Source organism: Patella vulgata, chromosome 2, assembly GCF_932274485.2.
Source record: "Patella vulgata chromosome 2, xgPatVulg1.2, whole genome shotgun sequence".
In the NCBI taxonomy this organism is placed as follows: Eukaryota; Metazoa; Mollusca; class Gastropoda; family Patellidae; genus Patella; species Patella vulgata.
In genome coordinates, this window is record NC_065880.2 from 6,089,867 (window position 1) to 6,152,030 (window position 62,164).

Consider the following 62,164-nt stretch of genomic DNA (forward strand, 5'->3'; position numbering starts at 1 on the left):
ATTTTCTTCCCGAAAATAAAGGGACATAACTCTTATCGTTATTTAAGCAGGCGTTTTCAAACCACAATTAAGAATCACATGTCAACAAAATATTCAAATTCATCTTTAATAAAAAAAAATAGTTGCACCTTGTTATTTTTCATATTTAATTCCTGTACGGTATTCAAATTTATGTCAATAATATTCCTACAAAATTACATGACATCATAATACCATAGAATGAAAGCGTGCCGACTACTGCCCATCCGTACCGGTTTCAAATTCCCCCAAAATTACCGTATTTTTCGGGTCATAAGTCGATATATTTTTCAGCAAAGTCTGGCATTAGTCTTATACTCCGTTTCGATTTATATACGGAAGGTAAAAAAATGAATGACATCCCAAAATTAATTTGGCCATAAACCGTAGTAAACGTCGTTCTAATACAACGAGCGAGTGACACCAACTGCTAAATAATCCCATTCCACTCTAAGCACGCGCTGTCGTCTAAAACAATTACTGTAACTACTTACGTTATTCCAATCGAAATATTCGTCAACATTTCTTAGCGTGTTCATTTATTTATCTAAAAACATAAACCCCATTCAAAATATGATCATAAATCCAACAATATGCCATCAAAATAGAATCTTTTCTCCGGACATAAGACATATTAGATTCGGCACGTTTACACCTCTTAATTCCATGTGTCTCGCGAGATTTCTACTTTCATTTTGCGTGTGTGAGATATAGCTTTATTTAACTTCGGTTTCACAGACAAGTTATCGGACACAATGTATATTGATTTGGGGTGTTATATACTATTAGGATATGTAACATATTACTAATGTCTACGGTCGACATCAAGGAGATTAAAATGTGAGACAATGGAGAAATCACAGGTTAATCTGACTTCTGTTCAGGATTGAATTGATGAATTGTCCGACAAAGAATTAAGTCAGCCAATAAGCATCCTCTCTAGAAGTCATAACCATACATTCACCAATAATAATTAAATGTAATAATAATAAAAGGATACGTAATATTTCTGGCACGCCCGTATCTAAACATTCTCGTATTAACTGGATTTCAGCGTTTAATCCTGGTTGTTGAAATAAATCCTCCTGAAATAGTAACAATATTTAAATGATAAAGGGAAACAACTCTAATTAGATAACAATACATGAGGATGCAGACCAATATTTAAATGATAAAGGTTGCGCGTTGTATCATAAAGTCTGTCATTGAGTCAACTGGTGTGGTTTCAATTCCCCGGTTGTACCTGACAAGGAGTAGGGTTGCATGTCCAACCTCGTGGGTTTTCTCTGGGTCTACCAGTTTCCTCCCATTGCTGAAGACTCCTACGCACAAGCAAATTATTGAAATAAAATTGAACCATATGTTGATCCCGAAATGACCTAGTTTGTGTCAAGCAAGCTCTCTCTGTCTCTCCCTTTGTCTTATAAACCATCCGAAATGACCTAGTTTGTGTCAAGCAAGCTCTCTCTGTCTCTCCCTTTGTCTTATAAACCATCCGAAATGACCTAGTTTGTGTCAAGTATAAACCATCCGAAATGACCTAGTTTGTGTCAAGTAAGCTCTCTCTGTCTCTCCCTTTGTCTTATAAACCATCCGAAATATATATTTTAATCCCCTTAGGCATTAAATCTAAGTTATAGTATATTATATACTAGCATACAGGAGAATATAGAAGAGCGAGGAAACTTGAATACCCACAACTCAAGATTGAAGCCTTGACTTGCATAGATAACAGGTGGCACATGTTAGACCTCCCTCAACTCCTCCCAATATTTTACATGTTAGACCTCCTTCCCCAGTATATTATATTACAGGTAAGCCTTCTCCCATCCCCAAGTATATTATATTACAGGTAAGACCCCCCCCACTCTTAGTGTATTAGAATACAGGTCAGACACGCACCCACCTACCCACGCCCAGAATAATATAATACAGGTAAGCCCCCCCCTCTCAGTGTATTATAATACAGGTAAGGGCACCCCACCTTCCACTCTCAGTGTATTATACTACAGGTGAGGGACACCCCCCCCCACTCTCCACTCTTAGTGTATTATTATACAGGTAACTCAACACCCCACGTCTCCCCTCATATATTTTTAAATATAGGTATGCCTCACCTCTTTAATTCCATGTGAATAGATATGATTTACCATTCTGTATATTTCTTTAGGTACCATATATAGTCTACCACCTGTAAACGCTACATCTAGATTATCTAAACTACCTGGTCGTTCCTGTTAAAATATATATTTCACCATTATCAAACAGGTGCTTTCTGAACATTATCAATCTGAATATTATAATTGGAAGGCTAAAACTATGTTGACATTTACTTAGACCACACAAATTAAAATTGTTCTTCTATTTCTAGTTGTCCCATGACAATCAACTCTTTTTAGGTATAGTTCATTTCCAACAAATATCCTCTCATCGTCGCAGTATAACAAATTTTCGACTTCAACAGAATTATCAGTAAGCCGAAAAATCAACCATGTATATGTTATCATGCTCTACTTCAATAGTATGGATAACTTGTGTTTTCCCTTTTTTGTGCCACTTCCTGATTCCTTGCGCCACTTCCTGATTCTTAAAATCTTTGTTACGAATCAACAAAGGATTTTTATTTTCAGGCAATGAAAAGGATGAATCTTTAAACAAGGTGTGCACAAATCAGAACACTTAAAATTCCAGGAGTTTTCCAGGACTTAATTACCAGAAGTCTTTTACCAGAAGTTATCTATACAGTCAATGTATAGAATTCTACATCATAATGTATTTTTTATGCTTGACTTGAAGAACAAGTCCATTTACGGCCATGAACTCGTGAACTTTTGAAGAAACATTCAATGACTACCTTTAGTATTATATCTTAAAATATATAGCGAAACCAGAAATGTTAATTTTCCAGGAGTTTCAAGGAGTAATCTTGTTTTTCCAGGATTTTCCAGTACTGGAAATCACATTTTCATTTTTCAAGGAGTGTGCGAACCTTGTTAAATGAAATGAAATGGAGTTTAACGTCCTACTGTTTGAACCATGTTAAACTATACTTACTATTTCAACTAGTTTAGGTACTTGTAATTCTCGTATTGGTCCGTGCATCTGTATTAAAGCTTCTATAGACGAACCAAACGAACTAGGTAGATAATTACCAGCTACAGGTACTTGATATAAGTTAACGACAAACTAAACACAGTTTTATATTCACAGTTAGGGTTGGGTGATAATGAAAAAAAAATATCGTGATAATAACAAAACTGACACAGTTCTATGGGACAACAATCACTGGTTTATTATACACAAGCACGACGCACGACGTTTCGATAAGTATTGTCTTATCGTGCTTGATAACGATAAGAGAATACTTATCGATATGTCGTGCTTGTGTATAATAAACCAGTGATTGTTGTCCCGATGTTTCCAATTGCTAAATGCCAATAAGGATTATCGTGATAATAATTTATCACATATCCTGATAAACGATATTATCGTGGTCATTTATAAGTGTGTCTTAAAAAGTTAAATTTTGAAGACATGGGCAGAAAATCGTCGCTTGATGTCAAATTATTGTTGCTAACATTGGGAAATTTACCCTAGACCAGCTGATACTTAACAATGCTATTTTTTACTAATCAATTTAATTCTATCAATAGATCGTTATAGGTAATGATATAGCATACGTACAGGCCTGGAAATAACGGTTTTAGATGTACCTGACAATACGTCAGACACTAATGAAATAGTACCTGACATTTCCAACTTAGTGTCGGACATGTATTAATAATATCAATAAAAAAGACAATTCAGTGCCTGACAAAATGGCAAGCACCAGAGGTTTTGTGCCTGACAAAGCCTGAATCAGTGCCTGATATTGTCAGTGACATGTGCCTTATTTCCAGGCTTGTATATGTATTATCATCAATATTGGGACACAATAATTATCATATGGTTATCATGATCAACTGGTTTTCCTATATTTTCAAGTAAGTCTGATATGATAAAATTGCTGATGATTTTATCACAATACACAGAAAAAACGGTATATCGCCCAACTCTATTTAAACTCATTATCAAAAATAATCAGTCAGCTTTAAAGTAGACACAAGTACAAATTAGATGGGTGATTTTAAATGATTTTTCTGAATTTTTGAACAAATGTGGACGAAATTAGTGCTTGATACACAAGATTAAATGATACCCGGATTACAGTGTTACATACACCTGCCTCCCCAAGTTGTGGTGCTTGATCCTTACACACACCCACCTCCCCAAGTTGTGGTGCATGATGAGCTAAGGTTTGTTATTAAAACCACACCATACTCATTCAATCTCTGCATGTAAAGGGGGGTTGGATGGCCGCATGGTTAGCACGCGCGCGCTGTATCATACGGTCTGTCACTGAGTCAACTGGCAGGGTTTTGATTCCCTGGTTGTACGTGACAAGGAGTAGGGTCACCTGTCCAACCTCGTGGGTTTTCTCTGGGTCCTCCGGTTTCCTCGCAAGCAAATTATTGAAATAAAATTGAACCATGTGTTAGTCCCGAAATGACCTAGTTTGTGTCATTTGGATATATAGGTTTTGCTCACCAGAGAAGGGTTTCTCATATATCTAGTATTTTGATACTATTGTATATGTTATATTAAAATGTTGAATCCAGATCATCTTTTATTTCTGTTAACCCAAACTATGTTATATTTCTAGTAATTTTATAAAAGGATATGAAGAAATCTTTTCCACCATGTAAATGTAGAACGAGAATATCATCTAAAGTATCTTCACCATTGTTGAGTTTACAAGCCGTTGATTTCTCTACATAAATATCTAACTGTATCTCAACTATATCACCTTAAAAAACATATAAAATACAGGTGTGATGTTCTCCTTTATGTGATTCGTTACATGATACACAAAAAAACATATAAAATACAGGTGTCATGTCATCCTTTATGTGACTTGTTACGTGATACACATATAAAATACAGGTGTGATGTCATCCTATATGTGACTCATTACATGATACCATAAAAACATATAAAATAAAGGTGTGATGTCATCCTTTAGGTGACTCGTTACGTGATACACAAAAAACTACAAATTGTGTAATGAAGAATGCCATGATGCCACATGAGCTTATTTTGGCTACAGCATTTTCTGATACTGGTAATAGTAGAAAAATGCTAATATTTTAGATCATCGACTTATGAGACGTGAACGTTTCATCGAATAAACGAAGACAGTAATTTTTCTTGAATATTACTGACTTGAACTTCAAGCTGGTACATGGATTAAATATGGAAAATCTCCAAAAGGTCGTTATTTTTGTGGTAATAACCAGGCCTGAAAATAACGGTTTTAGATGAACCTGACAATATGTCAGACACTAATGAAATAGTTCCTGATATTTTCAACTAAATGCCGGACATGTATTAATAATATCAATAAAAAAGACAAATCAGTGCCGAACAAAATGACAGGCACCAGAGATTTAGTGCCCGACAAAGCCTGAATCTGTGCCTGACATTGTCTGTGACAGGTGCCTTATTTCCAGGCTTAGTTATAACATGCATTAAAATACGACATTCTCCATAACAAATTACCAAAAATTATTTTTGTTGAAGTCTAGTTAGGCCTATATTAGAGGGAATGTAAGCTTATGATTAACCTATTTCCTTTGGGACCTCATTTGACTCAATTCTGGCTGGTTCCTTTCAAAATGGATTAAGAACCCTGGTACAAACGCTGGGCCATTCGTTCATTATTTATAGAAGATGGCTGTCCAGTGATGATTTCACGTGTACGTGGGTGACAGTGTAATACGTGTTTAAAGGTCTCAAGCATGCAGTACCATCTGGATCTTTAAAGCATACATAATATCTTCTTTTGTCTCAGACTTGTCATCAAGAAATTGATTTTACTTCAGTATGCAGCACTCAAAAGTCAAGTAAAAGTTCAACATAAAACGTGCTTAGTAATGTTATAGTTTTACATAAAACATACCTAGTAATATCATAGATCTACATAAAACGTACCTAGTAATGTTATAGATCTTTATAAAACATACCTGGTAATATTATAGATCTTTATAAAACATACCTGGTAATATTATAGTTATATATAAAACGTACCAGGTAATGTTATAGTTATATATATAACATACCTGGCAATATTATAGATCCATATAAAATGTACATGTACCTGGCAATATCAGGGTAATATCATAGCTCTATATAAAACATACCTGGTAATAGTATAGCTCTATATAAAACATACCTGGTAATATTATAATAAAATATACCTGGTAATATTATAGCTCTATATAAAACATACCTGGTAATATTATAATAAAACGTACCTGGTAATATTATAGCTCTATATACACGTACCTGGTAATGTTATAATAAAACGTACCTGGTAATATTATAGATCTATATGGTGTAACTTGTAACCATGGTTTACTGATGCTTGGATCATCTAATTTTTTTATAAACTCGATAGTAACTGGTTCCTGTAATATGAAAAAATATGGTACATATTAATACAGGCCTTTGTGAATTATGCGAAACCATAGCAACCTACTCTCTAGATTCTAAATAAGAGCAAATTTATCCTTGGTTTCCCTAGTTTGTGGCCAGCAATTTTGTCCCTGACAAACCCTGGATCAGTGCCTGACAATATCTGTGACAGGTGCCTTATTTCCAGGTTTCTTTGTAAAAGTAAAATGTTATGATTTGTCTCCAGGAGTGGTTTCCCTTGCTTCAAATCAATTTGATTTAATAAACAAATAACTTGTCAAACTAGTTTTCCTTTGATAAATTAAATTTGCCCGAAATATCATCATAACCTGGTCTTAAATTAATTTTATCAATAAACGTTTTCAAACATCAAGCGGCTGAAGACGACAATAATGAGTTGATTAAGATATTTATGACATATACATTATACATCAACCTTTTTAAACACCAAGCGGCTGAAGATGTCAATAATGAGTCCATTAAGATATTTATATATATATATCAACTCACCTGCCCTATATTAGATACAATCAATTTATCAGATCTTGGTTCAATAAATTTAACATCTTTAAAATAGTACTGTAAAATAAAATATTCTTATAAAGACACAGAAATTGATTTATAGATACGCCACCATTTTGCAAAAGATGGACGGAGAACAAGCTAAAAACGTGAGTTTTCATACAATCAAGGGCCATAACCCAGAAGTTATGTTCCAATATGCAACAATTTCTAAAGGAACCGAGATGTTTGGGATATAAACAAATTGTGGGTGGATGTACAGGGACAATGACAACATACATCTACATGAAAATGTGGACATATAAAAACATGATTTTTTGTACAATCAGGGGCGATAATCCAGGAAGTGAGCGTCCTATACATGCCTATGTGAGAGAAATTAGGGCTAAATATGCAAGATCAAACAATAGCCAGGTTAAAGTGGATAGTCCCCATTAATAAGTCTGTTACCAGTATCACAATAACGAGGACAGAATGACATTGTAACAAAGAGAGAGAGAGAGCTTAACGTCCACTCAACACAAACTAGGTCATTTCGGAACTAACAAATGGTTCCATTTTATTTTAATAATTCACTTGCTCAGGGGTCTTTAGCAGTGGGAGGAACTTTGAGGACCCAGAGAAAACCCAAGAGGTTTGACAGGCGACCCTACTCCTTGTCACGTACAACCAGGGAATCGAAACCACGGCAGTTGACTCAATGACAGACCGTATGATATGATGCACACACTTTAACCATTCTGTCACCCTACCACTTAAAGATACATTTTGTAAGATTTAAATAAAAAACTGACTATTCTTGCTATAATAGCTCAAAAATAGATAATGTAAAATGACAATATTGAAAATTTCATTCAAATTACTTCATTCTGAGCCAAGTTATCACTGTTTGTAGTTTTGACAAGATGTGTGCATAGTGTTAACCCTGGCACTGGTATATTCGAGACTTAGCCTCACCTTTCCAATTTTTAAATTAAATTCAATGGCAAACCGTTCTAATCTAGTTAAAATCTCGAGTATCCGATGCTATCTAGAGTTGATTATGGTCTGGATAAGTTAATTAATGTCTAATAATTTAGATAACATGTAAGGCCTAAAGAAAGACGTGCAATAGGCAGATTTAGCTCTTGTATAATGTATAGTTAATCAAATACAAACCTCTGTACAACTAAGTTTAACTTGAGGTAAATATTCATTTTCTATTCGGTCTAATTTCTTCATCACTTCTTCATAAACTTTCTTGTGTTTCTTTGTGTCAATTACTTTAATCTGAAAAATCAAATAAAAATCAGATTTGTTTTTCCAAGAAGTAACGGTGGCTCGGTGATTAGGACACAGACAATATATTATATATATATATATATATATATATATATATATATATATACTAAATGCTAACGTGTTAAATTAAAACACTATTGACTCCCTTCATTTCCTTAAAACATTGAGAGAGAGAGAGAGAGAGAGAGAGAGAGAAATGGGGTTTAACGTCCACTCGACACAAACTAGGTCATTTCGGGACTAACACATGGTTTAATTTTATTTCAATAATTCGATTGCGCGTAGGGGTCTTTAGCAGTGGGAGGAAACCGGAGGACCCGGAGAAAACCCACGAGGTTGGACAGGCGACCCTACTCCTTGCCACGTACAACCGGGGATTCGAAACCACGCCAGTTGACTCAATGACAGACTTTATGGTACAGCGCGCACGTGCTAACCATTCAGCAGCCATCCACCCCCCCCAATGAGGGAGAAGCTGCTGTGTCTGTCTCTGTGAGGGAGAAACTGCCTCAAGAACCAGGAAATGAATTAAAATGGGGTTTAACATCCTACTGAGTGAGCTAATGAAGACAGGCATATGCCATACAGTGTGCTATGAGAAATATTTTGTCCGGACAGCGACACTATTGCCTACTCTTATACTGAATTCCAACTGCCAAGGGATCTTTTACGTGCATACCAATGTATACACAGGACCTCGGTTTTTCGTACCATCCAAACGACTAAACAGCTGTCCTTGTTAGGCCCTCCGTCCTGCATTACTGACAAGGGGAAAAGCACACAGGAAAATCCAAACAAACTCTCTCGGCCAAGACTGGAAGCGAATCTGCGACCTCCAGGTTAGCGAGCCAGCGTTTTACCCACTTAGCCACTGTGATCAAATATTTCAACTAAACATAACCCTTAAAACGTCAAATATTTCAACTAAACATAACTTCCTTATTGATCAATGGCAGTCTTCTTACATAATCACAAACTAGAGAAAAATTCGGTAAAATTCGGTCAAAAATTCCAACTAAATACAAAACATAATTTCCTTATAGCCATCCTCGTATTAAATATCAGAGTAGAGTATAAATGTCGTCAAATAAACATAATTTCATTATTTAGACGATCAATGGCTGTTCTCTTACATGTACATAATTAAAAAATAGAATAAAATTAAGTAAAAATATCGTCAAATATTCAAAGTAACCATACGCTTTACAACTCAGTATAATTAACATCAAAATTCCATCTAAAATAATTTTCTGTCGTAGTCTGCTTACATAGTAAATCGACCAGTTAAACATTAAAAATATGGTCAAATATTTAAAGTTACCAAACCCATTAAAACTCAGTAACCATGTCATCACATAATCCAACTAAAATAATTTTCTATGGTTGTCTGCTTACATAATCCTATGTAGTAGATCAACCAGTTAAAAATTAAAAATATGTGAGCTGTTCCCACAAAACCAGGCTCTTGGTCATTTTTATAAAAATAGAGCTCACGGCATATTTGGATAGTCCACAGCCTAAGCTTTCCAAAAATGCAATTCTTTGTAAATTTGTCCTATCATCTGGAGTTGAGTTCGGCTCAGCAACAAGGAGGCATATATACAGTTTATGCTTTTGTGCTCATAGTACAAAATGAAGTTGTGCAACAAGCGCCTGGTTTTGTGGGAGTGGGTCACATATGGTCAAACATTCAAAGTAACTATATCTTTTCAAACTCAGTAAAAATTTCATTAAATAGTAGATGATCAATCAGTTAAACACCTGGTATGCCTAATCTAATAAAATATCTCTCCTAACGACTTTCTGTCGTAGTCTGCTAATTACATAATGCTATATGTGTGTGTGAGATAGCTTTATTTAATGTCCGCTTCCACCGAGGTGATAATCCTATAGATCAACAACCAGTTAAACACCTTGTATAGCTAATCTAATAAAATATCTCCTAATAACTTTCTGTCGTAGCTAATTACATAATCCTATAGATCAACAACCAGTTAAACACCTTGTATAAACTAATCCAATAAAATATCTCTCCTAATAACTTTCTGTCATAGTCTCATATAAATCAACAACCAGCTAAACACCTTTTATAAGCTAATCCAATAAAATCTCTCCTAATAATTTTCTGTCTTACTCTCCTATAGAACAACAACCAGTTAAATACCTTGTATGGCTAATCTAATAAAATATCTCTCCTTATAACTAAACAGAGATAAACATGTCAAATAAATAAACAACTAGTCATTATTCAAGTTAGTCACACAGTTCATAAAAAGAGTCAGGAAATAAGAAATTTTCCTCGTACATATCTTATTATTCAACATGTGAAACTAGTAATTATCTTATCATTCATACTGGTACATGGAAATGGGAGGGAAAAACAGATATGAATAATCAATTGATTTTATAAACTTCCTGGTTTAGTACTTGTTTGGGTTTTTATATGGAAGACCAAACAGCTATTTATTCAATATTCTTAATTTTTAGTTCTTAATTCCCAGTCCTTAAATCTTATTTCTTCATTTGTTGTCGTATTTCAACATTTGTAAAATTGTATACTAAAATTAACATTTGTATAAAATACAATTAACATACATTTTAGTTACAAATCTGATATGACAAATGTCTGATTTGTAAAACAAACATTAGTTTATAGTTTAAACAATATTTTATTCAATAAACTGAATTGGATTGAACAACAGGCAAGGCCTATATAAGTTCTCTCCAAACATATAAAATAGTTAAATCTTATGTTTACAATACAGTGGTGACATATGTACAGACAGTGAGTAACAAACATATATACATTTTGAAGTGTAATTTTAAGTTTTAAATGTTAAAGTTTTAAAATCTCTTGCTGTCTTTTATGTATTATGTAATTTTAAGTTTTAAATGTTAAAGTTTTAAAATCTCTTGCTGTCTTTTATGTATTTTTGCACTATTTCAAATATGTTGGAATTGGTATTATCTGAAAGAGAGGGGTTGCCATATAGGATCAGGTCAATTGTAACATTTTGATTAAGGTGGTGTAGATTATTTTTTAGAATTTTTCTTGGGGCAGAGTAGGCTGGACATATGAAAAAATAATGGTAAATATCTTCGTCTGCAGAATTACACCTAGGGCACATCTTTGTGTCACTAATAAAATGGTAGAATAAGTGATTATTTAAGTTACTAGCTTTATTTCTTAATTGGCAAGGGATAATATTCTCTTTCCTATTTCCAGTATTATAATATAGTAGTGGTCTAATTAAAGGATACACGCGTGAAAGGCCCAATTTGAATGTACTTAACGTTTGTGAAGTTTTAATATTTTCAGGTAAGTTGTTCCAAAGTTTAATTGTGCAGGGAAAGAAACTATTAGAATATGAACTCATTTTACAAAATGGTAGATTGAGGTTCAGATTTTCATTTCGAAGGTTATATACTATTCAAAAAAAGTAGGGGATATTTGATTTTGGGAGCATAATACTAAAATATGCAAATGACTACGAAAAAAGTCACTATAGAACCTAACAGAAGAAACATTTCCAGTTACATGTGACGCCCAAACGCACCAATAGCTACCGCATGGAATGCAGGTGATGCTTGGGATCATCATGGGGGTCCAACCCAAGATTTGCACGACTCTGACTTTGAATGTTACAGTCATTGTGGCATTGAATTCCAGGGTGGAAACATCAGTTTAATTGTTTTAGTGACCAGAAACCAAAGCGTTGGCTTACCCAAAATGAAAGGTTACGTGCCCTTGGCATGCTACAGATCGGCACAACTCAGGCGGTTGTGGCGCGGACGATGAATGTTTCTCAGTCTGTCATAAGCAGGCTATGGTCCAGATACCGTGATACACAATCTGTACAGGACAGACCACGCTCAGGTCGACCAAGGGCGACAACTCAAGCCCAGGATCGATTTATCCGTACCTTGGCCTTGAGAAATCGTGTCATCACAGCAAATCAGATCAGCGCTCGTCTTCAAACAGACACTGGTGTGAGAGTGAGTGGCCAGACGATTCGGAATCGACTGCATAGGGGTCACCTTCGCGCCCGACGTCCTCGCGTGATCCCTTGTTTGAGAGATCATCACATTCAGGCAAGACGTCGTTGGTGTAGGGATCGTCAACACTGGGATAATCGACGCTGGAGCAATGTGATGTTTTCAGATGAGTCAAGGTTCACTGTTGATTTTTTGGACAGACGTAGGAGGGTGTGGCGTCGTCGAAACGAGCGCTTCCAAGACGTTAACGTCATCAGACATGATCGATTTGGGGGTGGTTCTGTTATGGTGTGGGGAGGCATCACTGTTGCTGGAAGAACGGCTTTACATGTTGTTGCAGGGCGTGTTTCAGGCCAGTACTCCAGGGACAACATCTTGGCAGTCCATGTTGTGCCGTTCGCACGACGTCATGGCCGCCGTTTCATCTTCCAGGATGACAACGCAAGATGTCACAGGGCCAGGATCGTTACAGGTTACCTCCAACAACAGAACATCACCACATTACCTTGGCCAGCACTGAGTCCCGACCTCTCCCCCATCGAGCATGTCTGGGACATGCTTGGACAGAGGTTACGTCAACGTCAACAACGTCCTGCCAATGTCCAAGAACTTGCTGCTGCGTTGCAACAGGAATGGGACAATCTGGACCAAAATGACCTTAGACGTCTCATTAGGAGTATGCCACGTCGGATCAATGCTTATTTGGCAAACAGAGGAGGATTTACCCGTTACTGACTTGGTTGTGATGCTGTGGTAACTTTGCTGTTTGACCCCGGGTATCATTTTACCCTTATAATGGTCAGCCTGTGCCTTACTTAGTCTAACGATCATTTGGAATAAATCGATGAATGTGAACTTCATTTCATTTTGTCATTTGTTTCTTCGTCAGTTTCATTAGGTGACTTTAATAACACTTAAAAATCAAATATGCCCTACTTTTTTTGAATAGTATAATTTGATACAGACGGTTCAAATTTTTTAAAGGCTTCAGATAGATAAGTGGGACTTAGGTTATTCTTTATTTTGTATAAGTAAATTAATTTGTGTTTTATTCTGCGATTAGACAATGATTCCCAACCAAGCTCTTTGTATAAATTGTTTTTAGATGAATTTCTTCTAAGGCCAGTTATTATTCTACCTGCTTCAGTTTGAACACTTTCTAATAGATCAGAATCCTTCTTTGAACAGTTATCCCATACAATATCGGCATATTCTAAAATCGGACGAATAAAAGCAAGATATATTTTGTTAAGTGAAATTCTGTTAATTTTGTATTTCAGTATACGCAAAATATTTAGTCGACCACAAGCTTTCTGGTATATATTTGAAATGTGTTTTGACCATAATGCATTAGACTGAAATGTTATTCCCAAATGACAATGAGTAGTTACGTTTTCAACTTTTGTATTTTCAAAAATAACGTCTGGATGGATTGTATTTTTCCTAGTAAAAATAATATCTTTAGTTTTATTGGGGTTAAAAGTTATACACCATTGTTTAGCCCACGATGAGATAATATTCAGATCTTCAGTCATAGAGTTCGCGCTACTTAGAGGATCATTATGAATAATGGTAAAAAGTGAAGTATCATCGGCGAATAGCCTTATGTTGTTAGTAATATTATCGGAGATATCATTTAAATAAATTAAAAATAGGAAAGGACCCAGCACACTTCCCTGGGGGACTCCAGAATCAGTATACAAATAGTTTGATTTGAAACCTTCTAAAACTACGCATTGTTGTCTATTACTTAAATAGTGTTCAATCCATTTACATAATATTTCATTAACTCCATATTGTTTTAATTTAGACAATAAGCCTATATGCCAAACTTTGTCAAACGCTTTTGATACATCACAAAATATAAATCGAATTTGCTTTCCTTTATCAAGATTACTAATTATAACATCATAAATTTCTAAAAGTTGGTTTATTGTAGAATCGTTAGGTTGAAAACCAGACTGATACTTATATAATAGGTTATTTTCTTTTATAAAATTATAAAGATTTTTGAATAAGATTTTCTCTAGTATTTTACACAATGAACATGTTAATGAAATTGGTCTATAGTTTTCAGGGAACTGCGGATCACCCTTTCCTTTATACGCTGCAATGATATGTGAAGTCCTCCAGATATCAGGTAATAATTGGAGTTCTAATGAAAGATTAAAAAGTTTAGTGAGAGGGCTTGTGATTGATGGAGTTATCTTTTTCAATACAGCTGGACTGATATTATCGGGACCAGAAGGTTTTGAACAGTTAAGAATTAGTAACTGGTCTTTCACTTCTTGCTCACTTACAATAAAATTTTGTAGTTCGTTGTTACTGCGAGAAGCAAAGTATGGAAGGTCAGGTACATCATTTAATTTTGAAATCGAAGCAAAATAAGAGTTTAGGATGTTTGCCTTATCAAGTGGGTGTGTGTAAACACAGTTTTCAAATAATAATGGGGAGGTTTGTACCTTTACATTATCATAATTTGTAATAGATTTAGCTATTTTCCACCATTTATTTGGTTGCAAGGTTTTATTATTTATTTGTTGTTCTAATTTCTCTTTAAAACTATTTTTAGCTTCCCTAATTAATGTTATTACTTGATTTCTTATTTTTCTAAATAATAGCCAATGATTAGGACTATTTGTTTTTTTGGCGCGTCTGTGTGCTCTATTTCGTTTTCGAATTTTTATACGTATGGCGTTATTCATAAATGGCTTATCATTTGGTCTTATAGTTACTACTTTTGTTGGGATATATTGTACTAATGCTTTATTTAAAACATCTAAAAAGCTTTGATAAATTTTATTAATATCATCATTTTTAAAAACATTTTTTGAACAATCGACAGTTAATAATTCGTTATATAAACCTTCATAATCTGCAAGTTTATAATTTCTAATAGTTCTTTTGTATGTTAATTGTTTGTATGTTTTTATATTTAAAGATAAGGTTATTGGTGAATGTGTACTGCATATAGGAGCATTAACATTAGTATCGGATATAAGGGATTTCCTATTGGTAATAAAAAGATCAATACATGAACCTGGGAGCGTTGTGAAATTAGTCGGTTCTTTTATCAGATTTTCAAGATTTAAACTTTGTAATAGTTTTTTAAATTTAGCACAATTACTTGAATTACTTAAAATGTTGATATTAAAATCCCCCGTTAGGATAAAAGAGGAACCTCTATCTAATGCATTAGATAACGTATCGTAAAATATGTCCCAAAAGGCAACCTTTGTATTTGGGGGTCTATATATTACCCCGAGTAGGAATTTGGTGTAATCAGTAAATATGTCTATAAAAATTAATTCAATATCAGAGTTTATGAGTTCATGCCTAATCTGAAAGTGTAGATTATTTTTTATATAAACAACAACCCCACCCCCATGCCTGTTTCTATCTATTCTAACTGGACTTCTATAACCGGGCAGTAAAATCATTGAATCATTAATAGTGTTGTCTAAATGAGATTCAGTAATACATATTATATCATAGTTGGAGAATTCAGCTTCAATTATATCTAGTTTTGGCAATAAACTACATACATTATTGTGGACAATGGAAATGTTCCCTGTATTTAATGTATTAAACGGACCAGGGTTTTGTTCTATGCAACCGACAATTAACAAAGTTTTAATTACCAGCAATAGATGCATATTTATACCATAACACGAGATAGGATGTAAGATCACATATAAGGCATGTTGATCGTTCCGTTTGAGAGGCCAAATAGTATTAGTTTTAATCGTGGCTGTCATTAAGTAATATTTTACGTTCACATGTAAGATCGGAACAATCAGACATATATTTATATATATTTAGGTACGTATGCATAATGAGATATGGCTTCATATTAGAGATTTCTTTAAATATGTAGTTAATACATTTTACACTCCTAGAAGTTAGATACATGGAATAACGAAAATGAGACAAACAAATATACAATATACTACATAACAATAATGAAAACATCAGAACAGTATTTACAATCACAATTACAAACAAATTCATACTTATAGCGAGGTATGAGTTTACATCTCCAACAGATAAATTACTTACATTGTACTTAAATTGTATTTCAAGTTTTGGAGTCGAGTAATATTAGTGTATGGGGGGGGGGGCTAATCATATATGCAAGATGCAAGTAGGTAAAGTTCATTGATAGTGATCTAAATGATCTTTAATATTACATCTACAGTAACAAGGACAATTGGATGAAAGTGTGCTATTCGATCAATATCTCAAAATATTTTCAATGTCAGAGTACTTTTCTATGTAGAATACTGTTGAGTACAAGATTTCTGTATAATTTAATTGATTCTAGTTCGTAAAAAGATATTCAATATACCTATAATAGGTTGTGTCAATAACTACAATATTATCTTTGTATTAGTACAAATAAGGTTGTTGGGTTGTTTTTTTTTGTCTCTAACTTCAATAATTTAAGTTAGTGAACTTTCATCAGGATATAGTATTATTTGATATATCATCTTTCATTCAACACTACTTTCATTTTGTTAGTGCTGGGTAATTATTAACTCTTTGTATAATGCTATGTCATTTTGGTAAATCAATCAATATTTTTATATATATAGTAATCAAGTTAGAAACGACTAAAGTTAGGGGTATAATGTAAGCAGTATGCATTTTTGTTATTTGAAATACATTTGGAAGTTCGATGGCGCACATAGCATGTTAACATGTTAGTGTTAGTATTTACTTGTATGATCCTTTATAATCAACCTTATTTAACATTTTCATTCAGTTTTGGATTGGGTGTAGAAGTAAATAAACCTAAATCTAACAAGGACTGTTGTCGTAACAAGGGGCTTGTTTGATTTAATTCAGCTATATTAACGGGTTGAGCTGTGGATACAGATGAAGTTGATCTAGCTGTATGTTGGTTTAACATGGCTGATGCACTATTCAATGTCAGGTGATCGGGCTGATCAGTGTTCATTTGCTGTTCAACAATTGGCGTATCATAAAACTGATTGATGTCATCTTCACAATTGATTAATATATTTTTGTCATCATTTAGATTTTTGACAAATATTCGACCGTCATATGTCCAGCAGTTTTTAATTTTATTCAGTTTGAAGAGTTCGCGTGTCTTTTTATACAGCTGAGATTTTCTATGTGTCAAGGCTTCATTAATAAAGATTTTTGTTTTATTTGCTATGTTGAATTGTTTTAGCCTCTTTTTGTTGCCATATACTGCGGCACGATCCCTGTAGCTGATAAATCTAACAATTATATCTCTGTGGTAATCTTTATTGCGAGATCCAACTCTATGAGTACGACCTATTTGATTAATTGTTAGACGGGCATCTCGATCATTTAAAACATGGTTATTTATAATATCAAGTATGAGATTATCAGTATTTTCACCAGCCCTCTCACTAATTCCACTGAACATTGATTTGTAAAACAAATATTGATTTTAAGATACAAATGTTAATTTTAGTGTACAAATGTCGAAATATGACAGCAAATGAAGAAATAAGAATTAAGGACTATAAATTAAGAAATAAGGACTAATAACACTGACTGAATAAAGAGCTGTTTGGTCTTCCATATTTTTAAATATGGAGAAATATTAATTTTCCTTTGTCAGTACATGGAGCAATCTGATTAAAACACGGATCCTATTTCATTTCGTTTTTTATAGTTCAAAATTTTGTTTTACTTGTCTTTACTACACCAGGATCTTGAAGAGTTGTTATATAACCCGCGTTCTGGATGATGTGAGGGTTATATTACTGGTGTTTTGGTTGAAATGAGGGATAAGCCAATGAAATGGTGAGTTAATGGCGATTTATTTGCGTGAGGTGCACGGAACAGTGGGTAACCCACTAGAAACATCTACGCTGATTGAAGTATCAAGGGTCTGACGCGACCTTCCACTACAATTGGTCAGATCTTCATGTAGTAGTAGAGGCCATCGAAAGCATACAAAAAATGAAATATAGATCTGTATTTTAATCAGATTGTCAGTGACAGTGGTGCTGAATGGATCAGATGGTATCTAGTCATTCGGATGGTATAATAAACCAAGGTCTCTGTTGGTGTGCATGCAAAAGAACCCTTGACGGTTGGAATTCAGATGGGATGATAAATCAAGGGATTCCTATTATAGGGCCAAATAATGCAATGAGCCTTTATAAAGAATAACTTACAATTGTGTAGAATACGGGCAGGTTTATGGTAATATATTAAAGTGTATGTTGTACCCGGATATTTATGGTAATATATTAAAGTGTGTGCTGTACCTGGGTGTTGATGGTAATATATTACAGTGTGTGCTGTAGCCGGGTGTTGATGGTAATATATAAAAGTGAGTGCTGTACCCGGGTGTTGATGGTAATATATTAAAATGTGTGTTGTACCCGGGTGTTGATGGTAATACATTAAAGTGTGTGTTGTACCCGGGTATTGATGGTAATATATTAAAGTGGGTGCTCTACCCGGGTGTTTATGGTAATACATTAAAGTGTGTGTTGTACCCAGTTGTTTATAGTAATATATTAAAGTGTATGTTGTACCCGGATGTTTATGGTAATATATTAAAGTGTGTGTTGTACCCGGTTGTGTATGGTAATATATTAAAGTGTGTGTTGTACCCGGGTGTTTATGGTAATATATTAAAGTGTGTGCTGCACCCGGGTGTTTATGGTAATATATTAAAGTGTGTGCTGTATCCGGGTGTTGATGGTAATATATTAAAATGTGTGTTGTACCCGGGTGTTTATGGTAATATATTACAGTGTGTGCTGCACCTGGGTGTTTATGGTAATATATTAAAGTGTGTGTTGTACCCGGGTGTTGATAGCAATATATTAAAGTGTGTGTTGTACCCGGGTGTTGATGGTAATATATTAAAATGTGTGTTGTACCCGGGTGTTTATGGTAATATATTACAGTGTGTGCTGCACCTGGGTGTTTATGGTAATATTATAAAGTGTGTGTTGTACCCGGGTGTTGATGGTAATATATTAAAGTGTGTGTTGTGTACCCAGGTGTTTATGGTAATATAGTAAAGTATAACTTACATTACATTCATGTAGAGCACTGACAGGTTTATGATCACTAACACACAATGATTGATGAGAGTTATAACGTAGCTGGCGTATACCACTTCCTTTATATAATATACGATCACAATACGCTGGCATTCGACTCTTTTCACTGATAAAAAAACACAAACAAAATAAACATTAACTATTCATCTAATAATAGCAGTAGAGGACAACCCTCGTAAAGTGAGAGAGAGAGAGAGAAATGGGGTTTAACGTCCAGTCGACACAAACTAGGTCATTTCGGGACTAACATATGGTTTGATTTTATTTACATAATTCGCTTGCGCGTAGGGGTCTTTAGCAGTGGGAGGAAACCGGAGGACCCAGAGAAAACCCACGAGGTTGGACAGGCGACCCTACTCCTTGCCACGTACAACCGGGGATTCGAAACCACGCCAGTCGACTCAATGACAGACTTTATGATACAGCGCGCGCACACTAACCATTCAGCCATCCAACCCCCCTCCTCGTAAAGTGAGGTCTGAAATAGCTGGAGATTTATGATCAGAAGACATCTGTACTGGGATCTCAGTGATATACAGGGGGTTCAGAGAGAGAGAGAGAGAGAGAGAGAGAGAGAGGGAAATGGAGTTTAAAGTCCACTCGACACAGACTAGGTCATTTCGTGACTACCATATGGTTTAATTTTATTTTAATAATTTTCTTCCGGAGGACCCGGAGAAAACCAACGAGGTTGGGCAGGCAACCCTATTCCTTGTCACGTACAACCGGGGATTGTTGACTCAATGACAGGCCTTATGATACAGCAAGCACGCGCTAACCATTCGGCCATCCAATCCCAAGTAGTTTAATAAAGTTAAATATTGTGCAGATGTTTACTAAGGGAAATTAATTCTAAATGACATGGGTTTAACGTCCGACATTTCTGCACCTAGTGGGCTAATAAAGACAGGAATACACCATGTCATGTGCTACATGTAAGAGGGAAATTTCACCCGGACAGCAGTATTTCTGCCAACTACCTAGGGTTTAAAGGGCCAATCCCGATAATTTTTTGGAGAATAAAACTGTTTAATTTTGTTTTAAAATCCCTTAAAATCCTCTACCTAAGGGCCGAGCAACTAACTCAATATTTGTGATAAGTTTTCAAATAACTGAAACCCGTCAGTCTCCATCTGGAAATGGAGACCGGTGTCCCAAGCTGTATTATGCGGTGTCTAGATAAAACCAGACATTTTTTATATAAAAATAATGAGTAGGTGAAATTTACCTTTCATTATCAAGTACAGCATTTGGGTCATTCACTGTATAGACCTCTCAATGAACGGGAATTGATTATCAGGTCTCCCAACGAAAAAATTGACCCGAAATCTTAAAAGGGTTAGGTGTCCGGATAAGCAGTTTTGACGGTCACGTCCAAACGACTCAATATTTTGAGCTGAAATTTTTAGATACGGTCAATACACCATTCCTCTTTATTTTGACGCTTCAATTTCATACATACTCAGACTTTTTTTTTTGAGACTCTGTTCAAATGAGGGATAGTCCCTTTAACGTAAATGAAATGAAATGGGGTTGAACGTCCTACTGTTATGCTCCTAAACTGGGCTAATGAAGACGGGCATACGCCATACAGTGTGCTATGAGGAAAATTTTGCCCAGGCAGCGGCTCTACGGCCTACTCTTATATCGAATTCCAACTGCCAAGGGATCTTTTACGTGCACGGCAATATGTACACGGGACCTCGGTTTTTCGTCCCATGCGAACGACTAGACAGCTGTCATCATCAGGCCATCCGTCCTGAATCACTGACCAGGGGAAACCACCCCTTTAACGTCTGACATTTCCGCACCTACTGGGGTAATGAAGACGGGCATATGCCATACAGTGTGCTATGAGTGACATTTTGCCTGGGCAGCAGCATGTCTACCTAGGTTTATTATATTTTACAGGTATTTACCTTGAATCCCAGTTGTTAGTACCAGTGTCATATTTATAAGTTGGTTGAAATGTTATGGGACCTTCTTGATAACCTCTAAATATATCAGTTCTACCAAGTTGACTGTTTAACTGTGGAAAGAACATGTCAAAAATATCAGTCATACTCTTTAACAAAATCAAGAGAGAGAGAGAGAGAGAGAGAGAGAGAGAGAGAGAGAGAGAGAGAGAATTTTAACATCCACTTGACACAAACTAGGTCATTTTGGGACTAACATATGGTTCAATTTTCTTTCAATAATTCGCTTGCGCGTAGGGGTCTTTAGCAGTGGGAGGAAACTAAAGGACCTGAAGAAAACCCACGAGGTTGGACAGGTGACTCTCCTCCCTGTCAGGTACAACCGGGGAATTGAAACCACGCCAGTTGACTTAATGACAGACCTTGTGATACAACGTGCACGTGCTAACCATTCGGCCATCTAACCCCCTCAATTGCCAAGGGACCATTTACAGGACCTCGGTTTTTCATCCCATCCAAACAACTAAACATTGTCCCTTGCCCACCGTCCTACATCACTGACAAGGCCGAACCAAACACTTTCTCAGCCAACGAAGGGATCGAACACGGGCCCGCAAAGGTTAACGGGCTCCCTAAAACGAAATAACTTTTGTTCAATAATTCGCTTGCGCGTGGGAGGAAACCGGAGGACTGGGAGAAAAATCACGAGGCTGGACAGGTGACTCTTCTCCCTGTCAAGTACAACCAGGGAAACGAAACGCCAGTTGACTCAATGACAGACCTTGTGATACAACGCGCACAAGCTAACAATTCGGCCATCCGACCACCCTCTCCCCCCTCCTACCCTCGTCAGGAAAAGGAAATAACTTCTGTTGATACATACCTGATCATGAGGTAATAGTTTACCATATAGACCTTGTTCTGAATAAAGTTTTACTTCATCTATATTTAAATTAGATATTCTATAGTTTAAATCACCAATCCAAAATATTAAACTGTAAAAAAAAATAAAATAAAATGAAATGAAATGGGTGTTTAGCATCCAACTGTTCTGCTCCGACTGGGCTAATGAAGACGGGCAAATGACATACAGTATGCTATGAGGGAAATTTTGCCCGGGCAGCGACACTACGGCCAACTCTTATATCAAAGTCCAACTGTCAAGGGATCTTTTACGTGCATGCCAATGTATACACAGATCCTCGTTTTTTCGTATCATCCAAACAACTAGACAGCTGTCTTTGTCAGGCCCTCCGTCCTGCATCACTGACAAGAGAAACCACGTTGAAAAATCGTGATGAACTTTCTCAGCCAATGCAAGGATCGAACTAGCAAATAACAAATAAAATGTGAGACAACTTCTTCAAAATTCCTCTTGGTTCAGTGATTTTGTTTGTTGACCAATCCAACAAATATCACTTTTTTTTTTTAAAATTCCTTTTGTCAAAATAACCAATAAAAGCCGCCAGGCCCTCAGATTTTCATGCCATAAAAATGACCTTTCTCAGCCAATGCAGGGATCGAACACTCAACCTCCAGACAAGCGAGCCAGCGTCTTACCCACTTAGCCACCGTGACCCCCCCCCCCCAGAGCAGGGGATTTGGGATGGCTAGTGGTCGAGAGTGTCTGGTCATCTATGGCTTGTGGTTGTGGTATCGATCCCTGGTTTGACTCAGATAATTAAAATAGGCCAACTTGTCTGCGATATCACCCTAGGTGGAAACAGACATTAAACAACAATAAAAGAGAGAGAGAAATGGGGTTTAACGTCCACTCGACACAAACTAGGTCATTTCGGGACTATCATACAGTTTAATTTTCTATCAATAATTTGCTTGCGCGTAGGGGGCTTTAGCTGTGGGAGGATACCGATCTTTAGCAGTAGGAGGAAACCGGAGGACTCGGAGAAAACCCATGAGGTTGGACAGACGACCCTACTCCTTGTCACGTACACCCGGGGAATCGAAACCAGGAAAGTTGACTCAATGATAGACTTTATGATACAGCGCGCACATGCTAAACATTCAGCAATCCAACCCCCCACACCAATAAAAGAAATGAAATGAAATGAAATAGGGTTTAACGTCCTACTGGGCTAGTCAAGACAGGCATATGCCATATAGTGTGCTATGAGGGAAATTTTGCCCGGACAGCGGCACTATGGCCTACTCTTATATCGAATTCCAACTGTCAAGGGATCTTTTACCAATAAAAGAAGAAGAATGTTTCCAGCATAATTTATTTTTATTGTTTTACAATAACTTACTCATTTTCTTGAATGGTGAAAGGTGCAAATTGTTTAAATCTGGTTTTACTCTCAATATCTCGATAATCCTGTTGAAATATCAAATAATATATATTGTATTAGTTGTTTACCTGGTGCTGCCTGGGTAGAATCCTCTCACGCTTTCTTATTGAAGTCTTGTGAACCAAGAAGTGGGATAACTCCGAAACCGTGGTACTAGTGCAACTTAGGGTTGGGTTATGTCACTCCAGGGGGATGCTCAATTGTAAGTCTCGAAACCATGGCAGCAGTGCAACTCCACTCGGTCTATGTCACTCCTGGGTGATGCTCGATTGTAAGTCCCGAACATCCCAAACTGGCAGAATTGCAATCAAGTGGCGTAGAGTTGAGTCATATCATAGTTGTCAGTCCCGACCAACAGATGTGGTGTGAGTAGAATTGTGACGTAATTAAACACAATGAATATGTTTATGCAGTCCCCCTTTTCACTTGATTGTCAGTATTTTGGGGAATGAGAGAATCCAATTCTGGAACATCCAATCGAGAATTCCCCAGGGCCCGAGCTGCCCTTAATCCCCAAATTTCAGCCTTGGGACAGCTTTAGTGTAACTGGCTTTCCCAAACAGATAAACCATCAGACAGACAAACGACAGTTATAAATACATATATATGAAAATTAACATGTTGAGGAAAGAAACACGGCTAGTACTTTCTGTTCTGTGTTTCTTTCCTCAGCAATTTAGCTTTCATATATACAAAGTAAGAGTAGACGACCAATTATGTTTCTATAGGAAACCTAGATGACAGTAGAAGGTGTTGTCCATGAGGCAGAGTATGCAGACTACTTTGTACCTCCTGATAACTACTATTTCAGATTTTTGTTTCAATTTGTATGGCCTACTGATGAAGGCTGTATAATATACTTGATATTCATGTCCAATTCCGATTTCAAATGGAATTACTGTTTTTTGTCCTATGGCAACATTTGCAAAAGCTAGAAGGATGGACTAACTTTTTCAAATTTGAGTGAAGTCTGTGTCACTACAGGCCCGGGACTGTACAGCGCAGTGGACGTTTACAGCTAGCCCTTTATTTGAATTGTGTGTTTGTTTGTGAGTTCTGTGTAATATGTCTTGTCCGTATATTTGTTTTTGTGTAAATTATGTGTGGTGCAGTCCCCCTGCTCTTACTATTAGTGAGAACTGGCTTGGCAAATTCTGTGTTTTTTCCCAAGCCAGGTTGTGATAAAATTGCAATTAAAAGAAATCTATTTTTAAATTAATTTCAAGATGAAACTTACTTGATTTCTGCGTTCGAATTCATCTTGATGTGCCGCTAAATGAGAGTTGGTGAAACAGAGGGAAGTGTTGTGTATTTTAAACCTGACAGACACGCCTCCTTTATTACCCTGTAAATATAAATCATACATCAATTTAATCAGAGAGAGACAGAGATGGGGTTTAACATCCACTCCACACAAACTGGGTCATTTTGGGACTGACAATAAGCAGGAAATCGAAAACCACACCAGTTGACTCAATGTCAGACCTTATGAAACAGTGTGCATTCGCTAACCATTCGTCCATCCAACACCCCAACATGCTTTATAAATGATAATATTTTTATTTTTTTTATCGCCATTATTATTTTATCTACCATTGAAACTTTGGTTCTGTCATCTAACCTCAAGTCATTTCTTACTGCTGTTGTACGGGGATTTTTAAATATCTATTACTCTCAGCTCTCTCCACTGGCATCATTGTTTGATCCAGCAGCTACACATGTCAACTGGCCTGTTTAGTCTTTGTTATCCTTTTAAGGGAGTGTCACCCCAACCCCTTTTCTATTAAATGTTAGATTATTAGATATATTGTCTGAAAAACGTTAATACAAGTGAAACAGATAAAGACAACGACTAGGTACTAACCATAAAACCCATGATGCCTGTAGCTACTGTATCAGAATCAACTAATGTCACGTAATCTGTGTATTTCTCCTGTATATAAACTAATAACATTACTCCTACTAGTCTCACAGACTTTACCTACAATAACAAAAATATACATCAATTAACAGCTTTAATATACATCAATTACCAGCTTTAATATACACCAAATACTGGCTTTAATATACATTAAACACTAGCTTTAATATACATTAAACACTAGCTTTAATATACACCAAATACAGTGCACTCTGTCACATCCGACATCGTACGGGATCGTTACAATATGTCGGATTATGCAGTCTCGGAATACCCAGTTTTCTCAAAACCGGAAATATTGTAACTTCAAAAACCAGAAGTATTATTATAATGTAGCTTCGAACATAGAACTTCCAATTACCAGAATGTTATTCCCTTTAATGATAAACCTTTCTGTACATTCAAAATTTATTACATTAATTTTTATTTCATTTAACATGCTTAGGCATTTTGAATAGGTCAAGTCTGTCGTTAATTTATCTTCTTCGCCGTCTTCCTAGTTGGTCGCACTCTTGTCTTTGCTTTAACGTGTACGTGTTCATTGATAATGGGCGTACTTGATTAACGTTCCAGAATTGAATTCTCCCAATCCCAAAAATAGCGACAATCGAGTGAACATGGGTACTTCGGGCTACAACGCATGCGTCGACTGGATCTCATCCAACCATGCAGCCGAAACCTGTTCGTCGTGTTTAATTACGTCACAATTCTACTCACATCACATCCGTCGTCGGGATTGACAGGGCTGAATTTTCCGCGTTACTCGATAGCAATTCTGTCAATTCGGGACGTTCCGGACTGTGAATCGAGCATCCCCAGGTCCTCGTCACACGGTTCGAAGAGATCCGTAGGGTGACCAAACTTATAGGTTATTCAGGTTCAATCGGCATGCGCAACGAATGTTTCCAACAGATGCTAGGAATATTTTTACGACTGTGAATTCAGGGTGAAATTCGTCGATATTCTTGAATATTTGTCACAACTGTCATACAGAGATTAAAATTATCAAAGTAATCAACAAAGACCCACGGTAGCGAGTTTTAATCTCACAGATAATTGATTGGTGATTGCTTGTTAATCTTTTGTGGCTTCACACCCATCCAGTTTTAATCTCATGGATAATTGATCGGTAAGTGTTTGCTTCACACCCACCGATTGAAGGCCGGATTATACAGTGTCGATTCAATGAAAATCGTATGACGGGACGGCTGATTGATGTCGTAATCCGGAACGTACAGAGGTCGAATTACCCAGAGATTTTTTGACTGAAGTATTAAGGAAATAAATCGGGACATGAAAATGGTGTCGGATGTAACAGAGTGCCGGAGTGATCAGAGGTCGGATGTGACAGAGTGCACTGTACTAGCATTAATATACACCTAAATACTAGCATTAATATACATCAAATACCAGTTTTAATATACATCAACTACCAGCTTAATATACATCAAATACTGGCTTTAATATACATCAAATAAATGTACTGGTTTCAAAATACAAACTGTAATGTACATCAAGTACTGGCAAAGATATACATCAAACACCAGCTTTAATACACATCAAAATTTCTTCAATTTTTCAGAGCTGGAAAAAAATTTTGTAGGCCTCTGTTTGTAAGAATGAATCTGATTTTCTGTCCTTTTAGAACAAGATTGTCCACATCAGTTCCACAGATGACATCCATGGAAATTGAAGGCCGAGAGATGAGGTTTAACGTCCACTTGACAGACACTAGGTCATTTCGGAACTAACATATGGTTTATTTTCAATTCAATAATTTGCTTGCGCGTAGGGGTCTTTAGCAGTGGGAGGAAACCGGAGGACCTAGAGCGACACAAATTAGGTCATATCGGGACTAACATATGGTTTAATTTCATTTCAATAATTCGCTTGCACGTAGGGGTCTTTACAGTGTGAGGAAACCGGAGGACCGGGAGAAAACCTATGAGGTTGGGCAGGCGACCCTACTCCTTGTCATGTACAATCGGGGAATCGAAACCACGCCAGTTGACTCAATGACAGACCTTATGAAACAGCACGCAGGTGTTAACCATTCGGCCATCCAACCCCCGAATTTGATGTGCAGTTGTCCAAGGAACAGGAATGACCACAAGAAGTAGACCAAAAACAAGATAATTAGCGTTGGTGGTCAAAAAATGTTTAAACTTGAACAAATTAAGCAATAATAAACACAAAAACATAATATGGAACACAATTACGATTTTTATTAAAGCGACATTTCATTGAGGGTTTTCCGTCTTCATTAGCCCAGTATAGGAGCAGAACAGTAGGACGTTAAACCCCATTTCATTTCATTTCTTATTGAGGGTTCTCTCAACATCTGTCAATTGCTAAATGCCGGTCAAATAAAATTAAGCAAAAGAAAAAATTACCCGTCTATATTTAGCTTTAGGATGAAGGAAATCACGAACTGCTTTCTGCCATTCTGCATCTTTAGTTGAATCGGTAAATATATACGCTTGATTACTGAGATCGAGTTCCTGAAATCTGAACAATAACAATTCTATAAGCAGGACTTAAATCGCTAATATTCGGAACCCTAGAAATTGATACAAATGGGTCGCAACTCATATAATAATGTAATATAAACTGATTTACATTCAATTGTTTTCGTTTTGACTCTAATTTCAAATTAGTTATGTTCGACGAAATTCGCCAGTCTATTCTATTCAAGTTTACACTGATAGTATTTATTGATCAGGCTCTCCAGATATGGCGGCACCGTTTGACATGACTTGTGGAATGTGTCTAGCCCCTTTTTTTTCGAGTACCTTGTTACAAATGGTGCTGAAACGCATTATGATACACGATTAGTGTAACAATGGTAAAATGTTTATTTTGTCTTAAATATTGGATATCTGAAGCCCATCTTTACCCGGTAAGATCATAACATCAATGTTCAGATAAGTTGACAAATAATTTGTGTTTTCAATGTGGAAGACTTTGGATGATAGCGAGTCAGAGACTTAGCTACTTTAAACCCTTGCATATCTTACCCTATGGCATAAATATCAGGAGGTTCTGCATCGTAACATAACCATTTAGTTAACGGTTCTGTTGGGGATTGACCATTTACATTCCACGTACCACAAAATATTCTGTCATAGAAAAAAAACAAATAGTTATTATGTATAAGAGCATGGAGAAAATGGATTGTAGTGCGGTTGTAGAACTTCAAATAAATAATGGAATCGGCAGAGAACAACCAAATATCATCACGTTTCTTGAGAATTATGTGTTTGAAATTTGCGCTGTGTTGTTATCTCCGTAACCATCAAATAATATCATTCATCTGTTATATAATATTTCATACATATACATCAGGACACCAGCCGCCATTTACATAAATGTTATTATTTGATGGACATAGAGATAACAACAGAGCGCAAATTTCAAAAGCATAATTCTCCATACTTAAATATATCAGATTCGTCGGTTCGCGAGAAACATGACGATATGTGCGCTAATCAGAAAATGTGTGCATGGATAAGGGTGAGAGACAAATGGGGTTTAACGTCCACTCGACACAAACTAGGTCATTTCGGGACTAACATATGGTTTAATTTTATTTCAATAATTCGCTTGTTTTTAGCAGTGGGAGGAAACCGCGGGGTACCCGGAAAAAACCCACGAGGTTGGACAGGCAACCCTACTCTTTGTCACGTATAACCAGGGATTCGAAACCACGCCAGTTGACTCAACGACAGACCTTATGATACAGCGCGCCCGTGCTAACCATTCGGACATCCACCACCCCCACGCTCCCCCCCCCCCCCCCGCATGGATTAGGGTACTGTTTTTTGATGAATTTACAGATGCATGTACACCCAGTTCCTAAAATACAGTTCTATATTTTGTTTCATTTTTTTTTTATACTTTCGATGACCTCTACTACATGAAGATCTGACCGGATGTAGTTGAAGGTCGTGTCAGAGTTCATAAGACCCTATGACATCAGACATTTGATTAACCAATCAGCATTGCTGTTTCTAGTGGCTTAGCCACAGTTCCATGCACCTCACACCAAAAACTCACTGTAACAGACTGTTTCATTGGCTAATCCTTCACATCATCCAGAACGCATAATATATAACAACTCATTCATATCCTAGTGTAGTAAAAACTATTTAAACGAAATTTTGAACTATAAAAAACGAAACGAAATAGTATCTGTGTTTTAATCCGACTGCTAGAAGCACATCCATGCACTTCTAGTTGGGTTTAACAGAAGCACTTATTAGGTCCTAGAATCCAAAGTACACACCCACACACCAAACCATGCACCTATACTCAAATCAAGCCAGGACAAATATGCACTGACAGAGTCTGGCACTGGTGCCTTATGCCCAGGCTTGACTCATAGGCGCATATAATGTAAAGGCAATTTGCTGAAAATTTCAGTCAAATCGATCCACCCTGAACCGAGAATTAAGCGGTTGAAAGTTTCGCCTTGCCTTGATCATCATTGATAAAGTCGGTACAACAAAAAATCATAGTCTCGATTATCCATTTAATCATTAATAAATCATGAAGGAAAGTTCTGCAGCAAATCGGTTCATAATCCAACAAATATCGCAGGCTAGCGATACCATCTAGAGTTGATTATGGTCTGGATAGGTTAATAAATATCTAATTAATAGTTTATATAATATTTCAGGCCTAAAGAAAGACCTACAATAGGCAGATTTAGCTCTTGCAAAATGTATGTTTAATAAAATGAACTTACTTTAATGGTGTAAGATTGGTGTATTCATCTTCCCGTTTTTTCATATAACCACGGACAAATTCTTCACGAACAGCGATAGGTTTATTACCAACTGGCATATTACTGATACCTAATTGTTGTTCTAGCACATCAACAGATTCACCGAAATCACTGGAAACAGAGAGAGAAATTGGGTTTAACTTCCACACAAACTAGGTCATTTCGGGACTAACATATGGTTCAGTTTTATTCCAATAATTTGCTTGACCATAGGGGTCTATTTCAATAATTTGGTTGAACGTTGGGGTCTTTAGCAGTGGGAGGAATACGGAGGACCCAAAGAAAACCCAACAGAGAGAGAGAGAGAGACAGAGAGAGAGAGAGAGAGAGTTTAATGTCCACTTGACACAAATTAGGTAATTTCAGGACTAACATATGGTTCAGTATTATTTCAATAATTCGCTTGAATGTAGGGGGTCTTTAGCAGTGGGAGGAAACCGAAGGAATCGAAACCAAGCCAGATGACTCAATGACAGACCTTATGATACAGTGTGCACAGGTTAACCCTTTGGCCATCCAACCCCCCCCAAAACCACTGGAATTAATATAAGTGAAATGAAATGTTAAGGGAAATCTAAATAATTGTAGAATAATCCATTTACCTATCTAGATTATCTAATGATTCTAGACTTTTAGACACATTAGACTTGGAAATCTTCAGAACATCATTAAAACTATCTTCAAAACCACTACTCTTTGATGCCACCATACCTGAAAAATAAACAAGAGAAGGTGAGAGAGAGAGAGAGGGGGGGGGGTTTAACGTCCACTCGACACAAACTAGGTCATTTCGGGACTAACATATGGTTTTTATTTTATTTCAATAATTCGCTTGCGCGTAGGGGTCTTTAGCCGTGGGAGGAAACCGGAGGACCCGGAGAAAACCCACGAGGTTGGACAGGCGACCCTACTCCTTGTCACGAACAAGAGAAGGTGTGAACAGCCAACACTAAGGTTGAATCTAGGACCGATGGGTTAGAGAGCAAGCACCATGCTCCATGAGCCACCAGAGAGAGAGAAATGGGGTTTAACGTCCACTCGACACAGACTAGGTAATTTCGGGACTAACATATGGTTTAATTTTATTTCAATGATCGCTTGGGCGTAGGAGTCTTTAGCAGTAGGAGGAAACAGGAGGACCCAGAGAAAACCCACAAGGTAGGACAGGCGAACCTACTCTTTGTCACGTACAACCGGGGAATTTTATTTCAATAAATCGCTTGCGCGTAGGTGTCTTTAGCAGTGGGAGAAAACTGGAGAACCCTAATAAAACTCATGAGGTTGGACAGGTGGCCCTACTCCTTGTGACGTACAACCTGGCAAATCGAAACCACGCCATTTGACTCAATGACAGACTGTATGATACAGCGCGCACATGCTTAACATTTGGCCATCCAACCCCAGTCCATGAGCCACCATGGCTACCAAGAGAAATGAAATAGGGTATAACATCCTACTTTTCTGCACCTACTTGGCTAATAAAATGGGGATACACCATACACAATCTGATTAAAATACAGATCTATATTTCGTTTCGTTTTTTTTATACTTTCAATGGCCTCCACTACATGAAGATCTGTGGCCGGTGTCAGGGGTCATACGAGTGGCTTTTGACCCTATGATGTCAGACATTGATTAATCAATCAGCGTTGAGTTTTCTAGTGGTTTACCCATGCCGAGAACTTGCTGTAACAGACCATTTCATTGCCTAATCCCTCACTTCAACCAGAATGCCAGTAATATAACAATTCTTCTAGATGATAGTGTAGTAAAGACAAGTAAAACGAAATTTTGAAGTATAAAAAAACGAAACGTATTAGGATCTGTGTTTTACTCAGATTGCACCAGGCATTGAGATATGAGGGACATTTTGCCACGATAGTAGTATTTCTGCCTCATCTTTCCTGTGGAAGTTTCTCGGCCAACAGCTGAGTTTGAACCCGGGACCACCTGGTAAGTTAGTGAGTCAGGGATATTGCTCAATAAGCCACGATGTCACCCAGGAAAAAGCATGTTTGATCACATGGAATTGATAAATATTATCTCAGATATTAAAGTAGTCATGCCTGTTATATTCTAATACATGAAACTGTTTCCAAGTAGTACCCTGCGTTTCTGGATTAACAATAACATGTATCACTGCAACCCAGGTATCATTTAATCTTGTGTATTGAGCATTAATTTCTTTAATATTCAGTCAAAATCAGAAGTTTGTTTAAAATCACCCTAAATCATCTTATTTGTACATGTGTCCAGTTTAAATCCCACTACTGCAGCCCTTCTATATGCCCCACCACAGCCCTCTATATTCCACCTCAACTCCTCTACATCCAACCACTGAGGTCCTCAATATAACACCTCAACATACCCTATAATATATCTCACCCATGATGTCCTCTATATCCCACCTTGACAGACCCTCTATATCCCACCTCAACAGACCCTCTATATCCCACCTCAACAGACCCTCTATATCCTGCCTTCATAGACCCTCTATATAACACCTCAACAGACCCTCTATATCCCACTAACCACTAGAAATGAACCAACCTGGAGATGAATGTCGATTGGTAGATTTATAAGGATCAAAGACATCCGTTTGAAATGGATTACCGGGTTTTCCTGTGTCTCGTTTCGACGACGTGGAGGGGAAGGATGTCATGTCTCTAGGTTGGAATGAGTTAAGCCACAGAAATTCTGACGGTTCGACTAATCCTGCGATTTGAGATTGCACTGAAATGAAAAGAAAATAACAAAATTAACAGAATTCAGAAAAAATGAAATATTCATAGACCCATTACCGAATTTCAAGGGGGAAAGGGTGACCGAATGGTTAGCATGTGTGCACTGTATCATAAGGTCGGTCATTGCGTCTGCTGCTGGGGTTTCGATTCCCTGATTGTGCGTGAGTAGGGTTGCCTGTACAACTTAATGGGTTTTCTCCGGGTTTTCTGCTAAAGACCCCTTGAAATTATTGAAATAAAATTGAAGAATTTGTTAGTCCCGAAATGACCTAGTTTGTATTGAGTGGATGTTAAACCCCATCTCTCAAAATGACCTAGTTTGTGTCAAGTGGATATTAAACACCATATCTCTGTCTCCCAAATTTCAAACAATGAGATAGCATTTCAATATCCACTGTTCTGTCCATAATTTCAACATACATGTACTGCTGGCATACAGGTATTGTGGTATGTTTTCTAAAAAGTTGACCACATGAGGACAGGTAAACACATTTTATAACTGGTAATCACAACTTGCCAAAACATTACATTTACAATCAAAATGTATAGGTGGCATTATACAAAGATTATCTTTTAAAGATGCAGTATTTGAGAGAGATTCTGCTACCCTTGGTTCTTGATCCAATCCGAATTGGCACCCTATCCATGCCTGTCACCACAGCACCGAAACCCTCACTTGGAAAGAAACAAGGGTTTTCTTGATCTAACATCATGATCAGACCAGTGTTGCTATTTCAAACATTTTTCCCCGGTTGTACGTGGCAAGGAGTAGGGTTGCCTGTCCAACCTCGTGGGTTTTCTCCGGGTCCTCCGGTTTCCTCCCACTGCTAAAGACCCCTACGCGCAAGTGAATTATGTAAATAAAATTAAACCATATGTTAGTCCCGGAATGACCTAGATTGTGTCGAGTGGACGTTAAACCCCATTTCTCTCTCTCTCTCTCTCAAACATTTTCTTGTTGGACATTTTTACCGAAAATAAAGGGGCATAACTCTTATTATCATTTAAGCAGGTGGGATAAGACCACATTCAGTTATCTCACCTGTTCAATTAATATGATAAATTACAAATAATCCACTTACAATCTTTGGCTCTCTTCAAATGACTCAAGAAGTCTCTCGTAGAATCTTTATGTGGTATCTTTAACAATGTTTCATCATCACCAGTCTTCAAACTTAATGCAAATTCTACAAATACAATAAAAAAAAATCAAATAAATTCTGTCGACAGAAATCAACTCGTTTATCTTAAAGGTTACTGGAAAAGCTTCAAATTTTTTTTTAAATAATGCAAATAATTATGTCAACATGTCCTTTGATAAGTATAACATGAACCCGAATGTATTACCTGCAACAGGTAAATTTCAATGTTAGTAATTTCCACCGTTCTCTGTGAGTAGTCGTAACTTTCCGTCAATAAACAATTTGTGACGTCATTTAAGTCCTTCTGCTCATGTTCTAGTCTATATTTCTATGATTAGAAGGACTAAAATGGCGTCTCGGATTGTTTATTGACGGAAAGTTACGACTACCACAGAGAACGGCGAAAGTTACTAACCTTGAAATTTACCTGTTGCAGGTAATATTGACAATCAACTTTGTGTTATACTTATGGAAACAATCACTTACATTATTTAAAAAATTTATGAAGCTTTTTCAGTGATCTTTATACTTAAAGAGGTTAGATAAAGAGATGACAGTTCTCGCTACATGTATATTGCTTGACCAATGCACACATTAGATCACTCAAACATCCTAAACACAACCATAAAACTTGTCAGTTCAGTAAAAAAAAAAAAAAAAAAAAAATACGGATTATAAAACAAATGAAAACAAAAAACATCTGATTTTTATCAGATTGAGGCTCATTGAGTCAACTGGCGTGGTTTCGAATCCCCAGTTGTACGTGACAAGGAGTAGGGTCGTCTGTCCAACCTCGTGGGTTTCCTCTGGGTCCTTCGGTTTCCTCACACTGCTAAAGACCCCTATGCGCAAGCGAATTATTGAAATAAAATTAAACCATATGTTAGTCCCGAAATGACCTAGTTTGTGTCAAGTGGAGTTAAACCCTCTCTCCCTCCCTCCCTCTCCCTCTCCCTCTCTCTCCCTCTCTCAGATTGAGGCTACCTTAACAAAAGGGCATATTATAAAAGGTAATTATTTTATTTACCTTTGCGTAAATTATTTTTACTAGGTGTCTCTGAAAATAAAAAAACAGAAAATAAATTATTTGATATAAGTATAAATAAAAAAGCTCAATCTTAAAAATACATTTTGCAAGAGCTAAATCTGCCTATTGCAGGTCTTTCTTTAGGCCTGAAATGTTATCTAAATTATTAATTAGATATTAATTAACTTATCCGTACCATAATCAACTCTCCATGTCATCGCTAGCCTGTGATATTTACTGGATTAGGATCCTATTTGCTGCTCAACTTTCATTCATGATTAAATCATGAAACGGATAATCAAGACTATGTTTTTTATCGTACCAACTTTAGTAATGATGATCGAGGCTAGGACGAAAATTCAATCGCTAAATTCTCGGTGGATGAATTTGACTTGAAATTTTCAGCAAATAGCCTTTACATTATCTAGTTTTTAACTATTACAGTGAGAACTGCCATCTCTTTATCTTATCTCCTTATCTTACATGTATCTTTAAATCTTTGGATGTATGGTCATCTATCTACGTATATACTGTACCTACATGTACTGAATCGTCCACTCGACACAGACTAGGTCATTTCGGGACTAACATATGGTTCAATTTTATTTCTATAATTCGCTTGCGCGTAGGGATCTTTAGCAGTGGGAGGAAACCGGAGGACCCGGAGAAAACCCACGAGGTTGAATCGTACAAACCTCTACAATTCTCAAATACATAGTTTGAATACTCTTATTCTTAAATTGGTTGACTATCAAAATAATGTTGCTTACAGTTAGTGATGTCACACAATGGGGAAAAATGATAAGAATATTGCAACTACCAGAGCATAAACTCTTAGGATTTCAAAATTAGTCTGAATAAAAGCTGATTAGTTTCAACAAACTGTTCTTTCTTACGTGGACTTATTTCCCCATTAAAACAAACTTGCAACAAAAAATTTCATCCTATTAAAAGGGCCATTATGGGAGATTAGATAAAGAGGTGGTAGTTCTCAATATAATAATCAAAAATAGATAATAAAAACAAAATATGCTAAAAATTTTAGTCAAATTGCTTCATTCTGAACCGAGATGTTAGCGATTGAATTTTAGGCTTGTCTCAGTTGTCATTACTTACATTGGTACGATTATAAACAATGTCTTGTTTATCCTTTTTAACATTAAACCATCCATCACAAAATGTATTCAAATCCAGTGAAAATAGGACACATAAGATAGCATCAAAAGTTGATTATGGTCATGTAATACTAATAGTTTATATAACATTTCAGGCCTAAAGAAAGACCTGCAATAGGCAGATTTAGCTCTTGAATAATGTATGTTTTATATGATTAAATGAAATGAAATGGGGGTTTAACGTCCTACTGTTCTGCTCCGCCATATAGTGTACAATGAGGGACATTTTGCCCGGCCTAAGTCTTATATCAACTTCCAACTGCCAAGAGATCTTTTACATGCAGGCCAATTTGTACACGAGACCTCAGTTTTCTATCCCATCCTAACGACTAGACAGCTGTCCTTGTCAGGCCCCCCATCCTGCATCATCGACAAGGGGGAACCATGCCGGAATATGATGAATATGATTGAATGCTGATTATTCTTGCTTACATAGACTTATTTCTTAACAACCTGAATAATTAACAGAACACAGTTTTTATGGGAAACAATCACTGGTTTATTCTAAAAGCACGACGTTTCGACAAGTATCCTCTTATCGTTATCAAGCACAACCTGAATGATTAACCCGAATAATTATCAAGGCTGGACATAAGGCATATGTCACAGACAATATGCAACACAAATTATCACACAACGTATATATTATAATACATGTACATGTACATAAGCTGTATGATAACCCGTGTTGGACAATGTCCGTAACATGTGAGAGTCTGACAAGGACGACTGTCTAGTCGTTCGGATGGGACGAAAAAACAACGTCCCGTGTACACATTGGCGTGCACGTAAAAGATCCCTTGACAGTTAGAAATCGATATAAGAGTAGGCCATAGTGCCGCTGTCCGCGCAAAATTTCACTCATAGCACACTGTATGGCGCATGCCCGTCTTCATTAGCCCAGTTCGGAGCAAAACAGTAAACCACATTTCATTTCATTTCTGTAACATGTGCCTTACATCTCATGTCCAGACTTGATAATGTTAAAGAAAATTCCAAATATAAAAAACCTCAAGTAGAAAATAGCATAATTCTGTGAAACCACAGATCTAGTAATTTCTTCCTATTAATTATTAGGTTCATAAAAAAAATGAAATAAAAAAAACCTGTGTCGTCGTAGAAAAAAGTTGTGTATAACTAGTAATTTCTTCCTAATACATGTACATGTAATAATTTAGATTAAACATTCAAAATTAAAAATAAAAAACTTGTGTGTTAATAAACAAAGATATAATTAACAAAAAGATTATGACTAACAGTCACATATAATAACAATGAAATAAAAACAATGAAACCATAAACCTTTAACCACTACAGTTATAATCTTTCAGAGGTATTTAATAACTGGATAGAGCAATAAACTATAACACATACTTATGAAAAGAGAGAGAGAAATGGGGCTTAACGTCCACTCGACACAAACTAGGTCATTTCGGGAAAAACATATGGTTTATAATTTTATTTCAATAATTCGCTTGCGCGTAGGGGTCTTTAGCAGTGGGAGGAAACCGGAGGACCCGGAGAAAACCCACGAGGTTGGACAGGCGACCCCACTCCTTGTCACGTACAACCGGGGATTCGAAACCACGCCAGTCGACTCAATGACAGACCTTATGATACAGCGCGCGCACGCTAACCACTCAGCCATCCAACACACACACCCCCCCCACACATACTTATGGAAAAACGGTTATTTATTTATTTAGGCTACATGTACATGTTGAATAATTTCTCTCAGCGTTTTCAATCTTTTAGGGAAATTCAGTAACTGGATAGAGCAATCAAATATAATGCATACTCATGGAAAAACAGCTACTAATTTATTTGGGCTACATGTTGAATAATATTTTCTCAACGTTTTCAATTTTTTAGAGGTATTTAGTACCGGTAACTGGGTAGAGAAATAAACTGTGATGCATACTTATGAAAAAACAGCTACTTTTTTATTTGGGCTCATGTTGAATAATATTCTCTCAACATTATCAATCTACGTTTCGTTGAGGGTTCGTTCTCTCAACGTTTTCAAGCAAATGCTCAACGAAATGTCGCTTTAAATAAAATAGTAATTGTGTTCCCTATTATGTTTTTGTGTTTATTGCTAAATGCGGCTCAAAGAAGGTTAGATAATAATAATAATAATTATATTTTTAATCTTTTAGAGGCATTTAGTAACTGGATAGAGCAATAAACTATAACACATACTTATGGAAGAACATTTACTGATCTATTTGGGCGACGTTTTGAAGAGTATTCTCTCAACGTTTTCAAGCTAACACAGTAATACAAAAATGTATATATTTTCCTCAAGTTTTTGTCACTCAAATAAACAAGTAGCTGTTATATACTCATGCATTATAGTGTATAACTACAGTTATATGTTGATATACATGTTTATCTTTCTTATTGTCATAGTTACATGTACCTGTACAGGTATCTATTCAGGCAGGTGTCCAGAGGGTGGGGGGTCCAGGTGGTTGAAACCACTCACTCCCAGGTCCCTCCCCAACTGCAGCTGAGAATATTTTTTCTCTCCTACATTCATGGAAATTATGCCGTTTTGGCAGAAATATTGTCTCCAACCTTCTGATTTGATCAAATTCGCAGGTAGTTTCCCCACCCCACCCCTCTGACCTAACGCCAAACTTGACCTTGGCTCTACCCTGAACCCTGAATGCTCAAATTCCTGGACAGACAATAATTAAAACCTACTTCAAAACCATTACCATTGTTAAATTAAAAGATTAATATCTACTTTCAATTATTATTTTTCTTTCTTAATTGGAGCCACGGTGGCTAGCTGGTTAAGACGCTGGCTCGCTAGCCTGGAGGTCGCATGTTCGATCCCTGCACTCGCCGAGAAATTTCATCAGGATTTTCCGCTGTGGTTTCCCTTTGTCAGTGGTGCAGAATGGAGGACCTGACAAGTACAGCTGTCTAGTCCTTCGGATGATACGAAAAACCGAGGTCCTGTGTATATATATTAGAATGCACGTAAAAGATCCCTTGGCAGTTGGAATTCAATATAACAGTAGGCGATAATGCCACTGCCTGGGCAAAATTTCCCTTATAGAACACTGTATGGCGTATGGCCGTCTTCATTAGCCCAGTATAAGAGCAGAACAGTAGGACGTTAAACCCCATTTTCATTTCTTTCTTAATTGTTTATGTTCTTCTATACAAACAAATATACATGAAGTTATACATGTAGTCCCACACTCCCTACGATAACCTCAACAAAATCAAAATTTCATTTATCAACAAAATTAATTTAAATGTGTGTGTTTTTGATTAATACGAATTGTAGGTAACCCACTAGAAACATCAACGATGATTGGTTAATCAAATGTTTGATGTCATAGGGTCAAAAGCCGCTCACTTGACCTCTGCCACGATCTTCCACTACAACCAGTCAGGTCTTGATGTAGTGGAGACCATCGAAAGTATTAAAAATCGATACGAAATATAGATGTGTATTTTAATCAGATTGTTATTTACATACAGTACGGGGAGGGGGGGGGGGGTACCTGACAAGGAGTAGGCTTGCTTGTCCAATCTCGTGGGTTTATGAAGCTTTTTCAGTGATCTTTATACTTAAATAAATGAAATGAAATGAAATGGGGTTTAACGTCCTACTGTTCTGCTCCTAAACTGGGCTAATGAAGACGGGCATACGCCATACAGTGTGCTATGAGGGAAATTTTGCCCGGGCAGCGGCACTATCGCCTACTCTTATATCGAATTCCAACTGCCAAGGGATCTTTTACGTGCATTCCAATGTATACACGGGACCTCAGTTTTTCGTCTCATCCGAAGGACTAGACAGCTGTCCTTGTCAGGCTCTCCGTTCTGCACCACTGACAAGGGGAAACCACGGCGGAAAATCGGGATGAACTTTCTCGGCCAATGCAGGGATCGAACACCCGACCTCCAGGCTAGCGAGCCAGCGCCTTAACCACCTAGCCACCGTGGCTCCCTTTATACTTAAAGAGGTTAGATAAAGAGGTGACAGTTCTCGCTACATGTATATTGCTTGGCCAATGCAGGGATTGAACATGGAACCTCCAGTTTAACGAGCCAACACTTTACTCACTTAGCCACCGCGGCTCTCTCTTATGCACACATTAGATCACTCAAACATCCTAAACACAACCATAAAACTTGTCAGTTCGGTAAAAAAAAAAAAAAAAAAATACGGATTATAAAACAAATGAAAACAAAAAACATCTGATTTTTATCAGATTGAGGCTCATTGAGTCAACTGTCGTGGTTTCGAAACTCCAGTTGTACGTGACAAGGAGTAGGGTCGTCTGTCCAACCTCGTGGGTTTCTGCGGGTCCTCCGGTTTCCTCCTATTTCTAAAGACCCCTAAGCGCAAGCAAATTATTGAACTAAAATTGAACCAAATGTTAGTCTCTCTCTCTCTCTATCTCTCTCTCACATGTACATGTAATAACACAGTATAATGGATTTGTTACCATGTGAAACAGGAAGTGGGCCTTCACGGAAAATAATTGTGTTTGAACATATATAAGCATAATTGATAAGGAAATGAAATGAAATGGGGTTTGACTTCCTACATGTACTTGGTTAATGAAATTATACAGATCACAATCTTTATTAGAATTTAATCACTGGTTTTATTCTAAAAGCATGAGGTTTCGACAAGTATCATTTGTGCTTGATAACATTACGGGAATACTTACATGTATCGAAGCGTTGTGCTTTTAGAATAAACCCAGTGATTGATACCAAATAAAAAATTTGTTTATGTATAAAGAGTTCCTCAATCACTAAATGTCACTAAAAGAGAGAGAGAGAGAGAGGGTTTAACATTCACTTGACACAAACTAGATCATTTCGGGACTAACATATGGTTCAATTTAATTTCAATAATTCGCTTGCACGTATATGTTTTAGCAGTGAGAGGAAACCAGAACACCCAGAGGGAACTGACGAGGTTGAACAAGCGACCTTACTCCTTGTCGCGACCTTACTCCTTGTCACGTACAATCGAGGAATCAAAACCACACCAGTTGACTCAATGATACAACATGCACACGCTAACCATTCGGCCATCCAACTGGGGGAGGGAGGGGGGGGGAGGCACTTAAAGATTTAGAGATTAATGAAAATGGAATTGATAAGGAAGTACATGTATATTATGTGTACATGTATGTAAATCTAAAGCCTAGCTCACAATCTGGGCCTCTAGATCGTCCACAAGCAATTGTGGACGCCGGCCGGCCGGCCGGACAGACGGACAGGGGCGACGACAATATACGACCACATTTCAATGTGGGCGTATAAAAAACGAAACAAATTAGGATCTGTGTTTTAATCAGATAGGCTAGGGTTATGCGCATCCTTACAACAGCAGTGGATATAGACTTTTATAGACTGCAACAAGTTAACAAATATCAAACAAGTTATCCAGAGTCAAATAATAAAATAATTCCATTTACCTGTTTTATATTTTAAAGAAGAATCAACAGGAATGATTTTTTCAACAGCAAGATCAGAGGTGGAAAAACACGGGATTCTAGTACTTGTAAATGAAAATATCCTGGAGAAAGAAAAATATTTTTTTTTAAAATTAATTGCCATGGAGTAGTGACATACAATGTATTTCAATAATATTGAGACTAAAACAAGAGAGAGAGAGAGAGAGAGAGAGAGAGGGAGGGAGGGTGAGAGAGAGATACTTTAACTCCACTGACACAAACCTGGTAATTTCGGGATTAATGCATGGTTCAATTTTAATAACTTGCTTGCGCCTTGCGCGTTGGTGTCTTTAGCAGTGGGAGGAAATCAAAGGACCCGGAGAAAACCTATGAGAGAAATGGGGTTGTACGTCCACTTGACACAAACTATGTTATTCTGAGATACAAACATATGGTTCAATTTTATTTCAATAATTAGCTTGTGCGTAGCAGTCTTTAGACTTGGGAAGAAACCGGAGGACCTGGAGAAAACCCACAAGGTTTGACCGGCATGTGGGTTGTGCTGTGACTCGATACATGTACATGTATCATCACATCCAGCTGTGTACTCATAATGTGTCAGCAGTAGTTTGGAAAACATATGGTTGGTCGACTTTTTCCAGGCACAGGGGTTAGAGTTAGGGTTATCGGCATTCGGTTTGTACTTAACACAGTATCGGTATCATCAAGTACCGACCAATATAATATTTTACAATAATATATTTGCACTTACGCATGATCATCCTGATATTGTACTAAAGCGACGTACTTTTGGCAGGCACAGGGGTTAGAGTTACGAGTTATCGGCATTCGGTTTATACTTAACACAGTATCGGTATCATCAAGTACCGACCAATATAATATTTTACAATAATATATTTGTACTTACGCATGATCATCCTGATATTGTATTAAAGCGACGTATCTTGGGGTTTTCACCCAATCAACAAGAAGATCACAATAAACACAGTAAACTGTCGTTAAGGAAAAGTTTATATACATGTATCGCATAATTTTATCTTTTAATAAAATCTAAGAGGTTTTAATATCTTCTGCACCAACTGGGCAAATGAGCAAATGTCGTGAGGGAAATGAAATGAAATTATTATTATTGTTCGATTTATATAGCGCTTCATTACACATGAGTGTTTCTAAGTGCATTCACAACAAAACATTTCAAAAACATTTTTGAAATAAATACGTTTTTAAGTTAGTCGTAAAGTTGTGGATAGAAGAGGACTGTCGAAGAGTTTTTGGAAGATCATTCCACATTTTGGCGGCTTTAACGTCCTACTGTTGTGTCGTGAAGGAAATTATTCTACCATTTAGGTAGTTGAAATGACATGAAATGAGGTGTAACGTCTTACTTTTCTGCACCGACTGGGCTAAGGGAGATGGGCATATACACCACATAAGGTGTTATGAGGAATATTTTAACTTGACAGTGGGAGCCACAGTGGCTAAGTGGGTAAGACGCTGGTTCGCTAGCCTGAAGGTCACGTGTTCGGTCCCTGCATTGGCCGAGAAAGTTCATTGGGATTATGCGACATGATTTAGCCTTGTCAGCGGTGACAAGAACAGTTGTCTAGTTGTTTGGATGGGACGAAAAACCAAGGTCTTGTGTACAAATTTTTGGCGTGCACGTAAAAGATCAATTGGCAGTTGTAATTACTTGAAATTCAATAAAAGAATAGGCCATAGTGCCACTGCCCGGGCAAAATTTTCCTCAAGTACTCTGTATGGCGTATGCCCGTCTTTTTATCCCAGTTGGAGCAGAACAGTAAGACCTTAAACCCCATTTATTGACAGTGGCACTACAGCCTACTCTTAATCAAGATTTCCAATTACTAAAGGATTCTTAACATGCAACCCATGGTAAACACGTGACCATAAAACACAGGCTATTCCTCGTCAAGTTAAATAGAACATACACAGGTAGACGTGTACATGTAGCATAAATCCATAAATTTTTACAACCATAAAATAAGGTCAAGGATATGATAACACATTTTGCACGTTTGTCAACCTTTGAAATCTTCTTCTGTACAATTGTTGTGGGGTCTATCACGGTTTCAGTGACCGTCTCCTCCAGTGGCTCATAAAACATTTTGATAATTTTATATAAATAAAATCTTACAGCAACTACAGCTATCCTAGTTTCAGTAACACAATTGACACTCGTTTATCCTGGGATGTATCTAAATCCAGGCTTATTACTGACATAATATGATAGGCCTATCATTTCTTTAATTAACAAACAAAAGCAGACCAAATAAACACGCTAAACTATTTCTGTCCTAGATTGATCACTGTTGATTAGATTCAAATAACAGGTATGTGATGTCCAGCTGTAAGTATGTTACATTTCAAAAGTAAATCATTATGTCTTCGAGCAATAAATAAAACTAGGTGTGGCACAAGTTCATTGATTATTCACCCGCTAGCTATGATACAATCTTGTTTGCTTTCCTCCTCCGCAAAGACGGAGCCGGAGGTCCTTCACTCCTTGTCCACGCGACTATGTCACTATTCGTTTGCCGTTTTCCACGCTGTTTTATCGGAATATCTAATAAATACTTTAAAAAATGGATATTCAAAAATTATTCTCGATTTCTCATGTAATTTCTTACAAGCAATTTTCTATTTTTTTCACTGAAGACGTAATCAATTAAAAATTTACAACATTTTAATTAATTTTTAGAAAACCGGAAGTTGACATTCTAACATTATAGTAGAGCTACGCTATTTATTTACGTATGTATGGAAATAGTTATTTTCTGTCTTTTTAAAATATAAATCGTCAATGTAAACATAAAACCGTGAAAAGCTCACAAAAGGTAATAGTTTTGTTTTTGATTTGCATGTTTTCACAGTTGTAGATAGTTTCGTATCTGTTGAGTCGCTATACCATGGTAACGAGGTCAAATCAGGGGATAGAATAACGGATCTTGCACGAAAGATATTACACGCTTATCTCGTGCTAGGAATACCTGTGACTTTGTTTACGGTAAGGACCTATATTTTATTAGTTTATTAATATAAAAAAAAAAACCATCGATTTAAGTCGAGCCATGAATTGTTTTAATAGATCTAAACAGAGATGGAGGTCTAGGTGGAAATAATAAAAGTTAAACAATTACAATGAATGGCCTTGACAAAGATTGGAATGTTTACAAACACCGGTTAATAATAAGTAATAAACGCATGTCATATATATTAGAAAAATGCCCTGCATAATTTTTGACGAACCGATGTTATGTCTCATTCTAATTATTGAGAATATTGTTTTTAATTAGAAAATATTTTGATCTAACCGAGCCTAGAGATAACTTATTCCTAGACCGGCCGTACATCAAATATGCGTTTTAATCCTGCGATTGTTAATAATTAAACGTGCCATTTACATGTGTAGTTTTGTAGTTTATGATTTGGATTTTTCTTTAGTTGTGAAATCTACTTTAGTTTTTGTAGATCCAATTTATTATCTTGTACTTGTAGGCCTAATCTTTTATATTCTAATTCTATGTCGTTTAAATTATTTTTCATGATCTCATAATTTTTAATTGGTCTTTAATTTGCTTCATTTATTCTCCGTCATTTCCTTTCCAAAATTGAAATAGACAATTATTTTAGTGATGCAGGACGGAGGGCCTGACAAGGACAGCTGTCTAGTCTTTCGGATGAGACGGAAAACCGAGGTCCCGTGTATAAATTGGAATGCACGTAAAAGATCCCTTGGCAGTTGGAATTCGATATAAGAGTAGGCGACAGTGCCGCTGCCCGGGCAAAATGTCCCTCATAGCACATTATATGGCGTATGCCCGTCTTCATTAGCCCAGTATAGGAGCAGAACAGTAGGACGTTAAACCCCATTTCATTTCCGAAATTGAAATAGAGAATTATTTTAATATTTAGGCGTACCAAGAAGATAAACTATCGGTGTTTATGGCTACCAATTAGGGTAGCCTATTATTATTCTGGTTATGAAATTGTTTATCGTAGTTTTCGAGATAACGAAACACAAAGAATCACATCAGTTTTATTATGACACTTTTGTTTGAGTGTCAGTTTATTCAATGTGGGGGTATAATTAGTTTATGACAGATAGAAATTTGATAGCGGTGTTATTCATTTATCTGCTGAGACATTATAGTAGACGGTATTAAGTAAATAGTTCGTATATAGACCCTTTTTTATTTGCGGGCTTGATGACACATTTTTGCCATGATAATAAAAAGTTTAGACGAAAACGTTTACTTGAGAAATGAAATGAAATGGGGTTTAAAACGTTCTGTTTTTCTGTTCCAAACAAGCTCCAAGCAAGCCCCTTCCCTCACCAGCCTATTTTTTTCCGATGCCAAGAGTCTATAGAGGTCTATTCAATATAGCGTGATCATTGGTTTAATTGTGTGGCAAATATTTCGAATGACAACCCACCAAATCGCGCGGTTTTTAATTATTTGTGATGATCGTATTCTGTATTACAGATCTACACTCAATCGCGGGGCAATTTTGAACGTTGACAAAGATTGGAATGTTTACAAACCCCGGTTAATAATAAGTAATAAACGCATGTCATATATATTAGAAAAATGCCCTGCATAATTTTTGACGAACCCGTGTTATGTCTCATTCTAATTATTGAGAATATTGTTTTTAATTAGAAAATATTTTGATCTAACCGAGCCTAGAGATAACTTATTCATAGACCGGCCGTACATCAAATATGCGTTTTAATTCTGCTATTGTTAATAATTAAAAGTGCCATTTACATGTGTTGTAGAGTCGTATAAAAGAATGCTTTCTTTAAAACAATGACCATTTTTGTAGTTTATGATTTGGATTTTTCTTTTGTTGTGAAATCTATACTTTTTGCCGATCCAGTTTATTATCTTATAGGATTTATCTTTTATATTCTTATTCTATGTCGTTTAAATTATTTTTCATCTCTTCTTTAATTTGCTTCATTTATTCTTCGTCATTTCCTTTTCGAAATTGAAATAGACAATTATTTTAATATTTAGGCGTACCAAGAAGATAAACTATCGGTGTTTACATGTATGGCTACCAATTAGGGTAGCCTATTATTATTCTGGTTATGAAATTGTTTATCGTAGTTTTCGAGATAACGAAACACAAAGTCACTTCATTTTTATTATGACACTTTTGTTTGAGTGTCAGTTTATTCAATGTGGGGGTAAAATTAGTTTATGACAGATAGAAATTTGATAGCGGTGTTATTCATTTATCTGCTGAGACATTAGTAGACGGTATTAAGTAAATAGTCCGTATATAGACCCTTTTTTATTTGCGGGCTTGATGACACATTTTTGCCATGATAATAAAAAGTTTAGACGAAAACGTTTACTTGAGAAATGAAATGAAATGGGGTTTAAAACGTTCTACTTTTTTGTTCCAAACAAGCTTTAAGCAAGCCCCCCCCCCCCCCCAACCAGCCCAATTTTTTCCGATGCCAAGAGCCTATAGAGGTCTATTCAGTGTATATATAGCGTGATTATTGGTTTAAGTGTGTGGCGAATATTTCGAATGACAACCCACCAAATCGCGCGGTTTTTAATTATTTGTGATTGTCAGGGGCGGATCTAGGAATTTTGAAAAGGGGGGCGCCGCAAAATGAGGGCACTGACCTCAGAGACGGGGCACGCCGCTGCGAGGGGGGGGGGTCCCCCAAGAAAATTATCCGTCATTTCCTTGCATCTGTAGCCATTCCAAGAGCTATTTGGCTGATATTTTCGTCTAAGTAAACGTTCGGAAATCGTTGAAAAAGAGCCTTAAAATCGAGCTAAAAAGCCAGTTGAACATGCGACTCGAAAATTGTCAGGGTGAGCGAGGCATTATGATGGGTAAAAAGACGAATGTAAGCCTTGTAACTGGTACTGTGTACTGTCCACACATGAAACAATGCTACATCAAGTTGCACTCATGCGCGTCGGTGATGGGCATGAGTGTATACGCCGCCGATTCCACAAGATGCTATCATTGATGTCTGTCTATAGTCACTCTATAGGATTAGGGCACCGGCAGTTTTGACCATTTACTGAGCCTCGCCATCCACCCCTGCCGATAAAACCTAGCGCCTCCACTGACCCTCAGAAACGAAACGGTTCCTAGTATCCATGACAATAATCTAATAAATATAATCCCCTGTATTTTATATCAACCAATAATCAAACAAATCCTTTAACAATGTTCAATTGATTGCATCACTTTTATTACGGTGTAGGCTATATATCAAGATTAGGATGATATCATGGATCTCCAGGCCATGCCGCGCTGCTTTCTTTTACTCTTTCATATGTTAACCCACTTAATCCTAATCCACACTAATCTCGACCATTCAGATCGAATAAGCCAATTGTTATTAGGAATTTGCGAAGGAGTCACAATGTCTGAAGTCGGTGAATAACCGATTGAGATAGAACACGCTTTTTCATAAAAATGAACAATAGAAAATCGGGACTTCATGTACACACATTAATTTATGTGTTTATCTGTATGAATTAGAAATGAAATGAAATGAGGTTTAACGTCCTACTAGGCGATAGTGCCGCTGCCCGGGCAAAATTTCCCTCATAGCACACTGTATGGCCTATGCCCGTCTTCATTAGCCCAGTTCGGAGCAGAACAGTAGGACGTTAAACCCCATTTCATTTCATTTCTTTTCATTTGTTCTACTCCTATACTGGGCTAATGAAGACGGGCGTCGGGCCTACGCCATACAGTGTGCTATGAGGGAAATTTTTCCCGGGCAGCGGCACTATCGCCTACTCTTATATCGAATTCCAACTGCCAGGGGATCTTTTACGTGCATTCCAATATATACACGGGACCTCGGTTTTTCGTCTAGTAGGGAATGAATGTAGTTACTTTAGTAACGTATACTTATCGGCTCTAGCCGAAGCTAGGCCCCGAGTTTACAAAGCATTCTCAGACTTAAGAATTTACTCAACTTTCAATCACTTGTTCATAAGAAATACCTTTGATCCAGAAACACAAAACTTTGCACATAGTTTCCTATTGATGTATTTGATACATTAAAACAACAACAGTTTTATAAAGGGCTATATTTTAGTTAAAATAAGACGAACAATTTTGAGTAAATTCTTAACTTAAGTCTGAGAATGCTTTGTGAACTCGGGGGCCTGCAGAGCCAATAAGAATCCGTTACTAAAGTAACTAGGAGGGAATGGTACACTAACGCCCATAGGCGTACGAGCTGGGGGGGTGGGCTTGGGGGCGGCCGCCCCCCCCCCCCTCCATTTTGGGCACCAAATGCTGAGAAAATTTGGGCACACAGTTGTATAAAAAAATATTGTGTTCTTGAATGTGTCCAATTTAACAGCGAATTTATTATTATTATGTAACATACTGAGAACCTAACTACATTTTGTGGGCACCAACCACCACCGCCCCCCAGTCAAAATTTTCCCCGTACGCCTATGCTAACGCCTGTACTTTAGATCAAAATATCTGCCATAGAGTAATGGGCGCGGGATTGGGGGGGGGGGGCGTTAGAACCTCCCTCTCTCTCTCTCTCTCTCTCTCTCTCAGTGAATTAGGTATTTCCAAGGGTCAAATAGCTATGAAGAGAAATTATAAAAATAAACGGCGTTAGGTAACGTGTATTCAGTGTCAGTCGTATCAACAATGTTAACTATTCACCGATTTGCTTAGTCCTGATATTAAAGGTTGTTTTGGTTTTTTTTTTTTAATTAGACATCATAATTTAAACGTATTAGAGAAGCGTGATGTCGTTATCAACCGAAAATAGAAACCCCCACCCCCACCTTTTCTTCTCCTCTGGTTTTAAAAGGAAAAGGTTATTCGCAACTTTTTATTGGAACAGTCTGTATAGACCAGCACACGGGGTACCTTCAGTGGTCCGGGGTTAGGCCACGAATACTTCAAAGGTATTTACGATTGGTAGTCGTAATTTATAAATACAATAATTACGAGTTTTGTTCGTAAACATTGTGGTTATGAATATGAATAAACTCGTCATTTAAAAATAAAATAATAATAAATAAATAAGGAAATTAAATGTTGCTATTACTTTATTTTATCTACTCAGTTTGCGTTTCGTCTTGATCTATTCGAAATTAAACCTAGAAGGAGTTGCCTCCCCTTCGCCTATTACATTCAAGAATAGTAGCCCGCAGTGTGTTAAAAACCAGAATTTTTTTAAAGCTTATTTTGTATATTTATCACAAGTTTTACGACCAAACGAATTGTAATAGTTTTAATAAATATTCTCTGGTTTTTTTTTTATCGTTGCAGATTTTATAAAGGGCGACCATTCCGGGACACCACGTGCATTTGATCATCATGAGTGCCTCAAGAGAACAAGCGAAACAATATTTAGCCAGTCACAAAATACCCCAAATGTTCGAGAGTTTATTGAGTTCTTTAATGGTAGAAAGGCCAGCGGATCCAGTCACCTTTATAGAATCAAAAATGTCGCATATTAAAGATGTCGGATTACACAACGTCAATTGGGAAACGTTCGTCATGCATCTTCACCCGTACCGCGATCCCGTGAGGCTTTCGCTGGTTCGCGATGGTAGTAAATATGAAAAGGAACTACTTGATAACAGCAGTAATAGTACGAGTACGACGTCACTACCCGACAGTTTTGATGGAACAGAACTGTTCGAGCTCACGGAGGCTCAATCATGATCCAAAAAACATTTATTCTATACAAAAATAAACCAAAACTTGTTAAATTTTAATCAATGTTCATTTTTAAAAACAAAATCCCAAACAGAATCAGATGTGTTGACGCAATTAATATTTAAGGTTTATACTGCGGATTTTACTGATGATATATGAAGCTGGAGAGGATGTCGACTCTGTTTTTAACTGGAGTATTATGACCAACCCATATCATCAGAGCATTCATAGCATTGTGAATTCGATTGGTTTCGCTCTGTGAACATCTCCGGTCAATCTTTAAAACCGGAAAATTAGGAGAATTGTTAATGTTACTGATCTCGCTTTGAGAAAAATCCACGAATAATTTGTTTCGCTTTTAAACTTTCACATAGCCAAACAAAAATCACCAAAATAATTAAGCTTTCTGTGTTTTTGGTTGTTTTTTTTTTTGGAGGGGGGGGGGGGGGTGTTCACCCACGCTGATGCCATAATGAAATCAAAACTATTTTATTATTAATAATCATCTGGATTAACCAGAGAATTTAATTATGTCAAAAATTACCCCAATGTAATCCGGAACACCTTTCAATGTAATCTGGAACACCGTTCAATGTAATCCGGAACACCTTTCAATATATTCTGGAACACCTTTCAATGTAATCTGGAACACCTTTCAATATATTCTGGAACACCTTTCAATGTAATCTGGAACACGTCTCAATGTAATCTGGAACACCTTTCAATGTAACACCTTCAATGTAATCTGGAACACGTCTCAATGTAATCTGGAACACCTTTGAGATGGAATTTGTGATTAACTGGAATAAAGTTTGCTTGTTATTTATTATAGGTGGTGGGTACATCGAATGATGATTTTGCCATTAAGCTGTTGTTCGAATGTTATTCGAATGTTTGATTTAATTGAAATAAAGTTTGGGGCGATTTTTTAAACATTTTTATTGTTTTGTCCATGTTTGAAAGATGATGAGTCTATACATACAGCATTTATATAAGCATGTATTAACTATTGTTTTAGAGAAATAAATATATTTTTCTTTATAATTAAGCTTATATATGTACTGTTGTACTATTTTTCCTTGAGTGGGTGGCCGAATGGTTAGCGCGTTCATAAGGTATTTCAGTGAGTCAACTGGCGTGGTTTCGATTCCCCGGTTGGATGTGGCAAGGAGTAGGGTCGCCTGTGCAATCTTGTTGGTTTTCTCCCGGTTCTCTGGTTTCCTCCCACTGCTAAAGACCCCTTATTGAAATAAAATGGTACCCCGAAATGACCTGCTCTCTCTCTCTCTCTCCGGTGGTGGGGAGTAGAGGTGATTTTACAAGCCTTCAGGCGCGCGTCCATGGGAACCAGGCTCATGACTCCGGAACAGAAGATCCGATCCACACCGAACTCAAACTACGTTTCATCTGAACACAGGAATCTGACCTTCTATCCGTATATATATGCATACGCCATGTCGTACCAGACAATATATGATAAAAAACAATATTGTCTGGTACGACATGGTGTATGCATATATATATGGATAGAAGGTCAGATTCCTGTGATCTGAATGAGGCTCTATTAATAAGTGCAGGGGGGCTGCACCACATACAAATAATTACACAAAACAAATCTACGGACAAGACACAATACGTAGAAATCACAAACAAACTCATATCAGATTAAGTGAATGAATCCGGAGATAGACGTAAACGTCCAGTGCGTTGTACAGTCCAGGGGCGGGTCGTTCAGAGCTCCGTTAAAGGGCCAATCCCGATAATATTTTGGAGAATAAAACTGCTTATATTTGTGTTAAAATAGCTTACAATCCTCTACCTTAGGGCCGAGCAACTAACTCAGTATATATGATACGTTTTCAAACAACTTAAACCTGTCAGTCTTCATCTGGAAATGGAGATCTGTGTCCCAAGGAGTATTATTTGGTGTCTGATAAAACCAGGAACGGGAATCGAATCTCAGGTCACCCAATGAAACAATTGACCCGAAATCTTAAAAGTTTTACGTGTCCGGATAAGCAGTTTTGACGTTCACGTCCAAACGACTCAATATTTTGAGCTGAAATTTTGAGACAAACTAAATACACCACTCCTCTATATTTTAGTGCTTAAATTTCATACGGTACTCGGATTTTTAATTTTTGAGGCTCTGTTCAAATCGGGAGAGTCCCTTTAAACAGTTTTTACAAATTTTTAAACAAAGATTGGATATTAAATGAATGTGAAAGAAATTAGTGCTGGATACACAAGATTAAATGATACCCTGGTTACGACTCGTTAACATGGAGTTAATGTATCGTTATCTTTAACGCAGAGAAAGTCTGTTGCTGGAAGACCTCGTTGTTTTTTTAAATCCCATTCGAACGACAATACGTTGTCCCTTGTCAGGTTCTCCGTCCTACAGCACTGACAAGACCACGCATCAAAAAACCCGTTGAACGTTGATGAAGTTAGAGAGCAAAGAAAGATTCGACTGAAGACTTAAACCCGATTACAGAATACAATACTATCTGTGCAAGAAGAAATTAAAATTGTTTAGAACTATTACATTTTCTAGAACTTCAAACATTTCCGTCTATTTGAATCCATGCCAAAATATAAATGCCGATACCGTAGTTAGTGGACATGCGCAGAAACTGCACTTCCTAGGCGAGAAGACGAGATTGTGACGAAGCGAGGGAGTGAGAACACGAGAGGACGAGATTAACTAAAAGGCGAGAACGCGAGGGAGCGAGAAGTCGAGGATTTTCAAAGGCGAGAACACGAGGGAGCGAGAAGTCAAGGGCGAGGGAACGAGAACACGAGGATTTTCAAAGGCGAGAACACGAGGAAGCGAGAACTCGAGGGACGAGGGAGCGAGAAGTCAAGGTGAAAATAATCTCGTGTTCTCGAGGCGAGATCCTCGCATTCTCGCCCTGTTTCCCCGTGTTCTCGCACTCTCGCTCTCTCGCCCTCGACTTCTCGCTCCCTCGTGTTCTCGCCCTCGACCCGCAATAGGCTTCCATATGGAAGCCCATCTTCAACAGAAGGCTTGATCTCGCTTTAACTACGTACATCTTATCAAGGCCTTCACGTAATACGGTACCCTGCATATTTCGCACTAATTTCGATTGGATACAAGGCCAGCTTGTGAGCCTATCAGACTCCTCGATCGTCGCGAATACCAAGTCTCCCGCTTTCAAGTTAAATGTCTACCTGTGATAATCGAGCTGCAAAGTTCAGGGTTCATTCAATGTCAAGATTTCCGTGGAGGTCGCGATGTCACAACCTCTGATTGGACGCTACTGCTCACGTGTCTGTAGATAACATAGCTATAAGTTCGGGAATTGTGAAGTAAACAAGAAACGGCCAGATGTTGTAAAACTCGCAGTCGTTGCTTCAGGAACATGATGGAAGCCTATCCCGGAGCGCGGGGTTCGATCTGACCAGAAAAGTTCACCAGGTTTTCCAACGCGATTTACCCTGGTGTTTAACTGTGGGTGTGGCAAGGAACGGCCGAACGTTGCCAAAATCCACGTGTAGACGTAGGCTTGAACTTAAAATGACCTTTGACACAGTTTAGATTCCAGGAAGAATATGCGGTCAATATTTCCTTCCTGCACAGTTAGACATTTTGAAATAAGACTAACGGACAGTTTACGAGGGAAATTTTAGTAATCCCATGCGTGAGACTTACGCGTCATCTGCGCGTGTTCGACACCGTAAAACAGTGGTTCTCAACCTTTTTTTGCCAACGGCACGCCTTGGAACACCTGGCTAAATATATATAAAAATATCTGAATTTTGCAAAATAAAAACATGGTAAGTCAGACGGCATACAACCGTCATAGACACTTAGAATGACTCAAACTAAATAAAGAAAAAACACAGCTATGAACTTATCAGTGGATACTCAATTTGGGTCAGGTATTTTTTCACATTTTCTTAGTGTGCCGTTCAAAATTTCGCGTCACACTTAGGAAGATCTCGCGGCACACCTGGTTGAGAATCACTGCCGTAGAAGATCGCAGACTGGCGTAGAGACTTTTGGTCCTGCAAATAAAAAAATTTACCGGGTTTTTTTTTTTGGTTTTTTTATATGGCTTGTCTGCGAGCTATCCTACAACCCGTGAGTGTCCAAACACGTAAGGCGGATTGTGAGCTAGGCTTTCTAAACGCGCGGTAGGCTGCCCGTGGTAGCACATACGGCTGGTTATGAGGTCCCGTACTGTTCGATCCCTGTCTTAGCCGTGAGTGTTCATCTGAATTTTTCGGTGTGGTTCTCCGGCCCTTACCAATGGTGCAGGACAGGGGGCCTAGCACGGGACAAAGTAAAGCCGAAGTCCCGCTATCCAGGCAAAATTTTCCCTCATAGCACTATATAGCTCGGCCAGAGCAGGACAGGGTGGCGTTAAACCACATTTCATTTCCCTAACGTCTACACGCATGCATACATACAAGTATTCAATCTGAAAATACAGATCTATATTTCGTTTCGTTTTTTATACTCTCCATGGCCTAGTGCACACTGATCCGCAGTGAATATTTTATTTGCTTGGCCGCGACAATATTATACGAGACTCGTAATTCTCTGTGAAACAGATTGGGCCTAGTGTTGTAAAGACAAGTAAAACGAAATTTTGATCTGTAAAAAACGAAACGAAATAGGATCTGTGTTTTAGTCAGATTGAAGGGTATTATGAATAAACTAAAAGGATAAAAACAACTTTTATAAGATGTAAATAAACTGAAAGAAATGTTGTTTTGGTTGATATGCCATGCATATTAATAAAGAGAAATGTCATTCACGAAAGGAATTTGAGATTATTCATACATTCCTCAACCTATATGTAAATGTAATTAAAGGGCAGATCCTAAAGGGGCGAGGAGGGGTAAGGGACTCTCCCTATATACCGTATTTAAATAACTTGAGTTGGAATAAACTGATCAATAAACACATATAACAATTAAAAGTGGTGGTGGTGGTGGTGTGTGTGTGGGGGGGGGGGGGGCGGTCACGGTGTCTAAGTGGGTAAGACGCTGTGTTTGATCCCTGCATTGGCCAAGAATGTTCATCCAGATTTTCCGGCGTGGTTCCCCCTTGTCAATGATGCAGAACGGAGGGTCTGACAAGGACAGCAGTCTAGTCGTTCGGGTGGTACGAAAAACTGAGGTCCCGTGTACACACTGGCGTGCACGTAAAAGATCCCTTGACAGTTGGAATTCGATATAAAAATAATAAGAGTAGGCTATAGTGCCGCTGTCCGGGCAAAATTCCCCTCATAGCACACTGTATGGTATGGCGTATGCCGGTCTTCATTAGCCCAGTATAGTGATGCAGGACGGAGGGCCTGACAAGGATAGCTGTCTAGTCCTTCGGATGAGACGAAAAACCGAGGTCCCGTGTAAACATTGGAATGCACGTAAAAGATCCCTTGGCAGTTGGAATTCGATATAAGAGTAGGCGATAGTGCCGCTGCCCGGGCAAAATTACCCTCATAGCACACTGTATGGTATGGCGTATGCCGGTCTTCATTAGCCCAGTATAGGAGCAGAACAGTAGGATTTCATTACCTGGGGAAAAGTCGGAGCCCGCAAATAGAACCCTTGACAAACAGTTGGAATTTCGCGGAATACTGGGTTGGAATGCCTCTGAGCGGGCAAAATTTCCCTCATAGCACACTGTATAACGTATGCCCAGTCAGAACAGAGCAGTAGGACGTTAAACCCCATTTCAGTTTCTTTCCGGTCCCCTACATAAATACAAATCTGTCATAATCCAATCGCCGCCTATAAAGCGAATTATTGAAATAAAAAATTAAATCATGTTAGTCCCAAAATGACCTAGTTTGTGTCGAGGAGTCGTTAAACTCTCTCTCTCTCTCTCTCTCTCTCTCTCACACACACATACCTCCCGTGACAGAAAATGCAGGGATCCGCGCTTGCTGACTATACAGGGTATATGTATGTATTTACTATATAAACAAATATACCACGGGTAAGTATATATATATATTATAAGTGTTTGATAAGTAAATGTAAATTTCTATAGCCTATACCTCGCTCTATTTCACAACTAGGACAGCGCATTATCCATGCATTGGCTTTCATGGCGAGCAGCTTATTGCACATAATAGAGAATGTTTAGCCTTCCAATGGCAAGATATATTTCGCTTTATCATCCCACAGAGATATATTATTGTAAAACAAATATTTGAATTAGTCACCGCTTAATTTTAAATCGCCACTACCATTATTAGGCAATTTAGTAAACCTAAAGTTTGTCGTACCATACAACCCGGACGACTCGACGCTGTTCCTTGTCTGTCCTATACAAATGACAAGAGGGATCCAGATCAGAAAATCCGAAGAATGTTCTCGGTCAACACAGGGATCGAACCCGCGCCTTAAACACTGAGTCACCGTGGCTCCATGACCAAAAAAGAAAAAGGCACACGTATAGAAGGACCTTGATGTCCCCAGTGACAAGATGACACCCTATGTGGGGGATCTGGGATCCTCCCTCTAGAAATCTTTTGACATTTCGACCTGAAATGGTGGCCTGTGGAGTATATTTGATGACCCTTATCCACCACCCCAACCACTACCCCCTAATTTTTGGGAAATGTGTTTTCATTATTTTCTTCTACAAAATATAAAAAGATATTTTTTTTTGTCACCAAATCGCCGGGCCCTAGGCATTAGCCCCTGTTGCCCTCGCCATTATCCGTCACTGGGCATATGAAGGAGCTAAATAGGATTACGTGAAAAATTAGTACCAGTAAATATTTTAATACGTGAAGACGGAATTATATTACATATACACGCAGGGTGGTTTAACATGTTCAACACAAACTAGCGCGCGGGGGGGGGGGGGGGTCGGGGTGACTTTAGCAGTTGGGGGAAACCATAGGACCCGGCGAAACCCCCGAGATTGGACAGGCGACCCTACTCCTTGTCACGTACAACCGAGGAATCGAAACCAAGCCAGTTGAGTCAATAACAGATCTAATGATAGAACGCGAGCGTGCTAACTATTTGGCCATCCACCCCCCCCCCAAATAAGAAGAGGACCATTGACTCTATTCCTTGTCACGTACAAGCGGATAATTGAAAATTCGCCATACCGGTTTCTTTCCACCGCTAATGACCCCTACTCGCAAGCGAATCAATAAAATAAAATGAAGTACCGACAGATTGTGACATCGAATGGGCAGCATAATCTCTCTCCCTCTCACTCTCTCTTCATAATTGATTAATCTTATCATCAATAATATCAAATACCGTTACAATGTCGGATGTCAATCTACCAATCAAACATAGTCAATCACTTTTGGAAAATACATTTAACGGACATTCATTAATCAGACACTATACTCAATGAATACAAGAATTAATTGACCTGCTAATTTTTTTTAAAACAATATTGTATTCACAGGATACTGAAACAAGCCAAAGGCTTATATAAATCGGCTTCCCAAAAGCAAGTTACATAAATGATATAAACATATATTATATAATTATCAGTATACATGTATAGGAGTATTAATGTACATATATAATAAGATTACAGGAAAAATATAATCAAGTTTTAGCTAGCATCAGGACCAAGAAGGGGTCGATACTCGACTGCTGAGTTTAAGTTCGTTGCTCCAAAATAATGGGCGGCTATTGTAACGTATAACCAACGTATAACCAACGTATAACCGACGTGGGTGGGCGGGGCGGGGCGAAGGTCCAATATACAAAGGACTTCGAAAAGACTGTGTAACATCCATGATTTAACTATTCGACAGGGTACAGTTGTTTGAGTGGATAATTATTAATTATCAAGTTTCAAAGCGCTTGGATAATTTAATAAAAACATGAACAGCACATGTAATATTTTCGTTAGTTGATTTGTCTGAATTCACGTCCCCATATAGTAAGATGCGAATATCTTGTTTATCGGGTGGGAGAGTTTTTATAGTTGTTTGTCGTTCATTAAAATAAATTGGACTGTGTAGAAGGAAGTGGTAACTATCTTCAATGTTATGGCCGCATCTACATGATGGATTATTTGATACGTGCATTAAGAATTTGTGAAAATTTAGATTACTTTTAGAACAGCGTAGTTTACAGTGAATAATTTGTTCTTTCCTGCTGCCATAGTAGAAGTGAAGTGGTACTCTTGGGTCCGAGGATGATAACTTACTTTTGAAGCTTTGAAGTGTTGGTGAGGCCTTAATATGATCTGATAAGTTATTCCAATATCTGATTACAGAAGGCAAGAATGAATTACTGTAATGAGTACTATTACATTGTATAGTACGATACTGATTTTCATTTCTAACATGATAGGGATTAATATTGCGGGTTTTAGGGGGTACAAGTAAACTTAAGTATTGGGGTACAAGCTTATTGATCATTTTGTAAAACACAACTAATTTGTGTCTGTATCGCCTTGTTTCTAATGAGGTGAAGCCTGATTCTGCGTATAATTTGTCATGTGAGGTTCCGCGAATTAACCCAGTTATTGTTCTTAAAGCGTCCAAGTGAAGATTTTCCAGTTTTTTACTTTCGTACTTTGTGCAATTATCCCATATGACGTCTGCGTAATCAAAGTTAGGCAAGATAAACGATTTGTAAATTATTTCCAGGGATTTACGAGAAAGATTGTATTTCAGACTTCTGAAGCAATCTATTATTTTACTTACCTTCTTGATTATGGAATCAATATGTACGGACCAATGACCTGAGTTTTGAAAAAAAAGACCAAGGTGTTTATGATTTGGCTCGTCGTACACTGTTACATATCCAAAGAGTAAATTGAATATTGTGGGTTGGAGTTTTCTCGAGAAGGTTACGCTGACAGTTTTGTTTGGGTTAAACAAGACATTCCAATTGTGGGACCACGCCTTAATGTTCCCCAAGTCATTATTAAGAATTTGCTGAAACGAATTTATATCTTCAATTATCATGTACATTGACATGTCGTCCGCGAATAGGCGAATGTTAGATGCAATACCTTTAACGACATCGTTTATATATACAAGGAACAGCAAGGGGCCCAGGATTGATCCTTGGGGCACGCCAGATTTCATTATTTACTCTTCCGATCTTGCATCTTTAATTATAACTGACTGTTTTCTGTTGGTTAGGTAATCTTTAATCAAGACTAGGAGCTGACCTCGTATGCCAATTGCGTTTAGTTTAAGTATTAATCCTTCGTGCCAAACACGGTCAAACGCTTTGCTGATATCGCAGAAAACAGACTTAACTTCTTTGCCGTCGTCTAATGCTTTCGCAATATAATCGTTAATATCGATCAGTTGGAATATGGATGAATCTTGTGGCGTAAATCCGGACTGGAAAGGTGTTAAAAGTTTATATTTATGTAAAAAGTTATAAATATATTTATAAATGCATTTTTCAAAAACTTTTCCAATAGTGCTCAATAAAGAGATGGGTCTGTAATTCGAACAATCGTGAATGTTCCCTTTATCAATGTATTGCAATAGGTTTTTAATATCGTGTTATGAATTTTGTCCATTCCCGTGGCTTTACCAATATCCAAACTTTTTAAAATGTCACTTACTTCAGACGCTTTATATTCTGGATTGACAATTTCTATTTCGTTGAAGGGTAGATCGATTGGTTTTGAGTTAACCTGTAGTTTGGATTGTTCAGCGAAAAATTCATTGAGTGCGTCCGCTTTTTCTTTTTGTCCGTGAAATAATTCATCACCGACCAGTAACGGTGGTATCTCATGCGAGCCATTACCACTTTTGATAGCATTTCGTTTTACAAGGGACCACCAATTACGCTCATGAAATTTATTTTCATTTATTTTTTTATCTATATTGTCATAATATGTCTTTTTGCTCTTTCGTATTTCAGAGATAACATAATTTCTATACTGTCTAAACCACTGCCAACTTTCTTGAGAGTTTTCGGATTTTGCTTTCGAATGATAACGATTTCGTTTGCGCATGATTCGGCGAAGATGTCCATTCATCCATGGTGTATCTTGGTGTCGTATTCTTACGTCCTTATGTGGAACAAACATTTTTATACCGAGCAAGATTTTAGCAGTTATTTCCCGTGTTAAATCATTTGGGTTTGGATTTTGTTCAAAGAGTTGATGCCAGTTGGTACTGTCATAAAAGTTATTTAGTCCATATGTGTCCGTCATCGGATAGTACCAAATAGTCCTTAAGTGTGAACGCGGTTTTGGTTTCCTGCAGTCTAATTCAATTACAACGGGACAGTGGTCGCTTACGTTTGCGGCGATGACTTTCGTGCTATGGATAAAGTCCGGACAATTCACCATGACCAGATCCAAGAGCGTGAATGACGAATAGGTAATTCGGGTCGGTTCTGTTACCAACTGTTTTAAGTTAAATCGATTTAAGATATCATGAATTTTACCCGAGTTGATGTTTAGAAGATTATAATTGAAGTCCCCAAGTATAATGATATTTTTGTTTTCATCCTTCACCAAATTAATATTCTCTTCAATTAGGCTCCAATTAGAAACATGCGAATTCGGTTTTCTATAAAAGGACCCGATTAAAAAATTCTTCTTATTATAATCTTTTATTTCTACCCAGACACATTCAAGACCTGCTAATTACCTTGCAACGTCAAAAATTCCCAAATAGACAACTGCACTGACATCACTGAGGCGTTAGAAATACATTTAAAATTTAGAGTTGGCCCTACAAAATTATTTCAGCCTATATGTCCTCACAGCGTTCATCATCACAAGTAAAGGATTCATTTTTATTTTCCAAATAAACGGAGCACTGAGAAATCACCAATCTGATTATAATACAGATCTATATTTCGTTTCGTTTTTTTTTATACTTTCGATGTCTTACACTAGATGAATATCTGACCAGTTGTAGTGGAATGTCGCGCCAGATGTCATATGAGCGGATTTTGACCGTATGACGTCAGCTATTGATTAATCAATCAGCGTTGAAGTTTCTAGTGGTTTACCCAAAGTTCCGTGCAGCTCATGCTAAAAACACACATTAACAGACCGTTTCATTGGCTAATCTCACACATCATCCAGAACGAGGGTTATATAACAACTCTTCCAGATTCTAGTGTAGTAAAGACATGTAAAACGAAATTTTGAACTATAAAAAACGAAACAAAATAGGATATGTGTTTAATCGGATTGAGAAATTGGGACCATGGCTGATTGGGACCAAAAGTCAAAGCTGATTGGGACCACATTCCAAGCTGATTGGGACCACATTCCAAGCTGATTGGGACCACATTCCAGGCTGATTGGGACCACCACTAGGCTGATTCGGACCACACTATAACAAATACTAGAAACTGAGGTTTTGATATTGAATTAAGTTTAACGGAGTTTTATCTAGGCTATAGCGTGACTATAATTATGTGCTTTTATGTAGGCCTACGTTATTTATGTTTATATTCCATTTTTTTATGTCACAGTTACTATATTAACAGAGATTATCTCATTAATCTTATGTAAATTATTATACGTTTTATGCAATTTAAACAGACCATTTTTATTTTATTTTAAAAACTTCATAGCTTGTTTCGGAATCCATTAGAGCCTA

General features: G+C 37.4%; 1 protein-coding gene and 1 long non-coding RNA gene across 2 annotated transcripts; one reads left to right on the plus strand and one right to left on the minus strand.

The window, feature by feature from the left end:
* Nucleotides 1-4,703: 4,703 nt before the first annotated feature.
* LOC126810230 (type II inositol 1,4,5-trisphosphate 5-phosphatase) lies at nt 4,704-44,618 on the minus strand. The gene is made up of 20 exons (XM_056098826.1): nt 43,912-44,618; nt 42,802-42,881; nt 41,895-41,995; nt 35,258-35,287; nt 34,171-34,275; nt 32,895-33,077; nt 30,947-31,055; nt 30,306-30,455; nt 28,576-28,677; nt 27,952-28,066; nt 25,502-25,618; nt 24,875-24,982; nt 23,596-23,663; nt 22,212-22,323; nt 21,332-21,441; nt 19,383-19,518; nt 8,212-8,322; nt 7,042-7,110; nt 6,428-6,524; nt 4,704-4,864 (listed from the first exon to the last, which is right to left on the minus strand). The coding sequence occupies exons 1-20, from the start codon at nt 44,017-44,019 to the stop codon at nt 4,704-4,706; spliced, it is 2,172 nt and encodes a 723-aa protein (XP_055954801.1). The 5' UTR covers nt 44,020-44,618.
* Nucleotides 11,568-18,171, plus strand: LOC130010707 (uncharacterized). Its single transcript, XR_008785981.1, has 3 exons — nt 11,568-11,653; nt 14,401-14,470; nt 18,038-18,171. It is a non-coding gene; the product is annotated as an uncharacterized LOC130010707 (long non-coding RNA).
* Nucleotides 44,619-62,164: the final 17,546 nt, after the last annotated feature.

Bases quoted from the DNA above. Each gene is read 5' to 3' on its own strand.
- LOC126810230 (XM_056098826.1), bottom strand. From the start codon at position 44,019: ATGTTTTATGAGCCACTGGAGGAGACGGTCACTGAAACCGTGATAGAC. The intron at 22,324-23,595 runs GTAAGTTATTGT...TTTTTTTTACAG, and splicing joins TTCACCATTCAAGAAAATGA to TTTAATATTTTGGATTGGTG. The intron at 6,525-7,041 runs GTGAGTTGATAT...TTCATATTACAG, and splicing joins TTGTATCTAATATAGGGCAG to GAACCAGTTACTATCGAGTT.